The following is a 72,089-nucleotide window of genomic DNA, read 5'->3' on the forward strand; positions in this document are numbered from 1 at the left end:
TGTATATATATGTATATATACATATTTAACATGATCTAAGGATGTTTTAATATCTCATTTTGTATTAATAACAATAAGTTATAAGTATATTTTGAAACTACTAACTTAAGTTTTCAAAACGATAACTTAAAGTAACGTTTTTTGATATAAATACTTATAACCTATAATGTTTATACATATATCGTATATGTAATGTATTTAATCACTTTTTAAGGACTTAAATACATAAAACAATATAAGTATATTCACAAAAGATAACTATATTTGAATCCTCGTTCCGTTTTCACAAGATTTCTATACGTATATTTAGAGTATATGTACTCGTATCATACCTAGCTTCTATACGTATTTACTATTGGTATATACACATCAAATCACCACCAACCAGCCCTTGTTCATGCCTTATGTATAAGGTAACTCTCTTGTTCATGCCTTAAGTATAAGGTAATTACTTTTGTATGATAGTATGACTAATTACACAAAATTACAACATAAATTTTGTCCATGATCTTCATCATTCACGCCACCATCACCACCATATATACTCCATCCATTCTCAATCTTGCTACATCATTTTGCTAGTTAGGAACACACTTTCAAGAGCCTTAAAACCCTTAACCATCTCAGCCCACAACCATGAAGATCTAGCTTCAAAAATATCACTTAATCACCATAAGAAAACCCTTACAAAAACACTTCAAGAATCCTTCCAAGAACACAAGTTTACTTCCAATCTTTCATCCAACTTCACCACTCTTTTGATTCTAGGTTTTTACTTCTCTTTTACAGCAACCTTGTCCAAGTAACTTGAGGTAGTAACTTTGTTCATAACCTTATTCGATTCATATATATATAGTTATCTTATTTTATGGTATAAAATTTTAACAACAAGAACATAGTTTGAATGTTTTCAAACTTGTTTGCAAACTAAATAGATCCTTCTAACTTAACTTTTAAAATACTTCAAGACCTGTAATATATCATAAGGATATGCTAACTTAACAAGGTAAAACTTGGTTTTTCAAAGAACACCTTAAAAACTGAATTTACGTCGTCGGAGTACAACCGGGGGCTGTTTTGGGTTGGATAATTAAAAACCATCTTGAACTTTGAATTGGAGGCTTATTTTCTGGAAAATTGATACTTAATATGAATATGTTAACACATAAAAATTTCATGATTTAACTCAAAGTATAAGTATTTTTAGAAAAATAATCATTTAAGGTTGTTTACATGATGGAAAATGATCAACTTCATAAGTTTCACCAAAGTTTGACCTATGACCTGTGATTTCGAATACAAACTAAGGTATTTACAGTTCATATTCTTAAAGAAGGACTCGATCCAAGGAAGTGGCAAGTTGAACCAACGAAAACGGAGTTGTAACGAAGAAACTATGACTAAAACAAGATCGGATATCCAAAACTAGTTTAGCCACGAAAATAATTGGAGAAAAATTAAATAAATCACATCTTTCTAAAATAACATGATATTTTATATATATGTACTCATAATTTAATTTTATATATTTCAGGATCACCCATAAACTATACGAGAAGATTAATCATAAGATCCCATGATTGTACGCAATACGTCTTCTTGACAATATAGGTACCATGGGTCAAGATTAATCCCGACCAATACAAATACGATGGGGGTTTTATTTATTTCGATGGGGGTTTTATTTATTTATTGAACACCTAAATATGAACCATTAAAATTGAATTGCTAACTACGGACTAAGAAGACATTAAAAGTATTATAAGTATATATACGTGACGATTGTTTAAAATGAAAATATATTGATATATTATATATGGATAGGTTCGTGATATCAACCGGAGACCAAGTCAAAATATATATATCTTCAAGGCAAAAGTGAGTATATAGTCCCCTTTAAACTCTAAATATTTCGGGATGAGAATACATGTATTTTATGTTTTACGATATGGACACAAGTAACTGAAAAATCTATTCTACGTTGAGTTGTACCACTGACATACTTCCCTGTAGCTTGGTAACTACTATTTACAGCGGTATTGTAAACGCGAATCCTGTTGATAGATCTATCGGGCCTGACAACCCCAACCGGACTGGACGACCAGTATTCAACGGTTGCACAGTACTTCGTTTCGTGACTACACTTGGTACGGTGTAGTAAGATTTCATAATAAAGGGAATATGCGACGTGATTAAATGTTAAGTATGGTTACCAAGTGCTCAACCACTTAGAATATTTTTATTAAAATGTTTATATATGAAATCTTGTGGTCTATATATATATATTGCTGCCGGCATTAAACCTATATCTCACCAACTTTATGTTGACGTTTTAAGCATGTTTATTCTCAGGTGATAACTAAAAGCTTCCGCTGCAACATGTTGAATTTAAGCAAGATCTTGAGTATGCATATTTGTGTCAAAAATAAAACTGCATATCGGAGGATTTGTAATGTAAAATATGTTGGAGGTCGTATTGTTATTATCACATGTAAAGTTTGTAAGTCTAAGATTATCGCTAAACGATAATCATTATTAAGTTGTTTAAACCTTGTATTTGTAATAAAAGCTATGGTTTGTATTGTAAAAACGAATGCAGTTTTTGAAAAATGTCGCATATAGAGGTCAATACCTCGCGATGAAATCATATGTTATTGTATTCGTCCTTATGGTTAAGGTCGGGTTATGACAACCCGGAACGTAAGTCAATCTTTGAATAAATAGACGAGCCTTATAGATGATCAAATAAGTCATCAATTCTTGGCAGTGGATAACGGTTTTTGATGGTAAGTTTGTTCAACTCTCTGTAGTCAATACACAACCTAAATGTACCATCTTTCTTCTTGATAAACAAAACAGGAGCTCCCCACGGTGATGTGCTTGGTCGAATGAAACCACGCTCTAAAAGTTCTTGTAATTGGCTTTGCAGTTCTTTCATCTCGCTGGGTGCAACTCTGTAAGGAGCACGAGCTATTGGTGCAGCTCCTGGTACAAGATCTATTTGAAATTCAACGGATCGATGTGGGGGTAATCCCGGTAATTCTTTCAGAAATACATCGAGAAATTCTTCTGCGACGGGAACATCATTGATGCTCTTTTCTTCAGTTTGTACTTTCTCGATGTGTGCTAGAACATCATAGCAACCTTTTCTTATTAGTTTTTGTGCCTTCAAATTACTAATAAGATGTAGCTTCGTGTTGCCCTTTTCTCCGTACACCATTAAGGGTTTTCCTTTTTCTCGTATAATGAGAATTGCGTTTTTGTAACAAACGATCTATGCTTTCACTTCTTTCAACCAGTCCATACCGATTATCACATCAAAACTCCCTAACTCTACTGGTATCAAGTTAATCTTAAATATTTCGCCAACCAGTTTAATTTCTCGATTCTGACATATATTATCTGCTGAAATTAATTTACCATTTACTAATTCGAGTAAAAATTTACTATCCAAAGGCGTCAATGGACAACTTAATTTAGCACAAAAATCTCTACTCATATAGCTTCTATCCGCACTCGAATTAAATAAAACGTAAGCAGATTTATTGTCAATAAGAAACGTACCCGTAACAAGCTCCGGGTCTTCCTGTGCCTCTGCCGCATTAATATTGAACACTCTTCTGCGGCCTTGTCCATTCGTGTTCTCCTGGTTTGGGTAATTTCTAATAATGTGGCCCGATTTTCCACATTTATAACAAACTACATTGGCATAACTTGCTCCGACACTACTTGCTCCGCAATTACTCGTTCCGACACCATTTGTTCCTTTCGTTCTGTTAACCCCTGGTCCGTAGACCTCACACTTCACCGCGCTATGACCATTTCTTTTACACTTGTTGCAAAATTTGGTGTAGAACCCCGAGTGATACTTTTCACACCTTTGGCATAGCTGCTTCTGATTGTTGTTGTTGTTGCGGTTATTATTGTTATTGGGATGATTGTTGTAGTTGCTGCTGTTGTTGTTGTTGTTGTTGTTGTTGTTGTTGTTGTTGTTGTTGTTGTTGTTGTTGTTGTTGTTGTTGTTGTTGTTGTTGTTGTTGTTGTTGTTGTTGTTGTTGTTGTTGTTGTTGTTGTTGTTGTTGTTGTTGTTGTTGTTGTTGTTGTTGTTGTTATTGTTGTTGTTGTTGTTGTTGTTGTTGGGCCGTTTGTTGTAGTTGCGATTGATGTTGCGATTGTTGGGATAGTTGTTGCGATTATTGTTGTAATTGCTGTTGTTGTTGTATTGGTGATTCTTATCACCGTTTTCCTCCCACTTTCTTTTGACTTGCTTCACATTGGCGTCTTCAGTAGTCTGTTCTTTAATTCTTTCTTCAATCTGGTTCACTAGTTTGTGAGACATTCTACATGCCTGTTGTATGGAGACGGGATCGTGTGAACTTATATCTTCTTGGATTCTTTCTGGTAATCCTTTCACAAACGTGTCGATCTTCTCTTCCTCATCTTCGAACGCTCCCGGACACAATAGGCATAATTCTGTGAATCGTCTTTCGTACGTGGTAATATCAAATCCTTGGGTTCGTAACCCTCTAAGTTCTATCTTGAGCTTATTGACCTCGGTTTTTGGACGGTTTTACTCGTTCATCAAGTGCTTGAATGCTGACCACGGTAGTGCATAAGCATCATCTTGTCCCGCTTGCTCTAGATAGGTATTCCACCATGTTAACGCAGAACCTGTGAAGGTATGTGTAGCGTACTTCACTTTGTCCTCTTCAGTACACTTACTTATGGAAAACACCGATTCGACCTTCTCGGTCCACCGTTTCAATCCGATCGGTCCTTCGGTTCCATCAAATTCCAAAGGTTTGCAGGTAGTGAATTCTTTGTAGGTGCATCCTACACGATTTCCTGTACTGCTAGATCCAAGGTTATTATTGGTATGTAGCGCAGCCTGTACTGCGGCTATGTTTGAAGTAAGAAAGGCATGAAATTCCTCTTCGCTCATATTCAAGGTGTGTCGAGTAGTCGGTGCCATTTCCTTCAAAATAGTCAAATGAAACGAGTTAATCATATAGAATATCAAGAGTAGTCAATAGTATTTCGTAGCGTAATATGAACTTATTTATAAAAGCTCTTTCTTCATATTAGTGTTTTATACTCTTTAATTCAGATAGTACCTACCCGTTAAGTTCATATTTAGTAGCTAACATACCATTTCAACTACTACAATTCTATATGAAAAACTAATCACAAAAACAAAAAAATATATATCATATTTAAGCCTTTATACAATAACTTGCAAACTTACAATACCGCTATTTTACATATAGCATGAAATATAGCACATAAAACTTTGATACAAAGTAGTTGCGAAGATAATTCTAGTTAATAAATAAGGCGTTCAGCAAAGGCAATAAAGACACGCAATTCATACGTCCAGAAACAAGTCATGCATTCTGGTTTTACTAATACCACTTCCCATCCTTGGTTTTGTGGAATATAACCGTTGTGACCGATAGTAAGACAATGTGTTGTAACGTCGTCAAAAGGATGAAGGTTACTTAATGACCAACAGTCTCGTAATAACCTAAAAACCTCATTTCTTAGCCCAATTACCGACTCCGTCACTTGTGGGAACGTTTTGTTTAATAGTTGTAGCATGATTTTCTTGTTCTCACTTTGGTGAGAAGCGAACATTACTTACCTGTAAGCATAACATGCTTCTTTATGTTGCATGTTAGCCGCTTTTTCTAAATCACGAAGTCCTATATTCGGATATATTGAGTCAAAATAATTTCTTAACCCGTTGCGTAAAATAGCATTTGGGTTCCCCGCAATATATGCGTAAAAGTAAACACATCGTAACTTACAGATTTCCCAATGTGATATCCCCCATCTTTAGAACGAAAGCCTTTTATAAACCAAGGCATTCTTGGAACGTTCTTCGAATGTCTTATAAACTGATCTCGCCTTAAATAGTTGTGCCGAGGAATTCTGACCGACTCTAGACAAGATTTCATCAATCATGTCTCCGGGTAGGTCTCTTAAAATATTGGGTTGTCTATCAATTTTGTGTTTTTATACTGTAAAATAGACAAGAGTTAGATTCATAAAAAAATACTTATTAATACAAGCAATTTTTACATATATCATAAAGCATAAGCACACTATATTACATATATTACACCACACGAATACAACTATCTTATTCCGACTCGCTCGTTTCTTCTTCTTCGGTTTTGGTTCGTTTTTGCCAAGTTTCTAGGGATATATTATGTTCCCCTAATACGAGCCGTCATTTTCCACATTGGTTTAGAAAAACTTGGTGATTTAGAGGTTCCCGGGTTATTGTCACAACTTAAGAAATACGGGTGTTGACGATACATATAAAGTTCATCGGGTTTGGAACCAAATTTCTCTATTTTTATGCCCTTTCCCTTATTGTTCTCTTTTGCCTTATTAAATTGTGTTGAGGTTATTTCTATAACATCATCGAAATCCTTGTCGGGATCCGATTCATCGGGGAATTGGTAATCCTCCCAATACTTTGCTTCCTTGGCGGAAACACCATTGACCATAATTAACTTTGGTCGGTTGGTTGAGGATTTTATTCTACTTAACCTTTTTATTATTTCCCCCACGGGTTCCGATTCTTCTTCCGGTTCCGATTCTTCTTCCGGTTCCGATTCTTCTTCCGGTTCCGACTCTTCTTCCGGTTCCTCTTCGGGAACTTGTGAATCAGTCCACGAATCATTCCAATTTACATTTGACTCTTCATTATTATTAGGTGAGTCAATGGGACTTGTTCTAGAGGTAGACATCTATCACATAATATCAAACGCGTTAAGAGATTAATATATCACATAATATTCACATGTTAAAAATATATAGTTTCCAACAAAATTTGTTAAGCAATCATTTTTCAACTAAACACGGTCGAAGTCCAGACTCACTAATACATCCTAACAAACTCGATAAGACACACTAATGCAAAATTCTGGTTCTCTAAGACCAACGCTCGGATACCAACTGAAATGTCCCGTTCATATTGATTATAAACGTTCCATATTAATTGATTTCGTTGCGAGGTTTTGACCTCTATATGAGACGTTTTTCAAAGACTGCATTCCTTTTTAAAACAACCATAACCTTTATTTTATCAATAAAGGTTTCAAAAGCATTATGTAGATTATCAAATAATGATAATCTAAAATATACTGTTTACACACGACCATTACATAATGGTTTACAATAGAAATATATTACATTGACATATGTTTCTTGAATGCAGTTTTTACATAATATCATACAAACATGGACTCCAAATCTTGTCCTTATTTTAGTATGCAACAGCGGAAGCTCTTACTATTCACCTGAGAATAAACATGCTTAAAACGTCAACAAAAAATGTTGGTGAGTTATAGGTTTAACCTATTTATATCAAATCGTAACAATAGACCACAAGATTTCATATTTCAATATACATCCCATACATAGAGATAAAAATCATTCATATGGTGAACACCTGGTAACCAACATTAACAAGATGCATATATAAGAATATCCCCATCATTCCGGGACACCCTTCGGATATGATATAAATTTCGAAGTACTAAAGCATCCGGTACTTTGGATAGGGTTTGTTTGGCCCAATAGATCTTTCTTTAGGATTCGTGTCAATTAGGGTGTCTGTTCCCTAATTCTTAGATTACCAGACTTAATAAAAAGGGGCATATTCGATTTCGATAATTCAACCATAGAATGTAGTTTCACGTATTTGTGTCTATTTTGTAAATCATTTATAAAACCTGCATGTATTCTCATCCCAAAAATATTAGATTTTAAAAGTGGGACTATAACTCACTTTCACAGATTTTTACTTCGTTGGGAAGTAAGACTTGGCCACTGGTCGATTCACGAACCTATAACAAATATGTACATATATATCAAAGTATATTCAAAATATATTTACAACACTTTTAATACATTTTGATGTTTTTAGTTTATCAAGTCATCTGTCCTCGTTAGTAACCTACAACTAGTTGTCCAACGTTAGATGTACATAAAAAATTGATATATATTATCTTGAATCAATCCACGGCCCAGTGTATATACGTCTCAGGCTAGATCACAACTCAAAGTATATATATTTTTGGAATCAACCTCAACCCTGTATAGCTAACTCCCACATTACTGCATATAGAGTGTCTATGGTTGTTCCAAATAATATATACACATGGGTCGATATGATATGTCAAAACATTTGCATACGTGTCTATGGTATCCCAAGATTACATAATATATTAGAATACATGTATATTAAAATATAAGTTAGCTAGGATATGATTAATATAGATTTTTTACCAATTTTCACGTTGCTACAACAAGAAAAATTATCCAATATTGTTTTACCCATAACTTCTTCATTTTAAATCCGTTTTGAGTGAATCAAATTGCTATGGTTTCATATTGAACTCTATTTTATGAATATAAACAGAAAAAGTATAGGTTTATAGTCAGAAATATAAGTTACAAGTTGTTTTTGTAAAGGTAATCATTCAATCGAAAGAACGACGTCTAGATGACCATTTTAGAAAACATACTTCCACTTTGAGTTTAACCATGATTTTTGGATATAGTTTCATGTTCATAAGAAAAATAATTTTCCTAGAAGAACAACTTTTAAATCAAAGTTTATCATAGTTTTTAATTAACTAACCCAAAACAGCCCGCGATGTTACTACGACGGCGTAAATCCGGTTTTACGGTGTTTTTCGTGTTTCCAGGTTTTAAATCATTAAGTTAGCATATCATATAGATATAGAACATGTGTTTAGTTGATTTTAAAAGTTAAGTTAGAAGGATTAACTTTTGTTTGCGAACAAGTTTAGAATTAACTAAACTATGTTCTACTGATTACAAGTTTAAACCTTCGAATAAGATAGTTTTATATGTATGAATCGAATGATGTTATGAACATCATTACTACCTCAAGTTTTCTGGATAAAGCTACTGGAAATGAGAAAAATGGATCTAGCTTCAAAGGATCCTTGGATGGCTTGAAAGTTCTTGAAGCAGAATCATGACACGAAAACAGTTCAAGTAAGATTTTTACTCGAAATAAGATTGTTATAGTTATAGAAATTTAATCAAAGTTTGAATATGAGTATTACCTTGTATTAGAAAAATATCTTACTGTAAATAAGAAATATTTCTTGAGGTTGGATGATCACTCTACAAGATTAGAAGTAAGCTAGCAAACTTGGAAGTATTTTTGATTTTATGAAACCAGAACTTGTAGAATTTATGAAGAACACTTAGAACTTGAAGATAGAACTTAAGAGAGATCAATTAGATGAAGAAAATTGAAGAATGAAAGTGTTTGTAGGTGTTTTTGGTCGTTGGTGTATGGATTAGATATAAAGGATATGTAATTTTGTTTTCATGTAAATAAGTCATGAATGATTACTCATATTTTTGTAATTTTATGAGATATTTCATGCTAGTTGCCAAATGATGGTTCCCACATGTGTTAGGTGACTCACATGGGCTGCTAAGAGCTGATCATTGGAGTGTATATACCAATAGTACATACATCTAAAAGCTGTGTATTGTACGAGTACGAATACGGGTGCATACGAGTAGAATTGTTGATGAAACTGAACGAGGATGTAATTGTAAGAATTTTTGTTAAGTAGAAGTATTTTGATAAGTGTCTTGAAGTATTTCAAAAGTGTATGAATACATATTAAAAAACTACATGTATATACATTTTAACTGAGTCGTTAAGTCATCGTTAGTCGTTACATGTAAGTGTTGTTTTGAAACCTTTAGGTTAATGATCTTGTTAAATGTTGTTAACCCAATGTTTATAATATCAAATGAGATTTTAAATTATTATATTATCATGATATTATGATGTACGAATATCTCTTAATATGATATATATATATATATATATATATATATATATATATATATATATATATATATATATATATATATATATATATATATATATATATATATATGTATATGTATATGTATATATATATATATATATTAAATGTCGTTACAACGATAATCGTTAAATATATGTCTCGTTTCAAAATCATTAAGTTAGTAGTCTTGTTTTTACATATGTAGTTCATTATTAATATACTTAATGATATGTTTACTTATCATAATATCATGTTAACTATATATATAACCATATATATGTCATCATATAGTTTTTACAAGTTTTAACGTTCGTGAATCACCAGTCAACTTGGGTGGTCAATTATCTATATGAAACCTATTTCAATTAATCAAGTCTTAACAAGTTTGATTGCTTAACATGTTGGAAACACTTAATCATGTAAATAACAATTTCATTTAATATATATATAAACATGGAAAAGTTCAGGTCACTACACTGTCAGCAGAGGATATTGCGTGATGTTCAATTTAGAAAATTGTGGAAGTGCCTGATTAGAAGAGTATGAGTTGCTACTCTTCTTAACACTAGTTTTAAAACCAGTCGGCTTGGGAGTAAAGGTTGTGCCTTTAGCTCCATTTTCATTTTTCAAGTCAGCAGGTGAAATATTTTTAATTAAGTTAGAGATTTCTGCTGTTTGGTCTAGAGACGCACCAGGTTCCATAGCAGCTTTCTTTTCAGAAGCAGCGATTGAGACTGGGGCAATCCCCCCTGTGGTGTGCTTGGAGCCAGCTTTAGCTCGTTTGGATTTGCCTATTACCAAGAAATAGTTAAGCAACGGATTCCAATACTAGATTTGAGTAGTCAGTATATAAGACTAGGAATGTTCTTTATTATTAGAGAGCACTAGATTCTAATACAACTACTGCTTTACAGGTATGTGAGACGGTGGCTGTACTAGTTGAGGTAGCTGGCTTCTTCCTTTTCACAGCTGGCTTTCGCTGAGGTCCCTCCCCTTCAGCTGGTGCAACACCAGAGGCAGTCGTTTGCTGAACTCCACCCCAAGCAGCAAGATACTCGAGCATACCTGGTGTTAAACCAGTATATGGAGCAGCAGGAGCATCTTTTGGCATTCCCCCTTGTTTTGGAGGCAGGTCAAATGATTCATCAGCAATCTGCTGGTAAGCTTCACCCAGCTCATTTTCAAAAATAAGGCTCAAGAACCTTGGGAAGGGGATTAGATGTGTTCGTTTGGGTGCAAGCACCATTTCCCTTAACAGGAGGTAGATCTCAGCAGCGTAGTCAATGTTCCTGTTGAACAGCAAACCATGACTGATGAGGGTGAAACGTAACCTTTATTTTGAACGGATTTGAGTTTTTTTGTTACGCGAACTGATTTATTGTATATGTGGTATTATATTGAATTCAGGTTGATTTCACACATATATAGGCAACTAGTCCTATTCGTGTAGTTTAGTTTGTCGGTAAATCCGATTCGTTCCACAGGGAGATGGAGTGTTTAATGGTTTTTTCAATAGTCTTTGATGTCAAACTTAATTAAAGGGGATTTTGGATTAGGAATTTATAATATAACAGTAATAGAAAATAACCTAACTAATTTCATAAATAAAATTACAAGATTACAATAATTAACTTAAAAAGGAACTAAATGAGATTATACTAATTAGGATGCGAATATTTTATTACTAAAGGGTAATTAGTAAAATAGTAACTTTTAATAAAACTATATGTTTAGAATTTTGTTTTGAGCAATTATAATATAAACTTATTTAAATTAACTAAATGACATGTTTAATAAAATTACTACAAGTTAAAAGGAATTAAATTAATTATCTAATTATAAACTAATTATAAATTATAAACTTATAATAATTAATACTAATTATTAGGATTAAAACATGTATTTAAGTTATTTTATAATAACTAATACTAATTATATAGTAATAACCTAAATATAAATAATTAAATAACTAAAACCCTAATTTTTAACCTAGCTGGTACTGTAGCCGGATTACTGTCTACGCGTATCACGTATTTATACACGTATCGCGTATATCTTAAACCTTACACGAATTGTGTAGATCTGATCGTACAGTTTGATAAACAGGCGTACGCGTTTCGTGTAATCATACACGTTTCGCGTATGACTTATACGATGTGACAAACAGTCTGGTACGAATTTTAAGTATTTTTATGTAATCTTTTATATTTTATAATAATAATTCGTAAATAATAATAATAATACTTTTATAATAAATATAAATGGGATAAATGGGAGTGTTTACTTAAATGTGTCACCCCTAGGTCCATGGATTGTTTTAAGTTTACGCCCTATTTAAAATGTTTTAGTAATAAACTTTATATTTTTCTTTCGAATAAATATAAGGTTACGACTAACTAAAATAAATCTAATTTTCATCGGATTCTATTTAGATAGCTACTATTCCCTAAGTATTTAAATTGAGACCTAGCCTAGTTTTGACTTTCGCCAATACCCAAATCGTAACGGTTTCCCTTTTTACAATTTCACTATCATATAATTATTGATATTACCCAAACCACCGAAGTTTATTTCTAAATTGGTGTTAATAACTTATCCATAAATTCGTCTAGATCATTTTTAATGTTGAAGCTTAATTTATGTAAATAAAAACAACTTTCGTTATTTAAATTTAATAAATTAAGTGGCAAGGGTTAAATACCTAATTACATAATAATGGTTCTTTTAACTAGGCTCAATATTAAAAATACTAAAGTTACATTTTAACTTTTACAAATGATAACAATCCATTTCACTAGGGGCTCTACATCTAAGCAAACACTATGGAAATTTAGCTATTCATTACACTAAGGTAAACATAAAAATATAAATATGCAAACATAATAACAATGATAATTTTAACAGAGTAAACTTACTAAAAATTCTTCACTTTCATTAACTTCAAACGGTAGAAAATTACAATAATAACACCCTTTTCACGCGTACAATAATACCCTTAATCACGAACAATACACCCTTAATATTTGAAACTACCCTAAATATTTGAACTTGAAACTAATTTACAGAATGATATTATCTTGTGTATAGTAATTGTTGTATGTAATATATTCTGTCTTGTACTAAAAAATGTGTCCTCATTCTGTTGATAGTACTCCGTATTTATCATCACAATGGAAGTAGTTGAAATGTCCCGTTCTTATTGATTAAAAACGTTCCATATTAATTGATTTCGTTGCGAGGTTTTGACCTCTATATGAGACATTTTTCAAAGACTGCATTCATTTTTAAAACAAACCATAACCTTTATTTCATAAATAAAGGTTTAAAAGCTTTACGTAGATTATCAAATAATGATAATCTAAAATATCCTGTTTACACACGACCATTACATAATGGTTTACAATACAAATATGTTACATCGAAATCAGTTTCTTGAATGCAGTTTTTACACAATATCATACAAACATGGACTCCAAATCTTGTCCTTATTTTAGTATGCAACAGCGGAAGCTCTTAGTATTCACCTGAGAATAAACATGCTTTAAACGTCAACAAAAATGTTGGTGAGTTATAGGTTTAACCTATATGTATCAAATCGTAACAATAGACCACAAGATTTCATATTTCAATACACATCCCATACATAGAGATAAAAATCATTCATATGGTGAACACCTGGTAATCGACATTAACAAGATGCATATATAAGAATATCCCCATCATTCCGGGACACCCTTCGGATATGATATAAATTTCGAAGTACTAAAGCATCCGGTACTTTGGATGGGGCTTGTTGGGCCCGATAGATCTATCTTTAGGATTCGCGTCAATTAGGGTGTCTGTTCCCTAATTCTTAGATTACCAGACTTAATAAAAAGGGGCATATTCGATTTCGATAATTCAACCATAGAATGTAGTTTCACGTACTTGTGTCTATTTTGTAAATCATTTATAAAACCTGCATGTATTCTCATCCCAAAAATATTAGATTTTAAAAGTGGGACTATAACTCACTTTCACAGATTTTTACTTTGTCGGGAAGTAAGACTTGGCCACTGGTTGATTCACGAACCTATAACAATATATACATATATATCAAAGTATGTTCAAAATATATTTACAACACTTTTAATATATTTTGATGTTTTAAGTTTATTAAGTCAGCTGTCCTCGTTAGTAACCTACAACTAGTTGTCCACAGTTAGATGTACAGAAATAAATCGATAAATATTATCTTGAATCAATCCACGACCCAGTGTATACGTATCTCAGTATTGATCACAACTCAAACTATATATATTTTGGAACCAACCTCAACCCTGTATAGCTAACTCCAACATTCACATATAGAGTGTCTATGGTTGTTCCGAAATATATATAGATGTGTCGACATGATAGGTCGAAACATTGTATACGTGTCTAAGGTATCTCAAGATTACATAATATACAATACAAGTTGATTAAGTTATGGTTGGAATAGATTTGTTACCAATTTTCACGTAGCTAAAATGAGAAAAATTATCCAATCTTGTTTTACCCATAACTTCTTCATTTTAAATCCGTTTTGAGTGAATCAAATTGCTATGGTTTCATATTGAACTCTATTTTATGAATCTAAAAAGAAAAAGTATAGGTTTATAGTCGGAAAAATAAGTTACAAGTCGTTTTTGTAAAGGTAGTCATTTCAGTCGAAAGAACGACGTCTAGATGACCATTTTAGAAAACATACTTCCACTTTGAGTTTAACCATAATTTTTGGATATAGTTTAATGTTCATAATAAAAATCATTTTCTAAGAATAACAACTTTTAAATCAAAGTTTATCATAGTTTTTAATTAACTAATCCAAAACAGCCCGCGGTGTTACTACGACGGCGTAAATCCGATTTTACGGTGTTTTTCGTGTTTCCAGGTTTTAAATCATTAAGTCAGCATATCATATAGATATATAACATGTGTTTAGTTGATTTTAAAAGTCAAGTTAGAAGGATTAACTTTTGTTTGCGAACAAGTTTAGAATTAACTAAACTATGTTCTAGTGATTACAAGTTTAAACCTTCGAATAAGATAGCTTTATATGTATGAATCGAATGATGTTATGAACATCATTACTACCTTAAGTTCCTTGGATAAACCTACTGGAAAAGGGAAAAATGGATCTAGCTTCAACGGATCCTTGGATGGCTCGAAGTTCTTGAAGCAGAATCATGACATGAAAACAAGTTCAAGTAAGATCATCACTTGAAATAAGATTGTTATAGTTATAGAAATTGAACCAAAGTTTGAATATGATTATTACCTTGTATTAGAATTATAACCTACTGTAAGAAACAAAGATTTCTTGAGGTTGGATGATCACCTTACAAGATTGGAAGTGAGCTAGCAAACTTGAAAGTATTCTTGATTTTATGTAACTAGAACTTGTAAAATATATGAAGAACACTTAGAACTTGAAGATAGAACTTGAGAGAGATCAATTAGATGAAGAAAATTGAAGAATGAAAGTGTTTGTAGGTGTTTTTGGTCGTTGGTGTATGGATTAGATATAAAGGATATGTAATTTTGTTTTCATGTAAATAAGTCATGAATGATTACTCATATTTTTGTAATTTTATGAGATATTTCATGCTAGTTGCCAAATGATGGTTTCCACATGTGTTAGGTGACTCACATGGGCTGCTAAGAGCTGATCATTGGAGTGTATATACCAATAGTACATACATCTAAAAGCTGTGTATTGTACGAGTATGAATACGGGTGCATACGAGTAGAATTGTTGATGAAACTGAGCGAGGATGTAATTGTAAGCATTTTTGTTAAGTAGAAGTATTTTGATAAGTGTATTGAAGTCTTTCAAAAGTGTATAAATACATATTAAAACACTACATGTATATACATTTTAACTGAGTCGTTAAGTCATCGTTAGTCGTTACATGTAAGTGTTGTTTTGAAACCTTTAGGTTAACGATCTTGTTAAATGTTGTTAACCCAATGTTTATAATATCAAATGAGATTTTAAATTATTATATTATCATGATATTATCATGTATGAATATCTCTTAATATGATATATATACACTAAATGTCTTTACAACGATAATCGTTACATATATGTCTCGTTTAAAAATCATTAAGTTAGTAGTCTTGTTTTTACATATGTAGTTCATTGTTAATATACTTAATGATATGTTTACTTATCATATTATCATGTTAACTATATATATATCCATATATATGTCATCATATAGTTTTTACAAGTTTTAACGTTCGTGAATCACCGGTCAACTTGGGTGGTCAATTTTCTATATGAAACATATTTCAATTAATCAAGTCTTAACAAGTTTGATTGCTTAACATGTTGGAAACATTTAATCATGTAAATATCAATCTCAATTAATATATATAAACATGGAAAAGTTCGGGTCACTACAGTACCTACCCGTTAAATAAATTTCGTCCCGAAATTTTAAGCTGTTGAAGGTGTTGAAGAATCTTCTGGAAATAGATGCGGGTATTTCTTCTTCATCTGATCTTCACGCTCCCAGGTGAACTCGGGTCCTCTACGAGCATTCCATCGAACCTTAACAATTGGTATCTTGTTTGCTTAAGTCTTTTAACCTCACGATCCATTATTTCGACGGGTTCTTCGATGAATTGGAGTTTTTCGTTGATTTGGATTTCATCTAACGGAATAGTGAGATCTTCTTTAGCAAAACATTTCTTCAAATTCGAGACGTGGAAAGTGTTATGTACAGCCGCGAGTTGTTGAGGTAACTCAAGTCGGTAAGCTACTGGTCCGACACGATCAATAATCTTGAATGGTCCAATATACCTTGGATTTAATTTCCCTCGTTTACCAAATCGAACAACGCCTTTCCAAGGTGCAACTTTAAGAATGACCATCTCTCCAATTTCAAATTCTATATCTTTTCTTTTAATGTCAGCGTAGCTCTTTTGTCGACTTTGGGCGGTTTTCAACCGTTGTTGAATTTGGATGATCTTCTCGGTAGTTTCTTGTATAATCTCCGGACCCGTAATCTGTCTATCCCCCACTTCACTCCAACAAATCGGAGACCTGCACTTTCTACCATAAAGTGCTTCAAACGGCGCCATCTCAATGCTTGAATGGTAGCTGTTGTTGTAGGAAAATTCTGCTAACGGTAGATGTCGATCCCAACTGTTTCCGAAATCAATAACACATGCTCGTAGCATATCTTCAAGCGTTTGTATCGTCCTTTCGCTCTGCCCATCAGTTTGTGGATGATAGGCAGTACTCATGTCTAGACGAGTTCCTAATGCTTGCTGTAATGTCTGCCAGAATCTTAAAATAAATCTGCCATCCCTATCAGAGATAATAGAGATTGGTATTCCATGTCTGGAGACGACTTCCTTCAAATACAGTCGTGCTAACTTCTCCATCTTGTCATCTTCTCTTATTGGCAGGAAGTGTGCTGATTTGGTGAGACGATCAACTATTACCCAAATAGTGTCAAAACCACTTGCAGTCCTTGGCAATTTAGTGATGAAATCCATGGTAATGTTTTCCCATTTCCATTCCGGGATTTCGGGTTGTTGAAGTAGACCTGATGGTTTCTGATGCTCAGCTTTGACCTTAGAACACGTCAAACATTCTCCTACGTATTTAGCAACATCGGCTTTCATACCCGGCCACCAAAAATGTTTCTTGAGATCCTTGTACACCTTCCCCGTTCCAGGATGTATTGAGTATCTGGTTTTATGAGCTTCTCTAAGTACCATTTCTCTCATATCTCCAAATTTTGGTACCCAAATCCTTTCAGCCCTATACCGGGTTCCGTCTTCCCGAATATTAAGATGCTTCTCCGATCCTTTGGGTATTTCATCCTTTAAATTTCCCTCTTTTAAAACTCCTTGTTGCGCCTCCTTTATTTGAGTAGTAAGGTTATTATGAATCATTATATTCATAGATTTTACTCGAATGGGTTCTCTGTCCTTCCTGCTCAAGGCATCGGCTACCACATTTGCCTTCCCTGGGTGGTAACGAATCTCAAAGTCGTAATCATTCAACAATTCAATCCACCTACGCTGCCTCATATTCAGTTGTTTCTGATTAAATATGTGTTGAAGACTTTTGTGGTCGGTATATATAATACTTTTGACCCCATATAAGTAGTGCCTCCAAGTCTTTAATGCAAAAACAACCGCTCCTAATTCCAAATCATGCGTCGTATAATTTTGTTCGTGAATCTTCAATTGTCTAGACGCATAAGCAATCACCTTCGTTCGTTGCATTAATACACAACCGAGACCTTGCTTTGATGCGTCACAATAAATCACAAAATCATCATTCCCTTCAGGCAATGACAATATAGGTGCTGTAGTTAGCTTTTTCTTCAATAACTGAAACGCTTTCTCTTGTTCATCATTCCATTCAAATTTCTTCCCTTTATGCGTTAATGCAGTCAAGGGTTTTGCTATTCTGGAAAAGTCTTGGATGAACCTTTTGTAGTAACCAGCTAGTCCTAAAAACTGGCGTATGTGTTTCGGAGTTTTCGGGGTTTCCCACTTTTCAACAGTTTCTATCTTTGCCGGATCCACCTTAATACCTTCTTTGTTCACTATGTGACCGAGGAATTGAACTTCTTCCAACCAAAATGCACACTTTGAAAACTTAGCGTACAATTCTTCCTTCCTCAATACTTCTAACACCTTTCTCAAATGTTCACCGTGTTCTTGGTCATTCTTTGAGTAAATAAGTATGTCATCAATGAAAACAATGACAAACTTTTCAAGGTATGGTCCACACACTCGGTTCATAAGGTCCATGAACACAGCTGGTGCATTAGTTAAACCAAACGGCATGACCATAAACTCGTAATGACCGTAACGTGTTCTGAAAGCAGTCTTTGGAATATCATCTTCTTTCACCCGCATTTGATGATACCCGGAACGTAAGTCAATATTTGAATAAACAGACGAGCCTTGTAGTTGATCAAATAAGTCGTCGATTCTCGGTAGTGGGTAGCGGTTCTTGATGGTAAGTTTGTTCAACTCTCGGTAGTCGATACACAACCTAAATGTACCATCTTTCTTCTTGACAAACAAAACAGGAGCTCCCCACGGTGATGTGCTTGGTCGAATGAAACCACGCTCTAAAAGTTCTTGTAATTAGCTTTGCAGTTCTTTCATCTCGCTGGGTGCGAGTCTGTAAGGAGTACGAGCTATTGGTGCAGCTCCTGGTACAAGATCTATTTGAAATTCAACGGATCGATGTGGGGGTAATCCCGGTAATTCTTTCGGAAATACATCGGGAAATTCTTTTGCAATGGGAACATCATTGATGCTCTTTTCTTCAGTTTGTACTTTCTCGACGTGTGCTAGTACAGCATAGCAACCTTTTCTTATTAGTTTTTGTGCCTTCAAATTGCTAATAAGATGTAGCTTCGTGTTGCCCTTTTCTCCGTACACCATTAAGGGTTTTCCTTTTTCTCGTATAATGCGAATTGCATTTTTGTAACAAACGATCTCTGCTTTCACTTCTTTCAACCAGTCCATATCGATTATCACATCAAAACTCCCTAACTCTACTTGTATCAAATCAATCTTAAATGTTTCGCTAACCAGTTTAATTTCTCGATTCCGACATATATTATCTGCTGAAATTAATTTACCATTTGCTAATTCGAGTAAAAATTTACTATCCAAAGGCGTCAATGGACAACTTAATTTAGCACAAAAATCTCTACTCATATAGCTTCTATTCGCACCCGAATCAAATAAAACGTAAGCAGATTTATTGTCAATAAGAAACGTACCCGTAACAAGCTCCGGGTCTTCCTGTGCCTCTGCCGCATTAATATTGAAAACTCTTTCGCGGCCTTGTCCATTCGTGTTCTCCTGGTTCGGGCAATTTCTAATAATGTGGCCCGGTTTTCCACATTTATAACAAACTACATTAACATAACTTGCTCCGACACTACTTGCTCCGCCATTACTCGTTCCGACACCATTTGTTCCTTTCGTTCTATTAACCCCTGGTCCGTAGACCTCACACTTCGCCGCGCTATGACCATTTCTTTTACACTTGTTGAAAAATTTGGTGCAGAACCCCTAGTGATACTTTTCACACCTTTGGCATAGCTGCTTCTGATTGTTGTTGTTGTTGCGGTTATTATTGTTGTTGGGATGGTTGTTGTAGTTGCTGTTGTTGTTATTGTTGTTGTTGTTGTTGTTGTTGTTGTTGTTGTTGTTGGGCCGTTTGTTGTAGTTGCGATTGATGTTGCGATTGTTGGGATAATTGTTGCGATTATTGTTGTAATTGCCGTTGTTGTTGTATTGGTGATTCTTATCACCGTTTTCCTCCCACTTTCTTTTGACTTGCTTCACATTGGCCTCTTCAGCAGTCTGTTCTTTAATTCTTTCTTCAATCTGGTTCACTAGTTTGTGAGCCATTCTACATGCCTGTTGTATGGAGGCGGGCTCGTGTGAACTTATATCTTCTTGGATTCTTTCCGGTAATCCTTTCACAAACGCGTCGATCTTCTCTTCCTCATCTTCGAATGCTCCCGGACACAATAGGCACAATTTTGTGAATCGTCTTTCGTACGTGGTAATATCAAATCCTTGGGTTCGTAACCCTCTAAGTTCTGTCTTGAGCTTATTGACCTCGGTTCTGGGACGGTACTTCTCGTTCATCAAGTGCTTGAATGCTGACCACGGTAGTGCGTACGCATCATCTTGTCCCACTTGCTCTAGATAGGTATTCCACCATGTTAACGCAGAACCTGTGAAGGTATGCGTAGCGTACTTCACTTTGTCCTCTTCAGTACACTTACTTATGGCAAACACTGATTCGACCTTCTCGGTCCACCGTTTCAATCCGATCGGTCCTTCAGTTCCATCAAATTCTAAAGGTTTGCAGGCAGTGAATTCTTTGTAGGTGCATCCTACACGATTTCCTGTACTGCCAGATCCAAGGTTATTGTTGGTATGTAGCGCAGCCTGTACCGCGGCTATGTTTGAAGCTAGAAAAGTACGGAATTCCTCTTCATTCATATTCACGGTGTGTCGAGTAGTCGGTGCCATTTCCTTCAAAATAGTCAAATGGAACAAGTTAATCATACAGAATATTAAGAGTAGTTAATAGTATTTCGTAGCATAATATGAACTCATTTATAAAAGCTTTTTCTTCATATTAGCATTTTATAAGTTTAAATTCGGGTAGTACCTACCCGTTAAGTTCATACTTAGTAGCTTAAATACAATTCAACTACTACAATTCTATATGAAAAACTGATTGTAATAATATTTCACGTTCAAACTTTTATACAATATTTTACAAATTTACAATACCGCTTATTTTACATAAAGCATGAAATATAGCACACAATAACTTTGATACAAGATAGTTGTGAAGATAATTCTAGCTAGTACACAAGTCATTCAGCAAAGGCAATAAAGACACGTAATTCATACGTCTAGAAACAAGTCATGCATTCTGGTTTTACTAGGACTACTTCCCATCCTTGGTCTTGTGGAACATAACCGTTATGGCCATTGATAAGACAGCGTGTTGTAACGTCGTCAAAGGGACGAGGGTTACGTAATGACCAACAGTCTCGTAATAACCTAAAAACCTAATTTCTTACCCCAATTACCGACTCCGTTACTTGTGGGAACGTTTTGTTTAATAGTTGTAGCCCGATGTTCTTGTTCTCACTTTGGTGAGAAGCGAACATTACTAATCCGTAAGCATAACATGCTTCTTTATGTTGCATGTTAGCCACTTTTTCTAAATCACGAAGTCCAATATTCGGATATATTGAGTCAAAATAATTTCTTAACCCATTGCGTAAAATAGCATTTGGGTTCCCCGCAATATATGCGTCAAAGTAAACACATCGTAACTTATGGATTTCCCAATGTGATATCCCCCATCTTTCGAACGAAAGCCTTTTATAAACCAAGGCATTCTTGGAACGTTCTTCGAATGTCTTACAAACTGATCTCGCCTTAAATAGTTGTGCCGAAGAATTCTGATCGACTCTAGACAAGATTTCATCAATCATGTCTCCGGGAAGGTCTCTTAAAATATTGGGTTGTCTATCCATTTTGTGTTTTTATACTGTAAAATAGACAAGAGTTAGATTCATAAAAAAAATACTTATTAATACAAGCAATTTTTACATATATCATAAAGCATAAGCACACTATATTACTTATATTACACCACACGAATACAACTATCTTATTCCGACTCGCTTGTTTCTTCTTCTTCAGTTTTGGTTCGTTTTGCCAAGTTTCTAGGGATATATGATGTTCCCCTAATACGAGCCGTCGTTGTCCACATTGGTTTAGAAAAACCTGGTGGTTTAGAGGTTCCCGGGTCATTGTTACAACTTAAGAACTTCGGGGGTTGACGATACATATAAAGTTCATCGGGGTTGGAATTAGATTTCTCTATTTTTATGCCCTTTCCCTTATTATTTTCTTTTGCCTTTTTTAATTCAGTTGGGGTAATTTCTATAACATCATCGGAATTCTCGTCGGAATCCGATTCATCGGAGAATTGGTAATCCTCCCAATATTTTGCTTCCTTGGCGGAAACACCATTGACCATAATTAACCTTGGTCGGTTGGTTGAGGATTCTCTTTTACTTAACCGTTTTATTATTTCCCCCACCGGTTCTATTTCTTCTTCCGGTTCCGATTCTTCTTCCGGTTCTGATTCTTCTTCCGGTTCCAACTCTTCTTCCGGTTCCTCTTCGGGAACTTGTGAATCAGTCCACGAATCATTCCAATTTACATTTGACTCTTCATTATTATTAGGTGAGTCAATGGGACTTGTTCTAGAGGTAGACATCTATCACATAATATCAAACGCGTTAAGAGATTAATATATCACATAATATTCACATGTTAAAAATATATAGTTTCCAACAAAATTTGGTAAGCAATCATTTTTCAAGTAAACACGGTCGAAGTCCAGACTCACTAATGCATCCTAACAAACTAGATAAGACACACTAATGCAAAATTCTGGTTCTCTAAGACCAACGCTCGGATACCAACTGAAATGTCCCGTTCTTATTGATTAAAAACGTTCCATATTAATTGATTTCATTGCGAGGTTTTGACCTCTATATGAGACATTTTTCAAAGACTGCATTCATTTTTAAAACAAACCATAACCTTTATTTCATAAATAAAGGTTTAAAAGCTTTTCGTAGATTATCAAATAATGATAATCTAAAATATCCTGTTTACACACGACCATTACATAATGGTTTACAATACAAATATGTTACATCGAAATCAGTTTCTTGAATGCAGTTTTTACACAATATCATACAAACATGGACTCCAAATCTTGTCCTTATTTTAGTATGCAATAGCGGAAGCTCTTAGTATTCACCTAAGAATAAACATGCTTTAAACGTCAACAAAAATGTTGGTGAGTTATAGGTTTAACCTATATGTATCAAATTGTAACAATAGACCACAAGATTTCATATTTCAATACACATCCCATACATAGAGATAAAAATCATTCATATGGTGAACACCTGGTAATCGACATTAACAAGATGCATATATAAGAATATCCCCATCATTCCGGGACACCCTTCGGATATGATATAAATTTCGAAGTACTAAAGCATCCGGTACTTTGGATGGGGCTTGTTGGGCCCGATAGATCTATCTTTAGGATTCGCGTCAATTAGGGTGTCTGTTCCCTAATTCTTAGATTACCAGACTTAATAAAAAGGGGCATATTCGATTTCGATAATTCAACCATAGAATGTAGTTTCACGTACTTGTGTCTATTTTGTAAATCATTTATAAAACCTGCATGTATTCTCATCCCAAAAATATTAGATTTTAAAAGTGGGACTATAACTCACTTTCACAGATTTTTACTTCGTCGGGAAGTAAGACTTGGCCACTGGTTGATTCACGAACCTATAACAATATATACATATATATCAAAGTATGTTCAAAATATATTTACAACACTTTTAATATATTTTGATGTTTTAAGTTTATTAAGTCAGCTGTCCTCGTTAGTAACCTACAACTAGTTGTCCACAGTTAGATGTACAGAAATAAATCGATAAATATTATCTTGAATCAATCCACGACCCAGTGTATACGTATCTCAGTATTGATCACAACTCAAACTATATGTATTTTGGAACCAACCTCAACCCTGTATAGCTAACTCCAACATTCACATATAGAGTGTCTATGGTTGTTCCGAAATATATATAGATGTGTCGACATGATAGGTCGAAACATTGTATACGTGTCTATGGTATCTCAAAATTACATAATATACAATACAAGTTGATTAAGTTATGGTTGGAATAGATTTGTTACCAATTTTCACGTAGCTAAAATGAGAAAAATTATCCAATCTTGTTTTACCCATAACTTCTTCATTTTAAATCCGTTTTGAGTGAATCAAATTGCTATGGTTTCATATTGAACTCTATTTTATGAATCTAAAAAGAAAAAGTATAGGTTTATAGTCGGAAAAATAAGTTACAAGTCGTTTTTGTAAAGGTAGTCATTTCAGTCGAAAGAACGACGTCTAGATGACCATTTTAGAAAACATACTTCCACTTTGAGTTTAACCATAATTTTTGGATATAGTTTCATGTTCATAATAAAAATCATTTTCTCAGAATAACAACTTTTAAATCAAAGTTTATCATAGTTTTTAATTAACTAACCCAAAACAGCCCGCGGTGTTACTACGACGGCGTAAATCCGGTTTTACGGTGTTTTTCGTGTTTCCAGGTTTTAAATCATTAAGTTAGCATATCATATAGATATAGAACATGTGTTTAGTTGATTTTAAAAGTCAAGTTAGAAGGATTAACTTTTGTTTGCGAACAAGTTTAGAATTAACTAAACTATGTTCTAGTGATTACAAGTTTAAACCTTCGAATAAGATAGCTTTATATGTATGAATCGAATGATGTTATGAACATCATTACTACCTTAAGTTCCTTGGATAAACCTACTGGAAAAGAGAAAAATGGATCTAGCTTCAACGGATCCTTGGATGGCTCGAAGTTCTTGAAGCAGAATCATGACATGAAAACAAGTTCAAGTAAGATCATCACTTGAAATAAGATTGTTATAGTTATAGAAATTGAACCAAAGTTTGAATATAATTATTACCTTGTATTAGAATGATAACCTACTATAAGAAACAAAGATTTCTTGAGGTTGGATGATCACCTTACAAGATTGGAAGTGAGCTAGCAAACTTGAAAGTATTCTTGATTTTATGTAACTAGAACTTGTAAAATATATGAAGAACACTTAGAACTTGAAGATAGAACTTGAGAGAGATAAATTAGATGAAGAAAATTGAAGAATGAAAGTGTTTGTAGGTGTTTTTGGTCGTTGGTGTATGGATTAGATATAAAGGATATGTAATTTTGTTTTCATGTAAATAAGTCATGAATGATTACTCATATTTTTGTAATTTTATGAGATATTTCATGCTAGTTGCCAAATGATGGTTTCCACATGTGTTAGGTGACTCACATGGGCTGCTAAGAGCTGATCATTGGAGTGTATATACCAATATTACATACATCTAAAAGCTGTGTATTGTACGAGTACGAATACGGGTGCATACGAGTAGAATTGTTGATGAAACTGAGCGAGGATGTAATTGTAAGCATTTTTGTTAAGTAGAAGTATTTTGATAAGTGTATTGAAGTCTTTCAAAAGTGTATAAATACATATTAAAACACTAGATGTATATACATTTTAACTGAGTCGTTAAGTCATCGTTAGTCGTTACATGTAAGTGTTGTTTTGAAACCTTTAGGTTAACGATCTTGTTAAATGTTGTTAACCCAATGTTTATAATATCAAATGAGATTTTAAATTATTATATTATCATGATATTATCATGTATGAATATCTCTTAATATGATATATATACACTAAATGTCTTTACAACGATAATCGTTACATATATGTCTCGTTTAAAAATCATTAAGTTAGTAGTCTTGTTTTTACATATGTAGTTCATTGTTAATATACTTAATGATATGTTTACTTATCATATTATCATGTTAACTATATATATATATCCATATATATGTCATCATATAGTTTTTACAAGTTTTAACGTTCGTGAATCACCGGTCAACTTGGGTGGTCAATTGTCTATATGAAACATATTTCAATTAATCAAGTCTTAACAAGTTTGATTGCTTAACATGTTGGAAACATTTAATCATGTAAATATCAATCTCAATTAATATATATAAACATGGAAAAGTTCGGGTCACTACAGTAGTAGGTAAGTTCAATTGAATCCTTGCTGTAGCTCATTGAACCAAAAGAATTGATTTAAAACACAAAAAGCAGCCGCCCCTTATCTGATTCATGATTAAATTCGGCCTAATATTACGCGTTTCGTGTAGACTCACACGATTCGCGTAAGGCTAAATTGCTACGCGTTTCGTGTAAGGTCACACGATTCGCGTAAGAGTAAATGGCAGTTTTCATATTTTTATTTTCTCGTTTGTTCTTTGTTGACCTCGTATCAATATATATTGACTTGGGACTTTCCATTTGAAATCTTTTTCTTCGATCATCTTGTAATTTCATTCGAATAAACGTTTCTTGATATAAATTTCATTAAAACTGAAATGTCCCATTCTTATTGATTAAAAACGTTCCATATTAATTGATTTCGTTGCGAGGTTTTGACCTCTATATGAGACGTTTTTCAAAGACTGCATTCATTTTAAAACAAACCATAACCTTTATTTCATCAATAAAGGTTTAAAAAGCTTTACGTAGATTATCAAATAATGATAATCTAAAATATCCTGTTTACACAAGACCATTACATAATGGTTTACAATACAAATATGTTACAACAAAATAAGTTTCTTGAATGCAGTTTTTACACAATATCATACAAGCATGGACTCCAAATCTCGTCCTTATTTAAGTATGCGACAGCGGAAGCTCTTAATAATCACCTGAGAATAAACATGCTTAAAACGTCAACAAAAATGTTGGTGAGTTATAGGTTTAACCTATATATATCAAATCGTAACAATAGACCACAAGATTTCATATTTCAATACACATCCCATACATAGAGATAAAAATCATTCATATGGTGAATACCTGGTAACCGACATTAACAAGATGCATATATAAGAATATCCCCATCATTCCGGGACACCCTTCGGATATGATATAAATTTCGAAGTACTAAAGCATCCGGTACTTTGGATGGGGTTTGTTAGGCCCAATAGATCTATCTTTAGGATTCGCGTCAATTAAGGTGTCTGTTCCCTAATTCTTAGATTACCAGACTTAATAAAAAGGAGCATATTCGATTTCGATAATTCAACCATAGAATGTAGTTTCACGTACTTGTGTCTATTTTGTAAATCATTTATAAAACCTGCATGTATTCTCATCCCAAAAATATTAGATTTTAAAAGTGGGACTATAACTCACTTTCACAGATTTTTACTTCGTCGGGAAGTAAGACTTGGCCACTGGTTGATTCACGAACCTATAACAATATATACATATATATCAAAGTATGTTCAAAATATATTTACAACACTTTTAATATATTTTGATGTTTTAAGTTTATTAAGTCAGCTGTCCTCGTTAGTAACCTACAACTAGTTGTCCACAGTTAGATGTACAGAAATAAATCGATAAATATTATCTTGAATCAATCCACGACCCAGTGTATATGTATCTCAGTATTGATCACAACTCAAACTATATATATTTTGGAATCAACCTCAACCCTGTATAGCTAACTCCAACATTCACATATAGAGTGTATATGGTTGTTCCGAAATATATATAGATGTGTCGACAAGATAGGTCGAAACATTGTATACGTGTCTATGGTATCTCAAGATTACATAATATACAATACAAGTTGATTAAGTTATGGTTGGAATAGATTTGTTACCAATTTTCACGTAGCTAAAATGAGAAAAATTATCCAATCTTGTTTTACCCATAACTTCTTCATTTTAAATCCGTTTTGAGTGAATCAAATTGCTATGGTTTCATATTGAACTCTATTTTATGAATCTAAACAGAAAAAGTATAGGTTTATAGTCGGAAAAATAAGTTACAAGTCGTTTTTGTAAAGGTAGTCATTTCAGTCGAAAGAACGACGTCTAGATGACCATTTTAGAAAACATACTTTCACTTTGAGTTTAACCATAATTTTTGGATATAGTTTCATGTTCATAATAAAAATCATTTTCTAAGAATAACAACTTTTAAATCAAAGTTTATCATTGTTTTTAATTAACTAACCCAAAACAGCCCGCGGAGTTACTACGACGGCGTAAATCCGGTTTTACGGCGTTTTTCGTGTTTTCAGGTTTTAAATCATTAAGTTAGCATATCATATAGATATAGAACATGTGTTTAGTTGATTTTAAAAGTCAAGTTAGAAGGATTAACTTTTGTTTGCGAACAAGTTTAGAATTAACTAAACTATGTTCTAGTGATTACAAGTTTAAACCTTCGAATAAGATAGCTTTATATGTATGAATCGAATGATGTTATGAACATCATTACTACCTTAAGTTTCTTGGATAAACCTACGGGAAAATAGAAAAATGGATCTAGCTTCAATGGATCCTTGGATGGCTCGAAGTTCTTGAAGCAGAATCATGACACGAAAACAAGTTCAAGTAAGATCATCACTTGAAATAAGATTGTTATAGTTATAGAAATTGAACCAAAGTTTGAATATGATTATTACCTTGTATTAGTATGATAACCTACTGTAAGAAACAAAGATTTCTTGAGGTTGGATGATCACCTTACAAGATTGAAAGTGAGCTAGCAAACTTGAAAGTATTCTTGATTTTATGAAACTAGAACTTTTGGAATTTATGAAGAACACTTAGAACTTAAAGATAGAACTTGAGAGAGATCAATTAGATGAAGAAAATTGAAGAATGAAAGTGTTTGTAGGTGTTTTTGGTCGTTGGTGTATGGATTAGATATAAAGGATATGTAATTTTGTTTTCATGTAAATAAGTCATGAATGATTACTCATATTTTTGTAATTTTATGAGATATTTCATGCTAGTTGCCAAATGATGGTTCCCACATGTGTTAGGTGACTCACATGGGCTGCTAAGAGCTGATCATTGGAGTGTATATACCAATAGTACATACATCTAAAAGCTGTGTATTGTACGAGTACGAATACGGGTGCATACGAGTAGAATTGTTGATGAAACTGAACGAGGATGTAATTGTAAGCATTTTTGTTAAGTAGAAGTATTTTGATAAGTGTCTTGAAGTCTTTCAAAAGTGTATGAATACATATTAAAACACTACATGTATATACATTTTAACTGAGTCGTTAAGTCATCGTTAGTCGTTACATGTAAATGTTGTTTTGAAACCTTTAGGTTAACGATCTTGTTAAATGTTGTTAACCCAATGTTTATAATATCAAAAGAGATTTTAAATTATTATATTATCATGATATTATGATGTACGAATATCTCTTAATATGATATATATACATTAAATGTCGTTACAACGATAATCGTTACATATATGTCTCGTTTCAAAATCATTAAGTTAGTAGTCTTGTTTTTACATATGTAGTTCATTGTTAATATACTTAATGATATGTTTACTTATCATAATATCATGTTAACTATATATATAACCATATATATGTCATCATATAGTTTTTACAAGTTTTAACGTTCGTGAATCACCGGTCAACTTGGGTGGTCAATTGTCTATATGAAACCTATTTCAATTAATCAAGTCTTAACAAGTTTGATTGCTTAACATGTTGGAAACATTTAATCATGTAAATATCAATCTCAATTAATATATATAAACATGGAAAAGTTCGGGTCACTACAGTACCTACCCGTTAAATAAATTTCGTCCCGAAATTTTAAGCTGTTGAAGGTGTTGACGAATCTTCTGGAAATAGATGCGGGTATTTCTTCTTCATATGATCTTCACGCTCCCAGGTGAACTCGGGTCCTCTACGAGCATTCCATCGAACCTTAACAATTGGTATCTTGTTTTGCTTAAGTCTTTTAAAATCACGATCCATTATTTCGACGGGTTCTTCGATGAATTGAAGTTTTTCGTTGATTTGGATTTCATCTAACGGAATAGTGAGATCTTCTTTAGCAAAACATTTCTTCAAATTCGAGACGTGGAAAGTGTTATGTACAGCCACGAGTTGTTGAGGTAACTCAAGTCGGTAAGCTACTGGTCCGACACGATCAATAATCTTGAATGGTCCAATATACCTTGGATTTAATTTCCCTCGTTTACCAAATCGAACAACGCCTTTCCAGGGTGCAACTTTAAGCATGACCATCTCTCCAATTTCAAATTCTATATCTTTTCTTTTAATGTCAGTGTAGCTCTTTTGTCGACTTTGGGCGGTTTTCAACCGTTGTTGAATTTGGATGATCTTCTCGGTAGTTTCTTGTATAATCTCCGGACCCGTAATCTGTCTATCCCCCACTTCACTCCAACAAATCGGAGACCTGCACTTTCTACCCTAAAGTGCTTCAAACGGCGCCATCTCAATGCTTGAATGGTAGCTGTTGTTGTAGGAAAATTCTGCTAACGGTAGATGTCGATCCCAACTGTTTCCAAAATCAATAACACATGCTCGTAGCATGTCTTCAAGCGTTTGTATCGTCCTTTCGCTCTGCCCATCAGTTTGTGGATGATAGGCAGTACTCATGTCTAGACGAGTTCCTAATGCTTGCTGTAATGTCTGCCAGAATCTTGAAATAAATCTGCCATCCCTATCAGAGATAATAGAGATTGGTATTCCATGTCTGGAGACGACTTCCTTCAAATACAGTCGTGCTAACTTCTCCATCTTGTCATCTTCTCTTATTGGTAGGAAGTGTGCGGATTTGGTGAGACGATCAACTATTACCCAAATAGTATCAAAACCACTTGCAGTCCTTGGCAATTTAGTGATGAAATCCATGGTAATGTTTTCCCATTTCCATTCCGGGATTTCGGGTTGTTGAAGTAGACCTGATGGTTTCTGATGCTCAGCTTTGACCTTAGAACACGTCAAACATTCTCCTACGTATTTAGCAACATCGGCTTTCATACCCGGCCACCAAAAATGTTTCTTGAGATCCTTGTACATCTTCCCCGTTCCAGGATGTATTGAGTATCTGGTTTTATGAGCTTCTCTAAGTACCATTTCTCTCATATCTCCAAATTTTGGTACCCAAATCCTTTCAGCCCTATACCGGGTTCCGTCTTCCCGAATATTAAGATGCTTCTCCGATCCTTTGGGTATTTCATCCTTTAAATTTCCCTCTTTTAAAACTCCTTGTTGCGCCTCCTTTATTTGAGTAGTAATGTTATTATGAATCATTATATTCATAGATTTTACTCGAATGGGTTCTCTGTCCTTCCTGCTCAAGGCATCGGCTACCACATTTGCCTTCCCCGGGTGGTAACGAATCTCAAAGTCGTAATCATTCAATAATTCAATCCACCTACGCTGCCTCATATTCAGTTGTTTTTGATTAAATATGTGTTGAAGACTTTTGTGGTGGGTATATATAATACTTTTGACCCCATATAAGTAGTGCCTCAAAGTCTTTAATGCAAAAACAACCGCGCCTAATTCCAAATCATGCATCGTATAATTTTGTTCGTGAATCTTCAATTGTCTAGACGCATAAGCAATCACCTTCGTTCGTTGCATTAATACACAACCGAGACCTTGCTTTGATGCATCACAATAAATCACAAAATCATCATTCCCTTCAGGCAATGACAATATAGGTGCCGTAGTTAGCTTTTTCTTCAATAACTGAAACGCTTTCTCTTGTTCATCATTCCTTTCAAATTTCTTCCCTTTATGCGTTAATGCAGTCAAGGGTTTTGCTATTCTGGAAAAGTCTTGGATGAACCTTCTGTAGTAACCAGCTAGTCCTAAAAACTGGTGTATGTGTTTCGGAGTTTTCGGGGTTTCCCACTTTTCAACAGTTTCTATCTTTGCCGGATCCACCTTAATACCTTCTTTGTTCACTATGTGACCGAGGAATTGAACTTCTTCCAACCAAAATGCACACTTTGAAAACTTAGCGTTCAATTCTTCCTTCCTCAATACTTCTAACACCTTTCTCAAATGTTCACCGTGTTCTTGGTCATTCTTTGAGTAAATAAGTATGTCATCAATGAAAACAATGACAAACTTGTCAAGGTATGGTCCACACACTCGGTTCATAAGGTCCATGAACACAGCTGGTGCATTAGTTAAACCAAACGGCATGACCATAAACTCGTAATGACCGTAACGTGTTCTGAAAGCAGTCTTTGGAATATCATCTTCTTTCACCCGCATTTGATGATACCCGGAACGTAAGTCAATCTTTGAATAAACAGACGAGCCTTGTAGCTGATCAAATAAGTCGTCGATTCTCGGTAGTGGGTAGCGGTTCTTGATGGTAAGTTTGTTCAACTCTCGGTAGTCGATACACAACCTGAATGTCCCATCTTTCTTCTTGACAAACAAAACAGGAGCTCCCCACGGTGATGTGCTTGGTCGAATGAAACCACGCTCTAAAAGTTCTTGTAATTGGCTTTGCAGTTCTTTCATATCGCTGGGTGCGAGTCTGTAAGGAGCACGAGCTATTGGTGCAGCTCCTGGTACAAGATCTATTTGAAATTCAACAGATCGATGTGGAGGTAGTCCCGGTAATTCTTTCGGAAATACATCGAGAAATTCTTTTGCAATGGGAACATCATTGATGCTCTTTTCTTCAGTTTGTACTTTCTCGACGTGTGCTAGAACAGCATAGCAACCTTTTCTTATTAGTTTTTGTGCCTTCAAATTACTAATAAGATGTAGCTTCGTGTTGCCCTTTTCTCCGTACACCATTAAGGGTTTTCCTTTTTCTCGTATAATGCGAATTGCATTTTTGTAACAAACGATCTCTGCTTTCACTTCTTTCAACCAGTCCATACCGATTATCACATCAAAACTCCCTAACTCTACTGGTATCAAATCAATCTTAAATGTTTCGCTAACCAGTTTAATTTCTCGATTCCGACATATATTATCTGCTGAAATTAATTTACCATTTGCTAATTCGAGTAAAAATTTACTATCCAAAGGCGTCAATGGACAACTTAATTTAGCACAAAAATCTCTACTCATATAGCTTCTATCCGCACCCGAATCAAATAAAACGTAAGCAGATTTATTGTCAATAAGAAATGTACCCGTAACAAGCTCCGGGTCTTCTTGTGCCTCTGCCGCATTAATATTGAAAACTCTTCCGCGGCCTTGTCCATTCGTGTTCTCCTGGTTTGGGCAATTTCTAATAATGTGGCCCGGTTTTCCACATTTATAACAAACTACATTGGCATAACTTGCTCCGACACTACTTGCTCTGCCATTACTCGTTCCGACACCATTTGTACCTTTCGTTCTATTAACCCCTGGTCCGTAGTCCTCACACTTCGCCGCGCTATGACCATTTCTTTTACACTTGTTGCAAAATTTGGTGCAGAACCCCGAGTGATTCTTTTCACACCTTTGGCATAGCTGCTTCTGATTGTTGTTGTTGTTGCGGTTATTATTGTTGTTGGGATGATTGTTGTAGTTGCTGTTGTTGTTGTTGTTGTTGTTGTTGTTGTTGGGCCGTTTGTTGTAGTTGCGATTGATGTTGCGATTGTTGGGATAATTGTTGCGATTATTGTTGTAATTGCTGTTGTTGTTGTATTGGTGATTCTTATCACCGTTTTCCTCCCACTTTCTTTTGACTTGCTTCACATTGGCCTCTTCAGCAGTTTGTTCTTTAATTCTTTCTTCAATCTGGTTCACTAGTTTGTGAGCCATTCTACATGCCTGTTGTATGGAGGCGGGCTCGTGTGAACTTATATCTTCTTGGATTCTTTCCGGTAATCCTTTCACAAACGCGTCGATCTTCTCTTCCTCATCTTCGAATGCTCCCGGACACAATAGGCACAATTCTGTGAATCGTCTTTCGTACGTGGTAATATCAAATCCTTGGGTTCGTAACCCTCTAAGTTCTGTCTTGAGCTTATTGACCTCGGTTCTGGGACGGTACTTCTCGTTCATCAAGTGCTTGAATGCTGACCACGGTAGTGCGTACGCATCGTCTTGTCCCACTTGCTCTAGATAGGTATTCCACCATGTTAACGCAGAACCTGTGAAGGTATGCGTAGCGTACTTCACTTTGTCCTCTTCAGTACACTTACTTATGGCAAACACCGATTCGACCTTCTCGGTCCACCGTTTCAATCCGATCGGTCCTTCGGTTCCATCAAATTCCAAAGGTTTGCAGGCAGTGAATTCTTTGTAGGTGCATCCTACACGGTTTCCTGTACTGCTAGATCCAAGGTTATTGTTGGTATGTAGCGCAGCCTGTACTGCGGCTATGTTTGAAGCTAGAAAAGTACGGAATTCCTCTTCATTCATATTCACGGTGTGTCGAGTAGTCGGTGCCATTTCCTTCAAAATAGTCAAATGGAACAAGTTAATCATACAGAATATTAAGAGTAGTTAATAGTATTTCGTAGCATAATATGAACTCATTTATAAAAGCTTTTTCTTCATATTAGCGTTTTATAAGTTTAAATTCGGGTAGTACCTACCCGTTAAGTTCATACTTAGTAGCTAATATACAATTCAACTACTACAATTCTATATGAAAAACTGATTATAATAATATTTCGCGTTCAAACTTTTATACCATATTTTACAAACTTACAATACCGCTTATTTTACATAAAGCATGAAATATAACACACAATAACTTTGATACAAGATAGTTGTGAAGATAATTCTAGCTAGTACACAAGTTGTTCAGCAAAGGCAATAAAGACACGTAATTCATACGTCCAGAAACAAGTCATGCATTCTGGTTTTACTAGGATTACTTCCCATCCTTGGTCTTGTGGAACATAACCGTTATGGCCGTTGATAAGACAGCGTGTTGTAACGTCGTCAAAGGGCCGAGGGTTACGTAATGTCCAACAGTCCCGTAACAATCTAAAAACCTCTTTTCTTACCCCAATTATCGACTCCGTCACTTGTGGAAACGTTTTGTTTAATAGTTGTAGCCCGATGTTCTTGTTCTCACTTTGGTGAGAAGCGAACATTACTAATCCGTAAGCATAACATGCTTCTTTATGTTGCATGTTAGCCGCTTTTTCTAAATCACGAAGTCCAATATTCGGATATATTGAGTCAAAATAATTTCTTAACCCGTTGCGTAAAATAGCATTTGGGTTCCCCGCAATATATGCGTCAAAGTAAACACATCGTAACTTATGGGTTTCCCAATGTGATATCCCCCATCTTTCAAACGAAAGTCTCTTATAAACCAAGACATTCTTGGAACGTTCTTCGAATGTCTTACAAACTGATCTCGCCTTAAATAGTTGTGCCGAGGAATTCTGACCGACTCTAGACAAGATTTCATCAATCATGTCTCCGGGCAGGTCTCTTAAAATATTGGGTTGTCTATCCATTTTGTGTTTTTAAACTGTAAAATAGACAAGAGTTAGATTCATAAAAAAATACTTATTAATACAAGCAATTTTTACATATATCATAAAGCATAAGCATACTATATTACATATATTACACCACACGAATACAACTATCTTATTCCGACTCGCTCGTTTCTTCTTCTTCGGTTTTGGTTCGTTTTGCCAGGTTTCTAGGGATATATGATGTTCCCCTAATACGAGCCGTAATTTTCCACATTGGTTTAGAAAAACCTGGTGGTTTAGAGGTTCTCGGGTCATTGTTACAACTTAAGGACTTCGGGGGTTGACGATACATATAAAGTTCATCGGGGTTGGAATTAGATTTCTCCATTTTTATGCCCTTTCCCTTATTATTTTCTTTTGCCTTTTTAAATTCAGTTGGGGTAATTTCTATAACATCATCGGAATTCTCGTCGGAATCCGATTCATCGGAGAATTGGTAATCCTCCCAATATTTTGCTTCCTTGGCGGAAACACCATTGACCATAATTAACCTTGGTCGGTTGGTTAAGGATTTTCTTTTACTTAACCGTTTTATTATTTCCCCCACCGGTTCTATTTCTTCATCCGGTTCCTCCTCTTCCGGTTCTGATTCTTCTTCCGGTTCCGACTCTTCTTCCGGTTCCGACTCTTCTTCCGGTTCCTCTTCGGGAACTTGTGAATCAGTCCACGAATCATTCCAATTTACATTTGACTCTTCATTATTATTAGGTGAGTCAATGGGACTTGTTCTAGAGGTAGACATCTATCACATAATATCAAACAAGATAAGAGATTAATATATCACATAATATTCACATGTTAAAAATATATAGTTTCCAACAAAATTTGTTAAGCAATCATTTTTCAAGTAAACACGGTCGAAGTCCAGACTCACTAATGCATCCTAACAAACTCGATAAGACACACTAATGCAAAATTCTGGTTCTCTAAGACCAACGCTCGGATACCAACTGAAATGTCCCGTTCTTATTGATTAAAAACGTTCCATATTAATTGATTTCGTTGCGAGGTTTTGACCTCTATATGAGACGTTTTTCAAAGACTGCATTCATTTTAAAACAAACCATAACCTTTATTTCATCAATAAAGGTTTAAAAAGCTTTACGTAGATTATCAAATAATGATAATATAAAATATCCTGTTTACACAAGACCATTACATAATGGTTTACAATACAAATATGTTACAACAAAATAAGTTTCTTGAATGCAGTTTTTACACAATATCATACAAGCATGGACTCCAAATCTCGTCCTTATTTAAGTATGCGACAGCGGAAGCTCTTAATAATCACCTGAGAATAAACATGCTTAAAACGTCAACAAAAATGTTGGTGAGTTATAGGTTTAACCTATATATATCAAATCGTAACAATAGACCACAAGATTTCATATTTCAATACACATCCCATACATAGAGATAAAAATCATTCATATGGTGAACACCTGGTAACCGACATTAACAAGATGCATATATAAGAATATCCCCATCATTCCGGGACACCCTTCGGATATGATATAAATTTCGAAGTACTAAAGCATCCGGTTTGGATGGGGTTTGTTAGGCCCAATAGATCTATCTTTAGGATTCGCGTCAATTAGGGTGTCTGTTCCCTAATTCTTAGATTACCAGACTTAATAAAAAGGGGCATATTCGATTTTGATAATTCAACCATAGAATGTAGTTTCACGTACTTGTGTCTATTTTGTAAATCATTTATAAAACCTGCATGTATTCTCATCCCAAAAATATTAGATTTTAAAAGTGGGACTATAACTCACTTTCACAGATTTTTACTTCGTCGGGAAGTAAGACTTGGCCACTGGTTGATTCACGAACCTATAACAATATATACATATATATATCAAAGTATGTTCAAAATATATTTACAACACTTTTAATATATTTTGATGTTTTAAGTTTATTAAGTCAGCTGTCCTCGTTAGTAACCTACAACTAGTTGTCCACAGTTAGATGTACAGAAATAAATCGATAAATATTATCTTGAATCAATCCACGACCCAGTGTATACGTATCTCAGTATTGATCACAACTCAAACTATATATATTTTGGAATCAACCTCAACCCTGTATAGCTAACTCCAACATTCACATATAGAGTGTATATGGTTATTCCGAAATATATATAGATGTGTCGACATGATAGGTCGAAACATTTTATACGTGTCTATGGTATCTCAAGATTACATAATATACAATACAAGTTGATTAAGTTATGGTTGGAATAGATTTGTTACCAATTTTCACGTAGCTAAAATGAGAAAAATTATCCAATCTTGTTTTACCCATAACTTCTTCATTTTAAATCCGTTTTGAGTGAATCAAATTGCTATGGTTTCATATTGAACTCTATTTTATGAATCTAAACAGAAAAAGTATAGGTTTATAGTCGGAAAAATAAGTTACAAGTCGTTTTTGTAAAGGTAGTCATTTCAGTCGAAAGAACGACGTCTAGATGACCATTTTAGAAAACATACTTTCACTTTGAGTTTAACCATAATTTTTGGATATAGTTTCATGTTCATAATAAAAATCATTTTCTAAGAATAACAACTTTTAAATCAAAGTTTATCATAGTTTTTAATTAACTAACCCAAAACAGCCCGCGATGTTACTACGACGGCGTAAATCCGGTTTTACGGTGTTTTTCGTGTTTTCAGGTTTTAAATCATTAAGTTAGCATATCATATAGATATAGAACATGTGTTTAGTTGATTTTAAAAGTCAAGTTAGAAGGATTAACTTTTGTTTGCGAACAAGTTTAGAATTAACTAAACTATGTTCTAGTGATTACAAGTTTAAACCTTCGAATAAGATAGCTTTATATGTATGAATCGAATGATGTTATGAACATCATTACTACCTTAAGTTTCTTGGATAAACCTACTGGAAAATAGAAAAATGGATCTAGCTTCAATGGATCCTTGGATGGCTCGAAGTTCTTGAAGCAGAATCATGACACGAAAACAAGTTCAAGTAAGATCATCACTTGAAATAAGATTGTTATAGTTATAGAAATTGAACCAAAGTTTGAATATGATTATTACCTTGTATTAGTATGATAACCTACTGTAAGAAACAAAGATTTCTTGAGGTTGGATGATCACCTTACAAGATTGAAAGTGAGCTAGCAAACTTGAAAGTATTCTTGATTTTATGAAACTAGAACTTTTGGAATTTATGAAGAACACTTAGAACTTGAAGATAGAACTTGAGAGAGATCAATTAGATGAAGAAAATTGAAGAATGAAAGTGTTTGTAGGTGTTTTTGGTCGTTGGTGTATGGATTAGATATAAAGGATATGTAATTTTGTTTTCATGTAAATAAGTCATGAATGATTACTCATATTTTTGTAATTTTATGAGATATTTCATGCTAGTTGCCAAATGATGGTTCCCACATGTGTTAGGTGACTCACATGGGCTGCTAAGAGCTGATCATTGGAGTGTATATACCAATAGTACATACATCTAAAAGCTGTGTATTGTACGAGTACGAATACGGGTGCATACGAGTAGAATTGTTGATGAAACTGAACGAGGATGTAATTGTAAGCATTTTTGTTAAGTAGAAGTATTTTGATAAGTGTCTTGAAGTCTTTCAAAAGTGTATGAATACATATTAAAACACTACATGTATATACATTTTAACTGAGTCGTTAAGTCATCGTTAGTCGTTACATGTAAATGTTGTTTTGAAACCTTTAGGTTAACGATCTTGTTAAATGTTGTTAACCCAATGTTTATAATATCAAAAGAGATTTTAAATTATTATATTATCATGATATTATGATGTACGAATATCTATTAATATGATATATATACATTAAATGTCGTTACAACGATAATCGTTACATATATGTCTCGTTTCAAAATCATTAAGTTAGTAGTCTTGTTTTTACATATGTAGTTCATTGTTAATATACTTAATGATATGTTTACTTATCATAATATCATGTTAACTATATATATAACCATATATATGTCATCATATAGTTTTTACAAGTTTTAACGTTCGTGAATCACCGGTCAACTTGGGTGGTCAATTGTCTATATGAAACCTATTTCAATTAATCAAGTCTTAACAAGTGTGATTGCTTAACATGTTGGAAACATTTAATCATGTAAATATCAATCTCAATTAATATATATAAACATGGAAAAGTTCGGGTCACTACAAAAACCCCTCGTTTTATCGTCGTTTCTTCAAACTTCAAGCTCGTGTCTGCTTTTGTCGTTTTTCTTGAATATTATACATTGAATGTCTTTGTAAATGATAAAAGCTGATGAAATATAACTGATATTGCGTCGAATAATATGTATGTTTAGAGCAATATCAAAATACCCCACACTTGAATGTTGCTTGTCCTCAAGCAATTACATCTTTTAACAGAATCGGAACATTACATATTTTTCCTTATTGAACATTAGATCACACAACACACACTACACGAAATGAAACACACGCTATATGGAATAGTTTGAAACACTACACAATTTTTATTGAATCACACGCACACCACACGAAACGAAATTCTGACAACAGAAACAAACATGAAACTCGTGATTAGGGTTTAAAATTTGGATCCTTAGGGAAAATTGGACCTTGTGAAAACGTTTTATGATTTTATAAAATGTCATGCTAGTTTTTACACTAGACACATTTTCCGGTTTTAACCTCAAATTCCGGTTGAGGGTAACTGAAAACCGATGTCTCAGTCGGTGATTAGCAAGCTATTCGCCCCCATGATTGTAGTATCATGGAACTTGAAGCCGAATGTCCAAAAAATAGTTTTACACAATATAATTCATAAAATAGCATAAGTTTTAGAACAAAATTATATCGTGTCCAAATATCATCGGTGAACCATGAGTTTGCACACCTCAATTTGTTATGGCATATGTATGTTGACCGCGGTCAAACATAGATGCAGTTGATCTTTACGGAGATCATCCATCTGGGGATTAGATTCATTAGTCTTAAAAGCTAATTTGCATTGTGCCCCCCCATTGTACGAAACATATCCTTCTCATGGTTAGGATAAGTCTGACCACCAAAAACCCTGTTTGATGCTGAGGTTAGGTGGATTTCCAGCCGATCTTAGGGATGACTTTTCAAGATTTTTCGTCAACCTACAGCTGTTCTGGACTACATCTTCTAACATAAGTTAGCAAGTGTGTCAATTTGGAAGACTTTACTTCCTTACGGGATGGACTTGATTCATCCTCTATTACTCGTAATAGTGGAATATTCAGGTTTATACGTTCCAAAGCAATGATATCTGCAATAACTTCATAGAAACATGTGATATATGGTTCTCAACATAAGGTTTTATAAATTCTTGTTATAATTGGTTTTCTTTTATAGGTTTTAAACAAATAAACTTATGCGTTTTTAATGTATTGAGACGCTAATTTCGGTTTTTCACACCTATGCTTTAATCACTCGTAGTTACCTTAAAAATTCATTTGATATATTTGTTTAAAAATTTTATAAATCTTGATAAAAATCACCAAATTATAAGTTCTCGAGAATTTATATATTCCCACCCCACACTTGAGATTATGTAATGCCCTCATTACATAAAATCAGATAATAATGTATAAATTTGAGAGGACAAAAAGTGTGAAGTATTTAGAACTTCCTTTGTTAACCGATTTGAATTTTCAAATTGTTTTACCTATGATTATATCCAACGTTTGTATCACAATGTAATTCGATGTTTCGTTTCATCTAATTGCATTTTCTTCTGTACCTGTCAAAACCATGTTAAAAACATACAAAACATGGGGTTGTACTTCAATCGTACAAAACAATTTTTACCCCACACTACTTTCTTGCTAATATATAATAAAACATAAGAAACATAAAAAGTATCAATACACACCATACAATTATGTTATTACAAAACATAAAAATAAAAATGTTTTAAAGAATAGAACTAGTTAAATGAATTCCAAAACGGGCCTCCCTGTTCGCCTTCTTCCTGTTGCTGTCGCTACCGTTGTTCGTTTAGGCGTTGTTCCTCGTAGAAACGCCTATATACATCCTGACTCGCGGCTATGGCGGCGTTATGGTCATATGGTGGAGGTAGAGGGTAATTGGGTGTCTGCCATTGGGTGTATGAAGGATAGGCTGAGGGTGCGTAATTCTGCTGGTTAGACGCGTATAAATATGCCTGATGATGCGCCCACTCTAATTGTGCTCCCTGACCCCTCTGATCGTATCGGATGTTAGGCAGAATATTATACTGATCTAGGTGGGTATGCCTAATATCCCCCAATTGTCGAGACAAAGCAGTATACTGGTCTTCTGATCTCACTCCCCAGTTTTGATATGAGTTACGTACATCTAAACTCAATGCGTTAAAAGAATTTTGGATCATATCGAAATCAGAAGTACCTGTATGAGACGAGCTAGCCTGATCTGTCTCTCTGCGTCTCCTCCTAGCTTCCCTCGCGGGTTCATCATCCTCCTCCATAGGTGCGTGAGCAGTAACTTCCTGTTGCCTTAAACTACGTACCCCACCCCTCACACGTATAGCCTTAGCTGTCTTATACACCTCCAATCCTAAAGTACGAACCCGTTGATCTATCGGCTGGATTGAAGGATCTAATTCGTTCAGGTTGAAACTGAACCAGGCTGCCAAACACGTGACATAGTGACCCCCCGACATGTCACTGGATCCTCGAGCACCCTTACCTATATGGGCCAAAAAGTAGGCCACTCCATAGGGTATACTAATAAATGTATCCCTATCTCTGATTGCATCTAAATACCAAAGGTCAACATAATTAATCTTATCTGTATTAAGGAATGCCCTTTGGTTAATTGTGTTCGCTATAAATTTATGAATTATTCGATAGCAAACATCAGTGATCTTAAGGTATGATTCTTGGCCTGCTACATATGTATTCTTTTGGGAAAAAGAACGCCAGACGCTCAAAGAATCATAATCTCCTGTATACCTAGCTCCTGTAAAAATATATTCCCAAAAACCTGGAGCATTTATCTCATTACCGTCGTAAATCCCTAAAGCCAAAGTCATGTCACCTAGGGACATTACTCTATCTACCCCACCCAGTCGAAATTGTAGAAATCTAGTATCTTCGATATTTTCAGGGTGTATATTCATCCTGACGGTAGAATAGAATTCCAAACACAATTCTCTATATACAGGAGAATTCAACCTAAACAATCTCTCAAAGTCATTATAATACGTAATTACCCCAAATTCATCCGTGAAACTTTGGGTTAAAATTTCCCTTATCGGTGTATCTAGGTTGACTGGGTCTCCTAGGGGAGCCCAATCAACAACGTAAACTGGAGAGATGGTTCTATTTACCAGAATGAGCAAATCCTTAACCTTTTGTACCCTTTGATGTAATTCGTTAGGAAATTGCAGGATCGGGTGTAGGTTCAAGAGTTGTTGTTCCATTTCGGGTGTAACCTGATTTTCTGCTTGTTGTTGGTTAAATGCCCTCATTCTAATTGGTCCCTGCATAACATTTTAAATCAAGAAAATCATCCCAATAGGATGTGTTAATGTTAGCAAAGAGTCTAAATTCAACATACAAGCTTGTTTTCAATCAACACAAGAATCAACTTGTTTCAGCAACATTGGAATTTTTAGTACTATGATTCAAAACAAAGCAGAAACAAACCAAAAATCATAAATCAAAAATCAAGTTTCATATACAAAGTCTAATTCATAAGTGAAAACATGCAATTTATCTAAGTATATCGAATTTAATTCAATCACATTGCGTGTATTTCAGCTTCTAAATAATCCTTAACAACATTACAATTCATACTTGATTCATGATATTTACAAAAATTATCAAATTTAGGCTAAAATTAAAAATCACAAAATCAAACAATCAAAATCATGTTCAAGAGTTCTAACTACCAACAAAACACTTAAAAACACCTAATTACAACCAAAATAACACACCTCAGTATCAATTTCTCAATTATCCCCAATTTGTATAAACCCTAATTTTTCAATAATCAATTAAACATTAGTTTTTCATGCTAATCGGGTTTATTATCTTACTAACAACATAGATATAGCAAAAATCAAGCAAAAATCAACAATATCATGCATATAATTCGGATTAAAGCCATAAAAATAAATAATGAAAAACTTGAAGAACATGAGGTAAAATGGGTTTAGGACCCTTACCAATCTAGGCATGTTGAAAAATTGAAGAATTGGGGAAGATTGGAAGTATTAATTTAAGTTTTTGGGTGTGATTTTTGGGTTTTTGTGTTTTCTTCTCGTCCATAGCAGAAAAAAATTGAAAGAGAGTGTGTGAAGAACAGCCCTCTGCCCGATCTGATATGTCCAGATTTTTGACCCTACGCGTTTCGCGTATGCTTTAAATTCCACACGATTCGTGTACTGCTACACCCTACGCGTAAGCTTTGGCTCTCTTTTTTTTTTTTTTTTTTTTTTTTTATGTATAACTTAAAATCAATTGAATTTTTAAAATATCTTTTATAAATTTATATTTGTAACGGAAATTCGGTTGTTACACCTGATCTTAATCCGTTTATAAATTTGTAATTTCAATTTATAAAATTCAATCCATTAAAAGTTAAAGTTTTTAATCTTTTTCGAAAACAAATTTAAAATAAAATAAAAACACTCTATTTTTTGTGTTAAAAATATTAACATTTTTAATTTTTAGAACAAGTACATGAAAAATAAAAATTACACAAATTAAAATACACTCTATTTTTTTGTATACCCCTAAATCAACTAATTTTCAAACTTAAAACTTTGTTTCCTATCGATTAGGTAGAGATAAATTCGGTCGTCAAACCTATCATTATCCACGACAAAGATTAAAAGTTATATATTTTTACGGTTATTGATAAAAAGGTATATTTTGCAATCTACTGTAGACTTTTAGAATTTAACAAAAAATTTTGTGCAATTTGAAGAATGAAGATTCAGTTGTGACACCTAAACATTTTCATTTTCAAAGAAACAAGTTAAACTCAAGGCGTTTCACCTTCAATTTAGTAGAAAGGATTTTTTTTTAAATTTTTATTTTGTTTTCGTGGTTTACTATTTAACAGATATCTTATGAATCCAACAAGAAATTTCGTGCAATTTGAAAAACGATAATTCAGTTGTAACACTTAACATTTATCGTTTTCAATGAAAACATATTGAACTCAAGGTTCATCACTTTTAAATGGTAGACCGTTTTAATAGAACATACAACAAACAAAAACAAACCAAACACACCAAAACATTACACACAAAAATGCACAAACACATAATTGGCGAGAAAAAGATTTAAAGAGTGAAGCCTCGTTGGCTCGCCTCGTAGTGGAGTCGCATTATTTCGCTCCCCATTGCTTCGTAGGCGTAACCTCGCTGGTTTAAGAGGTTTTCTTCTGCACATTTTAAAGGCCCTTCTCGGCATAAGGTTACGTACTCGTAATTAGAGTCCGTTTGGTTCTTTGGGCAATCTCCGGAGTGAGTCGGTTTTCCACATTTCACACATTTACCCAAATGACGTGCTCGACGCCTTTTAGCTGATTTAGATTTTCCTCTTGCATAGTTTGTCTCATTTAGTTTCTGTCTTTCTTCTTTCCTCGCCTTATCGCATCTTTTCTTAATATCTAACACCACATCCCTCGGTAAAATCTTATCGCACTTTAAAATGAAATGGTTATAGATATACTGAATGCGCATCTTGAAATTACACAATAAAAACAAAAAGAAATTAAAAAGGTAGAATGGAGGGAGAAGACTAGTTCTTTAGGGTCTGCTAGGGAAAGACCAATCTAACCCCACTCTTAAAGATAAGAATAAAAATCGAGAATGGAGTTTAAAACCTTAGAGTTACCCTGAATTTATTTGTCCTTAGGGTAGTAGGTGATTTCATCTCTTTCCGTAGTATTGATTTCTTCAAAGTATAACTTGAGTCTGTGTCCGTTCACTTTGAAAGTTCCACCGTCTTTACCATACAACTCTGCATATCCAGATGGAAAAACCTGTTTTATTATATATGGCCCAGTCCATCGGGATCTAAGTTTACCAGGTGAAAACTTGAAACGTGATTGGAATACCAATACTTTATCCCCTTGTTCAAATTCTTTCTTTTTTAATCGTGCATCGTGCCATACTTTAGTTTTTTCTTTATATGTTTTAGAATTTTCGTAGGCTTGTAATCTTAATTCATCTAGTTCGTTATGTTGTAATAACCTATTTTCTCCGGCTTGTACAAGGTCAGTATTACATTCTCTCATAGCCCAGTATGCCTTGTGTTCAACTTCAACAGGTAGATGACACGCTTTACCGTATACAAGTCTAAATGGTGTGGTACCTATTGGTGTTTTATACGCAGTCCTGAAAGCCCACAACGCGTCATCTAACTTGCGTTGCCAGATTTTAGGGTTGTTATTAACCGTCTTCTCAAGTATGCGTTTTAAGGAACGATTCGTGTTCTCCACTTGACCACTTGTTTGCGGGTGGTACGGAGTAGAGAAACGATGAGTTACGCCATACTTCTTCAACACCTTTTCAAGAAGGTTGTTGGTAAAATGTGTTCCTCGGTCGGATATGAGTGCTTTTGGGATTCCAAAGCGTGAGAAGAGATTTTTCAAGAAGTTTACCACCACCCAAGCATCATTTGTAGGAAAAGCTTTTGCTTCAGCCCACTTGGATACATAATCAACGGCTACTAGTATGTACTTGCACTTATGTGAACTTGGAAATGGTCCCATGAAATCTATTCCCCAAATGTCAAAGATTTCACAAACTTGGATGCCGGTTTGAGTCATCTCATCCTTTTTCGTGATGTTGCCCGTTCGTTGGCATGCATTACAAGTCCGAACGAAATTATGGGCATCTTTAAAGATCGTGGGCCAATAAAAGCCCGAATCAAGGATTTTTCTTGCAGTGTGGTTTGGTCCGAAATGACAGCCGGTTGGCCCTTGATGGCAATGCTCAAGAATTTGTTGAGCTTCTTGTCCGTACACACAACGGCGAATTATTTGATCCGCACCAACACGAAATAGGTCTGGGTATTCCCAGAAATATGACTTCAAATCTGCAAAGAATTTCTTCTTTTGCTGATAAGTAAGTCCTTTTTGTAGAATGTCTGAAGCAAGAAAGTTTGCAAAATGGGCAAACCATGGGATTTCAGATTCTTTTTCAACCCTCATTAGAGATTCGTCAGGAAATGTATCTTTGATGATTGTATCATCAAGTTTATCTAATTCGGGGTTTTCAAGTCGGGATAAATGATCGGCAGCTAGATTCTCAGCTCCTTTCTTGTCACGTATCTCAATGTCAAATTCTTGAAGTAAAAGAACCCAACGTATGAGACGATGTTTTGCATCTAGTTTCGAGAATAGGTATCTAAGTGCCGAATGGTCCGTGTAAACAATGGTCTTGGACAACACCAAATATGACCGAAATTTATCGAATGCATAAACAACCGTAAGAGTTCTTTTTCCGTGGTGGTATAATTAATTTGGGCTCCTGTTAGAGTTTTACTTGCATAATAAATCGGTAGAAAATGATTATCTTGACGTTGTCCTAAAACAGCACCTAAGGCATAATCGCTTGCGTCACACATTAGCTCAAATGGCATACTCCAATCTGGAGATACCATAATGGGAGCTTGTGTGAGTTTTGACTTAAGAATTGAGAATGCATTCTCGCAATTAGTGTCAAAGTCAAATGGAGCATCCTTTTCAAGAAGCTTGGTCAATGGAAGGGCGATTTTAGAAAAATCTTTGATAAATCGCCTATAGAATCCTGCGTGACCAAGAAAGCTTCTAATGGCTTTAACATTTGATGGTTTAGGTAGCTTAGAGATAACTTCAATTTTAGCTTTATCTACCTCTATTCCCGCACGAGATATTTTGTGACCAAGTACAATGCCCTCTTTCACCATGAAGTGGCATTTTTCCCAATTTAGGACCAAGTTTGCTTTCTCACATCGGATAAGCATACGTTCAAGGTTGAAAAGTCACGATTCAAAGGAGTCTCCAAATACGGAAAAGTCATCCATGAAGACTTCCATACAATCCTCTACCATATCATCAAAGATTGCCATCATGCACCTTTGAAAGGTTCCGGGTGCATTGCATAAACCAAACGGCATGCGGCGATAGGCAAAGGTACCGAAAGGACAAGTGAATGTGGTCTTTTCTTGGTCGTTGGGATCAATTGGAATTTGGAAGTAACCGGAGAAACCGTCTAGAAAGCAATAATATTCTTTTCCCGCTAATCGTTCAAGCATTTGATCAATAAAAGGTAACGGGAAATGATCCTTTCTAGTGGCATCATTTAGACGTCTGTAATCAATACAGACTCTCCAGCCGGTAACTGTTCTAGTTGGGACGAGTTCGTCCTTTTCATTTAATATAACGGTTGTACCCCCCTTTTTGGGTACTACTTGTACTGGACTAACCCATGGACTATCGGAGATGGGGTAGATTAACCCGGCGTCAAGAAGCTTGACGACCTCCTTTTTAACAACCTCTTTCATGTTGGGATTTAGCCTGCGTTGTCTTTGTACTACAGGTTTGTAGTCATTCTCAAGGAGAATTTTATGTGTACAATAAGACGGGTTTATTCCCGGAATGTCGGTTGTTTTCCAGGCTATAGCCTTTTTATGGGTTTTTAATACAGAAATTAGCTTATCCTTCTCATTATCTGAAAGATGTGAAGCAATAATTACTGGTAATTGAGATGTACCTTCGAGATAAGCATACTCCAAGTGTTTGGGTAGCTCTTTATACGAAATCTATCTTCATTTTTGATTTCCTCAAACGATTCCTCTTCCTTGGGAATTTCTTCTATTATGGTCTCGTCATCCGTGACCACCTTCATCAACTCATCAAAATCTTTATCAATATTGAAGTATTCATTCTCACTTACCGGGGCTAACCCCGGGATATCAATTTCAAGTAGCTCCTTCAATTCATTCTCGACACAAAGATCTATAACATCAATTTGAAAACAAGAGTCATCGGTAGAAGTGGGTCTTTTCATGGCTTTGTCAATGTGACAAATTATTCTCTTGTTTCCCACACCTAGACTCAATTGTTCTTTTTGGACATTAATGATAGCATCTGCAGTGTTTAGGAAAGGACGTCCTAAAATGATAGGAACTTTTGTGTCCTCTTGCATTTCTAGAATAACAAAGTCGACGGGAAAGATAAGTGAGCCAACTTTTACAAGTATATCCTCGGCTATACCTATGGGAGTATCAAATGATTGGTTTGCTAATCGAATACCCATCCGGGTTGGTTTTAAGTCTCCTAAGTCAAGTTTTAAATATAATGAGTAAGGCATTAGGTTAACACTTGCACCTAGGTCGGCTAGTGCATCGTACACCACCGAATAACCCATCATACATGGTATGATAAAACTACCAGGGTCTCCTAATTTTGGAGGTACATTTTGTTTCTTTAAGTTGGCCGAACATTCCTCATGAAGGAATGTGGCAGAAACATCGTGGTATTTACCCTTCGAGGATATGAGATCCTTTAAAAACTTCCCATAATTGGGCATATCCCTAAGAACCTCCGCGAGTGGCATGTTAATGCTAATTTGCTTAATCATGTCCGCAAATTTCTCATATCGCCTCGCGAGTCTGTCTTTCTTTAATGCTTTTGGGTATGGAATAGGTTCCTTATGCACCTTTACTGTTGGTTCTTCACTTTTCTTTGGTATGACCTCAGGTGGATCATCTTTCTCTTGTTCTTTGTCAACTTGCTCATTTTCATCAACCGGTATTTGTAAAACAGAAGGACATAAAGGAACTTCCGGGGACTTAAGAGTCTCCGATTTAGTAGTTAAACCACTTCTAGTAGTGATAGCATTTACATGCTCGTTCCTTGTTTGGGGGTTGTTGGGATTCACTTGAGTATTTGAGGGGAGAGTACCTGGTGGTCTCTCTGATAGTAACTGTGATATCCTTCCAACATCCCTTTCTAAGTTTTGTATTGTGGCTTGTTGATTTCGGATTTGCTGAGTTTGGAGCTCTGCATTTTGCTCGTGCTTAACCATAAAATCTCTTAAGAGATCTTCTAAACCAGATTTCCTCTCAGGTTGAGGTTGCATAATTGCTAATGGTTGTGGTTGCATAAGTGCTAGTGGTTGTGGTTGATTGTGTTGGAAATTATTTTGATAATTTCGTTGAGGTTGATTTCGGTTATTATAACCTGGTGGCGGATTTCTTTGATTTTGATTTGGGAAATTTCGGTTATTTTGGTAACCTGGATTTCCTCCTTGATAGTTATTATTATTTTGATAGTTATTATTATTTGATCCTGAAGGTCCTCCTACTTGATAGCTGTTTATAGGAGGATATTTTCGGTTGTTTGCTTCTATAGCTGGAAAATCACTGAAGTTCATTTCACCTTTTCGTAAGTAACCTAAGAAATTTGCTTGCTCTTCCATTGTACTTTGATCACAATCTCTAGTAAGATGGGGACCTTGGCATAGTTCACATCCTACTCTGATAGCATGCATTTCCTTGGTTACTTTCTCGATTTGCCTTGCTTGATTTGCTATTTGAACTTTTAAAGAAGCAATTTCATCATTGCTTTCAATACTAGCAACATTTGATGATCTAGAGAATTCTATTTCTTGATGCCAATTATGGGAATGGGAAGCTAAATTAGCAATGATTGTGTGGGCGTCTTCAGGTGTTTTCTTCATGACCGAACCTCCGGCTGCAACATCTATATCTTTTCTAGTAGCTATATTTACTCCTTTATAAAATACACAAACTTTTTGAAATGTACTCAACCCGTGTTGAGGACATATTCGAAGCAGTTTATTGAATCGGGTCCAAGCTTCATAAAGAGTTTCATTAGGCTTTTGTTTAAAGTGATTTATATCACTTTGCAATTTTGCTGCTTTTGAAGCAGGAAAGAATTCTGACAAAAATTTGTCCATCATATCATTCCAGTCTTCAATATAACCTTCTGGTAATGAGTCTAGCCAATCTCTAGCTTCATCCTTTAATGACCATGGAAAGATTTTTAAACATGCGACATCATCGGTGACATCCTTAATTTTGAATAGTTTGCAAATGCTTACAAACTTACGAAGATGCTCGTTAGCATCCTCATTTGGAGCTCCACCGAATTGGCATGTATTAGTTACCATGTGTAAAAATTGACCTTTTATTTCAAATCCATCAGTCATCGTGGGTTGGATGATTGCGTGGCCTTGACCTTTCCTTGTTGCCTTCATTAATGCTTCCATCGTTAAATTTGTATCAGCCATTTCTTCTTCTTCTTTAATAATCGGCTCTATGATTGGTTGAATAATTGGTTCAGAGTCGGATTCTAAGGAAAGCGACTCTAAATTCTTAGCAAGAGATTCTACTTCTTGGGCTCTTAAGCGTTCGTGGAATTTTCTTTCGGGTTCAGGATGTGAAGGAGTTAATTCAGCGTTGGAGGAACGTAAGTTCATACATTAATTTCTATTATGAGATCACTTCACTAAAGGTTTATCTAGGGTTACCTACTTGTTTCTCTTTTTTTTTAGTGTTTTTTCGGTGTTTTAAAATTACTAGTACTTCCTATTTCTTTTTTTTTGTCCTTTATTAATTCTTTGAGGTTCCGGATTAAGTTTAACGAGTTTAGGATTGAACGAATCATACAATTTGGGAAATTGTACAAAGAACTAAAGGATTTATTCAAAAACTTTGAACTTTCTTGGAAATGAATTTCCTCGAGAGGATCGAATAACATAAAAACAATGATAAAAACCTTTAAACAAACAGATTATCCTTCTGATTTGGCCCACGTTTCGAATAGCCAAAAGATGCAGCAGAGGGGCAGGATCCTTCAAAGACCAATAAAATTGGTGATCCAACAACCCGGTCCACGTACAAATCCAACTATTACTACGAATCAGAAAAAAATTATCTATTTATTTAACTGCCAAGTCCCCGGCAGCGGCGCCAAAAAGTTGATGAGGGTGAAACGTAACCTTTATTTTGAACGAATTTGAGTTTTTTTGTTACACGAACTGATTTATTGTATATGTGGTATTATATTGAATTCAGGTTGATTTCACACATATATAGGCAACTAGTCCTATTCGTGTAGTTTAGTTTGTCGGTAAATCCGATTCGTTCCACAGGGAGATGGAGTGTTTAATGGCTTTTTCAATAGTCTTTGATGTCAAACTTAATTAAAGGGGATTTTGGATTAGGAATTTATAATATAACAGTAATAGAAAATAACCTAACTAATTTCATAAATAAAATTACAAGATTACAATAATTAACTTAAAAAGGAACTAAATGAGATTATACTAATTAGGATGCGAATATTTTATTACTAAAGGGTAATAAGTAAAATAGTAACTTTTAATAAAACTATATGTTTAGAATTTTGTTTTGAGCAATTATAATATAAACTTATTTAAATTAACTAAATGACATGTTTAATAAAATTACTACAAGTTAAAAGGAATTAAATTAATTATCTAATTATAAACTAATTATAAATTATAAACTTATAATAATTAATACTAATTATTAGGATTAAAACATGTATTTAAGTTATTTTATAATAACTAATACTAATTATATAGTAATAACCTAAATATAAATAATTAAATAACTAAAATCCTAATTTTTAACCTAGCTGGTACTGTAGCCGGATTACTGTCTACGCGTTTCGCGTATTTATACGCGTATCGCGTATATCTTAAACCTTACACGAATTGTGTAGATCTGATCGTACAGTTTGATAAACAGGCGTACGCGTTTCGTGTAATCATACACGTTTCGCGTATGACTTATACGATGTGACAAACAGTCTGGTACGAATTTTAAGTATTTTTATGTAATCTTTTATATTTTATAATAATAATTCGTAAATAATAATAATAATACTTTTATAATAAATATAAATGGGATAAATGGGAGTGTTTACTTAAATGTGTGACCCCTAGGTCCATGGATTGTTTTAAGTTTACGCCCTATTTAAAATGTTTTAGTAATAAACTTTATATTTTTCTTTCGAATAAATATAAGGTTACGACTAACTAAAATAAATCTAATTTTCATCGAATTCTATTTAGATAGCTACTATTCCCTAAGTATTTAAATTGAGACCTAGTCTAGTTTTGACTTTCGCCAATACCCAAATCGTAACGGTTTCCCTTTTTACAATTTCACTATCATATAATTATTGATATTACCCAAACCACCGAAGTTTATTTCTAAATTGGTGTTAATAACTTATCCATAAATTCGTCTAGATCATTTTTAATGTTGAAGCTTAATTTATGTAAATAAAAACAACTTTCGTTATTTAAATTTAATAAATTAAGTGGCAAGGGTTAAATACCTAATTACATAATAATGGTTCTTTTAACTAGGCTCAATATTAAAAATACTAAAGTTACATTTTAACTTTTACAAATGATAACAATCCATTTCACTAGGGGCTCTACATCTAAGCAAACACTATGGAAATTTAGCTATTCATTACACTAAGGTAAACATAAAAATATAAATATGCAAACATAATAACAATGATAATTTTAACAGAGTAAACTTACTAAAAATTCTTCACTTTCATTAACTTCAAACGGTAGAAAATTACAATAATAACACCCTTTTCACGCGTACAATAATACCCTTAATCACGAACAATACACCCTTAATATTTGAAACTACCCTAAATATTTGAACTTGAAACTAATTTTACAGAATGATATTATCTTGTGTATAGTAATTGTTGTATGTAATATATTCTGTCTTGTACTAAAAAATGTGTCCTCATTCTGTTGATAGTACTCCGTATTTATCATCACAATGGAAGTAGTAGGTAAGTTCAATTGAATCCTTGCTGTAGCTCATTGAACCAAAAGAATTGATTTAAAACACAAAAAGCAGCCGCCCCTTATCTGATTCATGATTAAATTCGGCCTAATATTACGCGTTTCGTGTAGACTCACACGATTTGCGTAAGGCTAAATTGCTACGCGTTTCGTGTAAGGTCACACGATTCGCGTAAGAGTAAATGGCAGTTTTCATATTTTTATTTTCTCGTTTGTTCTTTGTTGACCTCGTATCGATATATATTGACTTGGGACTTTCCATTTGAAATCTTTTTCTTCGATCATCTTGTACTTTCATTCGGATAAATGTTTCTTGATATAAATTTGGTTAAAACCCCTCGTTTTATCGTCGTTTCTTCAAACTTCAAGCTCGTGTCTGCTTTTGTCGTTTTTCTTGAATATTATACATTGAATGTCTTTGTAAATGATAAAAGCTGATGAAATATAACTGATATTGCGTCGAATAATATGTATGTTTAGAGCAATATCAATGACCAATTTTGAGCTCAAAGTCTGAGCACTGATCGAAGCTACCAGACTTTTGGCGGATGCACTGGATCAGCAGTCCAAAGAAGTAATACCATAGCGGTGGCATGTTCTTCCTTAGTGGCGTATGAGCAATTGGACCAGCATATCCAATTATTTCCAGCACTTCCCTCCTGAAATCATCACTCGTCAGTGAATTAACAAATGGACCACCGTGTAATTGAAGGGCACGATGGATGGCATCAACAATGATCGAGCAATTTAGGGTTTCAGTCACCATTCCATGAATACATGGAGCATTCTGTTGAGTGGTGGCCATGGTGGCAGTATACCATAATCTTGCTAAACAGGCCGGATAGAGACGAGAAGGAACTCCGTTGATGGATCTCGCCAAGGGGCAACGCCTGATGTAGTCGATCAAAGCCTCATAGCCAATGTTGGCTTTAGACTTGGGAATTAAAAGAGCGTGTGCTACATTGACTCTGGACAGGCGAATACGTGCATGATCTGGTGCATTAGGAGCCCTGATCAGGTTTGGGTGAAGATTGAATAGTGGACCCTGTACAAATTGTTCCTCGATGACCGACGGTGGTTGCTGTTCAGGTTGTGGTTGTTGTGGTTGTTGTTCCTCCGATTGGTACTCAGTATGTGGTGATTGATGTTGTTGTTGGTCTACCATTGATGAACTTGTTGAATATGAAGGTTTGAGAGATTTGAAGATTTAAAGATTTGGGAGAAAAGTGTGTGTGTTTGAAAGGTAAATCAAAGAGTTAATAACCGAAGGTTATTATGTGAAATTGATCGCCTTATTTAACCTTTTGGATTGGTGGAAAAAGTGCATGAGAGAGAAAATGGCAACTGTCATCTGCAGGCGCGTGGGCAGATTTGATAGACTGTCACGTTTTCGAGGGGACAAAGACTATTGACATGACGTTTAATCGGCTTGAACACTCATACCTCCCATTAAGCATTAAATGCAGCAGTTTCCAATTCAAATTGAAGTTAAAAACCATAAGATAAAATTTTGTATTAAATACAAAAATTCTTTGTGACATTTAATATGTTATGAATTGAATTTTTTTAAATCATTGGGAGTAAATGAGTTTCAGTTTTAAGGTATCATTTAAGTATTGTGAGCTATTTATTATTTTGTTTTGAACATTTAATAACCATGACATAAAAGACCTTGTTGTGCTGACTGTTTGACATGTAGGCAGTAAGTGAATGATGTAGCTAATGGTTTGTCCTACATGTTGTATATCCAGCACACCAACAAAAATTGTCTTTTATTTTAAAGTTCAAGCATACCCAGCTCAGAGATGAGATAGTTAAAGTGTTTCTCATCTAAGGGCTTTGTGAAGAGATCTGGTAACTGCTGGTCTGTAAAAATAAAATGTATCTCCACATCTCCTTTCTAAACATGATCCCTTATGAAATGATATCGAACGTCAATGTGCTTTGTCCTAGAATGCATCACAGGATTGTTGGTAATAGCAATAGCACTTGTGTTGTCACAGTAGATTGGAGTTTTAGTAACATGAACACCATAATCCTTCAGCTGGCTTTGCATCCATAGTACTTGAGCAGTACAACTACCAGCAGAAACATATTCTGCCTCAGAAGTAGATGTGGACACGGTATTTTAATTTTTGCTCGTCCAGCTGACTAGCCTACCACCTAGTAACAGGTAACCACCAGGAGTACTTTTCCTGTCTATTTTACATCCTGCAAAGTCAGCATCTGAATACCCAATTAGCTCAAAATCCTGGTCTTTGGGATACCAAAGACCACGTTTAGCAGTACATTTCAGATACCTAAATATCGTTTTTACTGCTACCAAGTGTGACTCTTTAGGATCAGCTTGATATCTGGCACAGAGACATGTGGCAAATATAATATCTGGTCTACTGGCTGTAAGATAAAGTAGGGATCCAATCATACCTCTATATTCAGTGATATTGACTGGTTCACCATTGGGATCAGCATCTATTTTAATAGATGCTGCCATTGGGGTCCTATATATATTTTAAACAGGCCAGACCAAATTTCTTTAACATATCTTTGATATATTTATCTTGACTTATAAAAATTCCATCATCAAGTTGTTTAATCTGCAACCCAAAAAAGTATTGTAGATCTCTTTGTAAACTCATTTCATATGTCTTAGACATAAGTTTTGAAAAGTCTTGACAATGTTTCTCATTTTTAGAACCATAACTAATATCATCCACATATATCTGTAACAGTAAGAGATCACCATCTATCTCTTTTAACAATAGGGTGGTATCAATTATTCCAACTTTAAAACCTATACCGGTGAGATACACATGAAGTGTCTCATACCATGCTCTTGGTGCCTGTTTGAGGCCATAAAAACCTTTGTCTAGCTTGTAGACATGGTCTGGATATTTACTGCTTACAAAACCAGGAGGCTGTTTGACATAAACTTCTTCTTGCAGCTTTCCATTTAGAAATGCAAATTTAACATCCATATGGAATACCCTAAAGTTCATCTTAGCAGCATATGCCAAGAACAATCTGATAGCTTCCATCCTAGCCACTGGTACATATGTCTCTCCATAATCCAATCCTTCTTCCTATTTAAAACCCTGAGCTACCAATCTAGCTTTGTTTCTGATCACAATTCCATCTTCATCCATTTTATTCTTGAAGACCCACTTGGTACCAATGATCTTCTTAGTTTCATCATCAGGTTTAGGTACCAATGTCCAAACCTTATTCCTATCAAACTGGGAGATCTCTTATTTCATAGCTCCTGCCCAGCTTGGATCTTAGATTTCTTCATCAGGACATGTAAGTTCAATGGTAGACACAAAGTTTACATGCATATAGAAGTTGCGGGTTACATGTCTTCGTGTTTTAACACCGCTTGCCAGATTACCAATAACTTGTTCAATCGGATGCTCCTTTGTCCATCTAGTGTTATGAACAGGTGAGCTTGTTGTGGAACACACAGCATCTTGATCATCAGTTGGCTCAGAGGAATGAGCAGCAGTGGAAGACAGCTGTTCATTATGAATGTAACCAGTACCAGCTTGAGATCCTTCAGAACCAGTAGACCTATGCTCCAGTTGTAAAACTTTAGCAGAGCCAGTAGGTCCACATGGTTTAGACACAGATGGAACAGATTGTTCCATCTCATCATTAGAGAACCCAGCAACTTGGATTGGAGAGGGAATTGCTGCTGATTCTTCTTCATCATCAAGAGCTTGCTGAGTAGGCTCTTCAAATAATAACTCTTCATCTTCTTGACTAGGAGATAAAATAGGGGCAGTTTCATCAAATGTAACATTAATGGATTCTTCAAAACAACCCCTTCTTTTATTGAAAACCCTATATGCATTTGACATGTTGGAATATCCTAAAAATATACCTTCATTAGCCTTAGCATCAAACTTGCCTAGCTGATCCCTATTGTTTAGAATGAAACAGGGAGTGCCAAATACATGAAGAAATGAAATTGAGGGTCTTCTGCCTTTGAGAACTTCATAAGCAGTTTTCTGATGTCTTTTCACTATTAAAGATCTATTCCGGGTAAAACAGGCAGTGTGTTCACAGCTTCTGCCCAATATGAATTTTTCAACCCAGACTCAGCTAACATAGATCTTGCTGCTTTAATGAGAGTTCTGTTTCTTCTTTTTGCAACACCATTCTGTTGAGGTGTTCTTACAACAGAAAAGTTATGTGAAATACCTTTGTCAGCACAAATTTTTTCCAATGTTGCATTTCTGAATTCTGTACTACGATCACTTCTAAGCTTCCTCACCAGTTGCCCATTCAGTAGTTCCATTCTTTTGATAAAATTGATGATTTCATCACCAGCTTCACTATTTTGCTTCAAAAAGAACACCCAAGTATATCTGGAATATTCATCAACAATCACCAGTGTATACTTCTTCCCACTACAGCTGGCTATATTAACAAGACCAAAAAGATCCATATGAAGAAGGTGAAATGCTTTCTCAACAGATGAAATCTGCTTTGATTTGAATGAGGCATGGTGATGCTTCCCTTTTCCACAACCAGGACACAATCTGTCCTTCACATAAGACATTGTGGGTAGCCCAGACACTAAACTTTTACTAGATAACTTATGAATATCTTTGAAGTTGAGATGTGAGAGTCTCTTGTGCCATAACCACTTGAGATTGTCTGCTGCCTTTGAATAAAAACAAGTATCAGTTGTTGTGACTGCTGTGTTCATGTCGATTTGATACATGTTCTCATGTCTTTTTGCTGTCAGCAGTGGCTTCCCTGTCTTGTAAAAAATAGTACCAATTTTCCTTCTGAATTGGACTATCTTACTTTTGCTTGTCAGTTGGCTTATGCTGAGTAAATTTTGTTTAAGCCCAACGACATATGCTACATTTGAAAATGTAACATTCCCATTAGTTAAAGTACCAAAACCCTTTATGTAACCCAACGAATTATCTCCATATGATACAACTGGACCATCCTTTTCTTGATATTCCATCAGCAGGGACTTACATTTGGTCATATGTCTCGAACAACCACTATCGAGATACCAGATCTGCTTGTTTTGAATGCCCTGCACAGTAGCTAAGAGATTAGTTCTTTTTAGGAACCCATCCAAGGATGGGTTCTGGAAGGGTCATCTTTGATTATCTCTTCCTGTCTGCTGGTTTGCTTGAAGAGGTAGCAGCAGATGGGGCTGAGGTTAGAGTACACCGGTTGGCGAGGTGAAACTTGCTGCCACACTTGTAGCATTTTCTCACTTTTATTATCGGTGACTGGTCATACACTGAGTAGATGGGTGCAGTAAGATCGGGTTTGCTTTCAGATATGGTAGCTATGAGCTGGTCAAGCTTGACAGTCATTATCTCAGTGATAGATTACCCAATACATGATTCCACAATTTGGTTCACTTTAGCTTTTCCCTTAAGGGTAGCTTTCCTTTTAGAACCAGTACCATAATCCTGGTATACTGCTTTGCCTTTATTGTTCGACGAGTCAGTGTGGGAAGTTACTGACCCGTCAGCTGATGCTGGTCGATTCTTGTGAATCTTGATTGTTGCCTTTGACTTGCCAGTCTTGCATTTTGCTGGCTTGTCAGCAGCTACTGGTTGACCAGTACAATTTTCATCAGCTGGCTCAGCATTGGTAGAATTTGAACACGAAGGGGAATCAATTGATTTTGACTTTATTTGATTGTTTCTAGTGATTTCCCTTTTAATGCATCTTTCTTTTGGATTCATATAGTAAATGCTTGAGGGATCAGTAGTTTCATCAATTGAAGTACTGGTTTCCTTGGCTTTTACTTCATCCTCTAAAATTTCTTTCATGGACGGTGGTGGGGTCTCAGTAGGTCTAACAAACTTATTTGTTAAGACCTTTTTATCCTTAACTATCTTGGCAAAGGTATTTGGCAAGACAGCTTCAGGATCTGTTTCAAGAATGGGGTCCATGTAAGTAACTTCTGCGAGAGCAGCAGCAGCAGCATAGTCTCTAGCAAAGAAAGCTTCAACTTGGGTAGGCACCTGCTCATTTACATACTTAGCTGTGCGTTGAGCAGATGTACATCATGAAGCAACAACCTTCTTGAGGTCGTTTAGCTGGTTCTTAACATCTGCTGCCTCAACGTGAAGAGACTTTAAAGCAAAATTTTATTTTTCAAGTTTTGAAATTTCATCCTTCAAGATCTTAATTTCATCAGTTTTTCCTTTAAGTTTATCATTTAAAGATTTGTTATCATTTTTCAAAACTTCTTCACGTTTACTGCCTCTACATAGATCAACTCTTAGGTAGTCAAACATTTCAGCTTTTTCATCATCAGTATAAGTTCGAAAATTATCAACCTTATATAGCATTTCAGATTTCCATTGAGGTGAATCCTTTTTCCAAACAACTTCCCTCATATCAGCCAAAAACATACTACCATTATCATCCTCATCAGACTCCTCGACCTCATTGGCCATCAAACACATCTTTTTACCAGAAGCATAACCAGCATTATCATTATCAGTATCACTGTCAGAAGATGAAGAAGAGATGGTTTCATCCCAATCATGACGCTCAACAACTAGAACCTTTTCTGGCTTCTTTCCCTTCTTATCGGCCTTTGCACTTTCCTTCATCTGAGCCTTCATAGCTTTGTACTTGTTCTTGTACTTATCAGCCTTTGAGAAGGAGTTAGCATGTAATGTTGAAGGTTTCCTAGACATGCATTCAGCAGCAAAATGTCCAACCTTCCAACAATTGTAACACTCAGATTTAGGACCCTTGACTGATTTGCTGTTATACCTAGCACTTGGTTTCTTACTCCCTTTGTATGACTTGGTGGTTCTATTACGATTAAACCTTTTGAATTGCATAGCCAGCAAAGCCATACCTTCAGCAAACCCTTCCACATCATCTTCATCATCACTACTTTCTTCAGACCCAGTACCACTATCCACCTCATCTTTAGCTGACTCTTCTTCTGCCATCAACTTTTGAACCAGTAATGCCTTTTGAGCTTTTTTTTAGAAGCAGCAATAAGAGCATTATCATCAGTTTTTGAGGATTTTGAGGTGGTGGGGGCAGACTTAAAGTTTTCTTTTAAATACAGTTCAAGTTTGGCTTCTGCCTTCTCATGGTTTCAAAGTGTACCATAAAGAGAGGACATGTTAAAGTTCTTTAAGGTCTGGGTGGTTCTTAAGGGGTCAGTGACAGGTTTCCATTTAGTAGGCAGTGAGTCAATGAATTCGTTTACTTGTTCAAAATTAGTATATGTGATTTTTAAAGTAAGCAGGTCAGCAACTAAGGAGTTAAACCTAATGAAGGTTTGCTTAAGGGTCTCATTCTTATAGGCAAAGAACATTTCATACTCTCTTTTCAAAGCAATAATCTTGTTCTGCCTAACCTCATCCATGCCTTTATAAGTAACATCTAGATATTCTAACATAAGCATAGCATTCAGTTTTCCCTTAATCAGTTTGAACAGGTGGTTAGGTAAAGTTATAGCTAACAGAGTTCTGATCTTAGGGTCAAGTCCAACACGACGTTTGTCCTCAGCATCCCATTTGGCCGGAGTGAGAATAACCTCCCTGCCAGGAATGGCAGGAGTGCCAGCAGTAGCTGAGATGCTATCAATAGTCTCAGTTGGGACAAATGAACCACCTGTGGCAATACCATGCATGAGTGGGTCAATAGACTCCAGGTTAAGCATGAACCTTGCCTTCCAAGTTTCATACTCATCTTCATCGAATTTGGGTGGTCTATTGGATGAGCCATTTTCAAGGTAAGCTGTATTTGAGTATGCAGCCATGAGAGAATTCAGATCCAAGATATTAAATTATCAAGACTGAAGCTCTGATACCAGTTGTTGGTCCCTTGATAAATAACAGGAGTATTGTAGAGGGGAGTGAATACAATTTCTTTTAATTAACTTAACAGTTAAACATGATTTAGTATTCAAGCATGTAATTTAAGTAGAGTCAAATGTAATTTTTCAACGGTTATTCTTTATTGATTAAATCAGAAAGAATTACAACTATCCTTGGCGGAATGATAGTTTGTTGATATAGATTCACCTAAGTATAGCTACAGAGTGTGTTCTAAGCTATTACACGTTTTGGACTCTAAATAAATAAACCCACACCACTAGTTGTTACAATAGTGGATACAACAATTTATAATAGTCCTATTAACCGTGTAATGGTTCCATTGTCCACTGGTACATATGATGTCTGTACTTGTGGGGACAACTGCATCAGAGAGCGTGCTCTCTTCTTTCCTCTTTGGTAGCTATTTGCAGGAACACCCCAATTCGTTTTGGCATCACTATTTATTTAAACAAATAGAATGTTGTGTTCCCTAGGCGTTGACAAAATATAGCACATGTCTGCACAGGCGTTAAATTTCTGCATTCCCATGTGGTCTTGTAAGGTCACATGTCAGCCGCCGACGCGTGTCCTTTTCTGTTCAACTTTGTCTTCGACTTCTGTTGAATAGTACAATTGATGTAGACCACTCAGAAAACCACCATGCTTGTAATGGAGCATGGTTGTCTTGTGTTGTATGCTGCTTACCAGGTTTACTGGTTCTTCTTATGCTGAGTCACTTGATATTCTTGAATTGCTGGGTACTCATCCTGTGCTGATTCGAAGAATACACTCTACCTTGTACTGGTAGACTAGGCAGCATACTAAACACTTGACATAGCAATATTTGCTGTCTATTCATAAATAAACTTGTGCTGGCTGCACATAACATTTTAGTGCAAATAAATTACAGTTTTTTCATAATTAAATCATTAATTACTTTGGGGACTCAACAGATTTTCTGATTGCTGGGAAGGAAAATCATAGATAGACTGTGAAATCCTGTACGAGGGTGATCATTGACATGTGTGTTCGGGATTGGACATGTCTAGGGTGATTGGTGAGGCGGTGTAGTCTCATGAAGAATCTTATAATTGAAGAGTCACATACTTCAATTGGTTTTCTGGTGTAGAAGATGATCTTCGTGTTAGAAGATGGTGGCGATAGAAACCGAGATGACCCAAGCTAGTAACTATGAGATTGGATTATCACTCAGCGGTGGTTTTGGTGTCGAAAGACTTCACTTGCTCGTAGGCTAACGAGTGAAGTGCAGCGTGATTCGGGTGTCTCATCCGGCGGTATCAAAAGGAGTTGGTAATCGGCTAGTCTAGAGTTATTGTGAGTTTTGTTTAAACATAGTTGATGGGTTTGGCGAAGGTTGTTTAATGTCTCCTTCGAGTGGGAGATTGTTGGAGTGCGAAGTTTGAATTAAATAAGGTTTGCTAAATCTGTGAATTTGGTGACCGCGAGTTTAGAGTTATGGTCGCAAGAATCACATTTGCGCAGAGAAAACAAAACTTGCGACCACCAGAATTTAGTTGCGGTCGCGAAAATGGTTCTGACGGGAGAAAATTCTAGAATTGAGTTTTCTTGCTCATTAAGTAGTTTCCTTGTTTAGATTTTCCTATATAAACACCCTATGTAACCCATACAATGTGTGCACGAAATTTATAGTGAAAAATCTTTGGTTTGCGCCCGTGGACTAAATCATTCTCCGTGTTTGGAGTTGGGATATAACCACGTTAAATCCTTGTGTCGTTTTATGCTTTTATTTATCGTTCTTATGCTTTAATTATTCGTTTGTCGTTCGTAAGTTTGGTGTTTGGTTTAAATCACCTGTCTTGTTGGGTCCTAAATCCTAACATGTTACCCAAGTATCCAACCCGTCCATATTATCACTTTACTTATGTTTCCCTACTTCCCAATTATTGATAATATGAAGGAACAAATACATGTTGTAGTTGGTAAAAAGGTAAACATAACGTTGCACCTGTGTCAGTTGATGCTTGGCCTATAGTAATTGAACCACTTGTAAACGTAACATTGCACCTGGTAAACATCACAAACAAATGACATATATAACAAAGTATTAACTAAATTGTAGTAATCACAAACAAATGACATATATAAGAAAGTATTAAGTAAATTGTAGTAATCACAAACAAATGACATATATAAAAAGCTATTAGGTATATTGTAGTAGCCTGGGTAAATGACTACACTACTACATGTGTATAAAATTATAAATTCAGCCATAAACATCACTCATACTCTCCAATAGAATTTCTAGTAAGACTTATTTTTCTTTGTTACAGAGTGTGGTACCTATGCAAAATTTTATACAATAAAAAATCAACACTTTTACATACAATAGAAATGATGGGTTTAGAGAACATTTCACATACTTATTCAATTATCTACTAATATGTCTACCAAATAGCCAATGGCTTGATGGTATCGAGGTAACCCTTACAACCTTGAGGTTGAGGGTTCGAGTCCTGCTTAGGACAATTCGTGGTGTATATATTCGAGTTAGATTTAGGTGGGTGTGTGAGTTGCCTTTCAAAAAAAAAAAAATCTACTAATATGTCTAGCCGAAAAAAGTAAAAACTTATCAGTATTGTAAGTGAAATTAAAAATTATACCACAATCGGAATAATGGGTTTAGAGAACATTTCACATACTTATACAATTAGTCTTCTATCCTATGCAGCTTTTTGTGTAAATCTTAAGTCTTAAAACCATACCTGTTTCCTTTTTTATAATGCAAAAACCAAGCATTACCATCCACATCTTCATTTCTAATTTCACAAATATTGCGCACTTATCAGCGACACCTTATAACTCATCAAACTTCCTTTCTGTATGCATTTTCAATGACTAAAGCACTAAAGCCAAACATGAACCATAACAGTCTGTATATGTGAAATAAGTATATATCGAACTCATTTCATTAATATTACTTATATCAGATGTATGCAAGTAAGACCAACTTAAGATCAATCAAACATAATAAAGATGAAAGGTAGGGTCAAATAAGTAACTCCACTAACATTATCTTTTTCGTCATGCAAGATACGCTTGAAGACCATCGATTGATGGGCATGATATAACCTTTGATTTAAATAACGGGGTGGATCTCATGTCCTTTCGGAAAAGAACTCTTTCCATTTTGACACGTATAGAGATACAAAAAAGGAGACAATGAGTGAGAAGATTTTGCTATCATGACAACAAATAAAATGTTAAATTTTAAAGGAATTGCGGTAGTAAACAAATTTCGGTAAAACAAAGGAAAAGTACCTGGCACGCCTTTGATAAAATTTGGTTTCCTTCTTGAAAATAAAACTACATTACACATCAACATACATTATAATTAGAAGTGTATACGATTTTCATGTATTGATCAACAGAGTTGAAGACTGAAGTTCTAACCTGTACTAATCAATAAAAATTTAAGCCAGGGTAATATCTGGATACTTCTCCATCACTGAGGTTGCACAATAGTACATCAGATTTAAAGCTCTTCCATCGTTCGGTTTTCAAACTCATTGATTCCAGAAAATCTGCCAAGTTTGGCAGATGATTACTGAATGAAAGATGGAAATATTATAATCATGGTTGTACCTTTCAAAGTTGTGATAGTCAATTCGAACTACGTCTCAAATTTGTATACATCACTTCATTTTCATTTTCAAACGACTTTACATACTCGTACTTGCTATTCGCCATGCCAGCCTGTAATAAGTTCCGCAAAGAAATATAAAAAATTTAAAATTGAAAATACAAAAATAGATTTATATTAGGTGCGAGACATTTAGAATTATATTACATATATCTCTCGCACAACTCTCCAACGTATCTCTCATGTACTCTTCTAATGTCAAAGAAGCTTTGTTGTACTTGTAACTATGAATTTGTTATTAGTCTACACCAGTGGCAGCAAGAGATACCCTATGCCTATAGTTGGTTGTCCTAGCTAGTTTGGTTGGCGCTCTCTTTGCTAAATGATGCATAAACACTTGAAGACATGTATCTTTGTGTACAATTTGTAGTTGTTCTTATTCCTAATTTTGTTAATTAAAATTAGTTCTCATATTCATAAGTTGGCGCCATTTATATAATGATAAATGAATCATTCTATTCATAAGTTCATATTCCTAAGTTATGAGCCCGCTATGCAAGGACGTTTAAAAATAGCGTTGAAATCTACCAGTGAATTTCTCGAGCATTCAGTGTTATGAGCTACATCAGTTAGCCCTATGCAAACATGTTGGATCTATATATTAGTTAACACTATGCAAACATGTTGACAAATTACCTGCACATCGGCAAAAATCAGCAATAAACAACAAAATATAGTACATTGCACCGCTCTGGGAGTTATGCTTTTTCTCCCGCCTCAGCTTCGATCACAAGTGCAAAAGAAATACAGTAGGTCATGCAAACCATTTAGATGTAAACCTTATGACTTCAAACCATTTATCAATTCCAGTAATTTCCACTTTAGAACCATGAATACAATATATATACTCCAAATTTAATATACTATGATGAACATCAGCAAACTAACATAAACTTCTTCAAACTAAATTTGATATACTATGTCTATTTAGATTTGTCACTTATTTTTTTGTTAGTAAATAGTAAGGGATAAATCAAAATGGATTTTTCACATAAGCAAGATTGGAAGTATTAGCAGACAAGCGACAGCTCACACATAGGGGTATATTACCGAACAGCCTATGTTTTGCACAAAACCAAACACTTGCAACTACGTATCAGTAGTAATCAAGATAGTCATATCAATAGATACTGTTAGAATTATAGCTATCAGTCAACATTGGTCAAATTACCTAAAAAGGTAATTTGACTTTAGGATCAGAAGTAGTCAACTTCATCATATCCCAATTTGGAAGATCACATGACTGCTCAAGTGTAAACAAGTAAACGGCTACAAACAGGATGCTCAACAACAGTTTTCCATTTGTGTAATGGTGGTTCCAAAATTCTTAGTGGAGCCTAACCATATTTAGAAATAGCTGTTGTTGTAAGACTTAAGATTTAAAAGCAACACTTAGCAGATTGCTAGAATTCAATTCTATTATATCAATTATTCAAAAATCAATACAAGATCAAATTCATCAATTTCTTTAATTTTAACATGGTATCAGAGCTGACGGTATAGATCCTTTGATCAAGATACTCGTTTTTCACTCAAATCATTTACCAAATTAAGGGGCGGCCATGTCGTTAGACGGTAACCCACCTGTATCAAGCTCAACAGAAAGCACCCAGAACCTACAAAACAATGATCTATCAAATCAGCTTGCAGATTTCTTGAAAATTAGCCTTCAAGCACAACCAAAACTTTCTGATAGCTTGAAGATTAATTTAAGTTTATCAAGTCAAAATTATGCACTTTGGTCCAGGATGATTATGGTGGCTATATGAGGGAAATCAAAAAACCTTCTAAACCACCTCACATCAAGTCCACCAGAAAGTGACGACTCTAGCTTTGAAAAATGGGAACAAGATGACCTTATTGTCTTTTCTTGGCTAATCCAAAACATTGAGCCGAATCTTGCAAGTAATTTGACTGAGTTTCCCACAGCCAAGGCATTGTGGGATGCCCTAGTCACCACCTACAGCAGTGGTAAAGACAAGCTTCAAAATTTTGACCTTCATGTTAAGGCAAATGACATAAAGCAAGCTAACATGTCTCTCTCAGATCTGTGGATCACAATGCAAGGAATTTGGGGATAAATTGATCGAAGAGACCCTAATCCCATGAAATGTTCCACAGACATCGTGACATACAACAGAATCCGGGCTGAGCAAAAGTTTTTTCAGTTTTTGAATGCCCTAGACCCAAAACACGACACCATAAAAAGAGAATTGTTAAGGTTTGAGCCTTTGCGAATAGCAGAAGAAGCATATGCGGCGGTAAGAAAGGAGGTTTCACACCAATTAATTTTAGAGCAAACCAACAATCTCAGCCAAAATCAAGGTGTTGCATCCGGATTAGCAGCCACCAACCAAATTGAAAATTTGGGGTTAGCTACCAGATCCACACGACATCCAACACCAAGGTTTGATAAATCAAAGCTTAAATGTACAAGGTGTGGAAAATCCAAACATACCATCGAGTAATGCTTTGAAATAAAGGGATATCCAGAGTGGTGGACAAAGCCAAACAAAAGCAAAGCAGCAACGACAGCGGTGGCGGTGGATGAACCTGCCATCAACATCACCGATCAAGGATTCGGTGGAGTTGCAGCACCCAAAGAAACCACTGGTAAAATCAAACCTTTTGTCTCCTTGTTTACAAAAATAGAACAAACTGCATCTAGGGTAAATAAAAAGGATGATATCGATAGATCATATCACTATTTTATGGATGATAAACCTGAGATATTGAATAGTCGGTGTAGGGATGAAGAAAAATTTGGGGATAATAAAAGTGGGAAACCCAATACACGTAACCCCAGGTATACATGTGATCTAACACATCGATTAAAGAAAAAGGGGACGGTACTGTAACACAAAAGGGGGACGGTACTGTAACACATATATGTAACGGGTTTAAATAAAAGGGAAATGGGCTTACTAAGTGTAATAAAGGCCCAATTCGTGGACTTAATAAATCACAGCCCACTAAGTGTATAAAAAATGGGTTTAAATAAATGTTCTAATGGATCAGACAAGTCTAATCTTAAAATTAAGCCCAAAATTATTCAAAAAATTAATTTTAGTGATCCAAATAAGTCTCAATCGGTTTTTTGTCAAAACATGTACTCAGTTTTAACGGAAATACAAAAAGACTCTTCCGAAACAAATGTTGTGTCGAATAATTTTAAATCTAAGTCTTGGATCTTTGATTGTGGGGCAACGGATACTATGACATTTGACGAGAAATATATTATTTTTAAAACAAAACCGAGGAAAAGTAAAATTCAAACGGCTAACGGGGAAATTTGTCAAGTTAAAAGTGGCGGTACTATTGAAATTTCACCAACTATTAAATTACCTAATTGTTTATACATTTCAGCTTTGTCTCATAAGCTGTTATCGGTAAGTCATGTTACAAAAGAATTAAACTGTAAAGTCCTTATGTATCCGACTTTCTGCATCTTGCAGGACATCCGGACAGGACTGTTGATTGGGCGTGGCACTGAAAAAGGGGGTTATACTATGTTGATGAGGTTTCTCAACAAGGTACCGTGACACTTGCTCATGGGACACCTACGAGGGAAGCTTGGTTTGGCATAGAAGGTTGGGTCACCCGTCAGCCGGATATTTGCATGCTTTATTTCCTAGTTTATTTCCATCAAATGTTATTCTGAACTGTGAAACTTGTATTTTGGCTAAAAGCCATTGTAGTACTTTTAAACCTAGTGATACTAGGAAAGACGTTCTATTTGCTTTAATTCATTCTGATGTGTGGGGTCCAACTCCAGTTATTGGGGGGGGGGGGGGGGGGAATTTGGGTTATTTTGTCCTATTTATTGATGACCATACAAGAATGACCTGGATTTATTTTTTAACACACAAATCAGAAGTTTTTGAAAAATTCTTCCATTTTTATAAAATGGTAAAAACTCAATTTAATAAACATATACAAATCTTATGTTCTGATAATGGGGGTGAATTTGGTAATACCTCCATGAAACTCTTTTGCAAACAAAATGAGATCATTCATCAAACATCATGTGCTCATACTCCCGAACAAAACGGAGTAGCAGAACGAAAAAATAGACTACTTTTAGAAATGACGAGAGCCTTGTTAATTGAATTAAAAGTCCCTAAAAGTTTTTGGCTTGAAGCTCTTGCTTCTGCTACATATCTTGTTAACCGGTTACTGACCAAGGTTTTGGGCACAAAAACCCTAGAGATACTTTGTCTCAATTTCACACTTTACCAACCTCTCTGAATATTGAACCACGAATTTTTGGATGCTCCGTCTTTGTTCACATTCCAAAAACTGAACGCACCAAACTTGACCCATGTGCCGAAAATTGTGTTATGGTTGGTTATGGCATAAATCAAAAGGGATGTCGATGTTACAGTCCTAGGAAACGTCATGTCTTCACTACAATGAACTGCGATTTTATTGAAACCGAATACTTTTACAATACCCAACTCACGAGTGAGCGGGAGAAATGAAATGTCCCGTTCATATTGATTATAAACGTTCCATATTAATTGATTTCGTTGCGAGGTTTTGACCTCTATATGAGACGTTTTTCAAAGATTGCATTCCTTTTTAAAACAAACCATAACCTTTATTTTATTGAAAAAAGTTTAAAAAGCATTACGTAGATTATCAAATAATGATAATCTAAAATATACTGTTTACACACGACCATTACATAATGGTTTACAATAATAATATGTTACATCAAAATAAGTTCTTGAATGTAGTTTTTACACAATATCATACAAGCATGGACTCCAAATCTTGTCCTTAATTTAGTATGCAACAACAGAAGCCCTTAACAATCATTTGAGAATAAACATGCTTAAAACGTCAACAAAAAATTGTTGGTGAGTTATAGGTTTAACATATATATTTATCAATTCGTAATAATAGACCACAAAATTTCATTTTCTTTTCTCATAAATACACATCTCATATCAGGCATTTCGCAAACTGCACAGAGATAAAAATCATTCATATGGTGAACACCTGGTAACCGACATTAACAAGATGCATGTAGAATATCCCCATCATTCCGGGACATCCATCGGACATGATAATTTCGAAGTACTAAAGCATCCGCTACAACAGATGGGATTTGTTGAGCCCAATAGATCTATCTTTAGGATTCGTGTCAATTAGTAGACTGGCTTACTAATTCTTAGGCTACCAAGCAAAAAGGGGCATATTTGGCTTCGATCATTCAACCATAGAAAGTAGTTTCACGTACTTGTGTCTATTTTGTAAAACATTTATAAAACTGCATGTATTCTCATCCCAAAAATATTAGATTTTAAAAGTGGGACTATAACTCACTTTCACAGATTTTTACTTCGTCGGAGTTTAAGACTTGGCCACGGGTCGATTCACGAACCTATAACAAATATGTACATATATATCAAAGTATGATCGAAATATATTCACAATATTTTTATTACGTTTTAATGATTTAAGTTTGTTAAGTTAGCGGTCCAACGTTAGTAATCTACAACTAGTTGTTCACAGTTAGATGTACAGAAATAAATTAATATATATTATCTCGAATCAATCCACGACCCAGTGTATACACGTCTCAGGCTAGATCACAACTCAAAGTACATATATTTTTGGAATCAACCTCAACCCTGTATAGCGAACTCGAGCATTACAACATATAGAGTGTCTATGGTTGTTCCAAATAATATATATATAGATGGGTCGATATGATATGTCAAAACATTGTATACGTGTCTGTGGTCTATCAAGGTTACATAACATGTTAGAGTACATGTATAATACAATATAAGCTAGTTAAGTTATGGTTAGAATAGATTTGTTACAAATTTCACGTAGCTACAACAAGCAAAAATATCCAATTTTGTTTTACCCATAACTTCTTCGTTTTAAATCCGTTTTGAGTGATTCAAGTTGCTATGGTTTCATAATGAACTAAAATTTATGAAACTAAACAGAAAAAGTATAAGTTTATAGTCGGAATTACATTTTACAAGTCACTTTTGAAAGAGGTAGTCATTTGTGTCAAAAGAACGACATCTTGATGACCATTTTGAAAAACATACTTCCACTTTGAGTTTAACCATGATTTTTGGATAAAGTTTCATGTTCATAAGAAAAATTATTATTCCAGAAGAACAACTTTTAAATCAAAGTTTATCATAGTATTTAATTATCAAACCCAAAACAGCCCGCGATGTTACTCTGACGGCGTATGTCCGGTTTTATGGTGTTTTTCGTGTTTCCAGGTTTTAAATCATTAGGTTAGCATATCATATAGATATAGAACATGTGTTTATTTAATTTTAAAAGTCAAGTTAGAAGGATTAACTTTGTTTGCAAACAAGTTTAGAATTAACTAAACTATGTTCTAGTGATTACATGTTTAAATCTTCGAATAAGATAGTTATGTATATATGAATCGAATGATGTTATGAACATCATTACTACCTCAAATATAGTAGGTAAACCTACTGGAAATGACAAAAATAATCTTGAGCTTGAATGGATCTTTGATGGCTTGGAAGCTCTTGAAGCAAAATCATGACACGAAAACAATTTAAAGTAAGAATATTACTTGAATTAAGATAGTTTATAGTTATAGAAATTGAATCAAAGTTTGGATATGAGTATTACCTTGAATAAGAAAGATAACCTACTATAAATAACAAAGGTTTCTTGATCTTGGATGATTACTTGGATTGGATTAGAAAGCTTCGAAGTAATCTAGTTAACTTGAAAGTGTTCTTGAAGTTTTCTTGAGTAGTTGTTTCGTATGTTGATCTAGGTGACTTAGATTGAGCTAGATTGAGCTAGATTATGAAGGAAATGATGAAGAACACTTAGAACAATGGAAGAACACTTGAGAGAGAGTTTTTTGATGCATAAAAGTTGAAAAATGAAAGTGTTAGTGTAGGTGCTAGTTCACGTGAACGGTCATGGCCATAAAAGGTCACATTAGTTTGTAATTTTGTGTAATCATTCATGCTAGTTGCCAAATGATGGTTCCCACATGTGTTGGTGACTCACAAGGGCTGCTAAGAGCTGATCATTGAAGTGTATATACCCATAGTAAATACATCTAGAAGCTGTGTATTGTATGAGTACGAATACGGGTGCATAAGAGTAAAATTGTTGATGAAAACGAATGAGAATGTAATTGTGAGCATTTTTGCTAAGTAGAAGTACTTTTGTAATGACCCGAAATTTTCCGACCAAATTATACTTATGAGATTAATATTTA

The sequence above is a fragment of the Rutidosis leptorrhynchoides genome, chromosome 4 (genome assembly GCF_046630445.1).
Source record: "Rutidosis leptorrhynchoides isolate AG116_Rl617_1_P2 chromosome 4, CSIRO_AGI_Rlap_v1, whole genome shotgun sequence".
Taxonomy (NCBI): domain Eukaryota; kingdom Viridiplantae; phylum Streptophyta; class Magnoliopsida; order Asterales; family Asteraceae; genus Rutidosis; species Rutidosis leptorrhynchoides.